Source organism: Oncorhynchus gorbuscha, linkage group LG01 (genome assembly GCF_021184085.1).
Source record: "Oncorhynchus gorbuscha isolate QuinsamMale2020 ecotype Even-year linkage group LG01, OgorEven_v1.0, whole genome shotgun sequence".
In the NCBI taxonomy this organism is placed as follows: Eukaryota; Metazoa; Chordata; class Actinopteri; order Salmoniformes; family Salmonidae; genus Oncorhynchus; species Oncorhynchus gorbuscha.
This window is the reverse complement of record NC_060173.1, coordinates 41,240,492-41,297,174: the sequence shown is the minus strand read 5'-3', so window position 1 is coordinate 41,297,174 and position 56,683 is coordinate 41,240,492. Positions and strand designations below refer to the sequence as shown.

Sequence of the window (56,683 nt, the reverse complement as noted above, 5' to 3'; positions counted from 1 at the left end):
AAACAACAAAGAAATACAAAACATAGAAAATGAACATAGAATGCCCACCCTAGTCACACCCTGGCCTAACCAAAATAGAGAATAAAAGACTCTCTATGGCCAGGGCATGACAGAGAGAATGATTTATTTCAGCTTTTATTTCTTTCATCACATTCACAGTGGGTCATTAGTTTACATTCACTCAATTAGTATTTGGTAGCATTGCCTTCAAATTGTTTAACTTGGGTCAAATGTTTCGGGTAGTCTTCCACAAGCTTCCCACAATAAGTTGGGTGAATTTGGCCCATTCCTCCAGACAAACCTGGTGTAACTGAGTTAGGCTTGTAGGCCTCCTTGCTCGCACACGCTTTTTCAGTTCTGCCCACAAATGTTCTATAGGGTTGAGGTCAGGGCTTTGTGATGGCCACTCCAATACCTTGACTTTGTTGTCCTTAAGTCATTTTGCCACAACTTTGAAAGTATGATTGGGGTCATTGTCCATTTGTAAGACCCATTTGCAACCAAGCTTTAACTTCCTGACTGATATCATGAGATGTTGCTTCAAGATATCCACGTAATTTTCTTTTCTTATGATGCCATCTATTTTGTGACATACACCAGTTCCTCCTGCAGCAAAGCACCCTCACAACATGATGTTGCCGCCCCCATGCTTCACCGTTGGGATGGTGTTCTTTAGCTTGCAAGCCTCCCCCTTTTTCCTCCAAATATAATGATGGTCATTATGGCCAAACAGTTCTATTATGGCCAAACAGTTCTACATTTCTCCAAAAAGTACGATATTTGTCCCCATGTGCATTTGCAATCCGTAGTCTGGCATTTTTATGGTGGTTTTGGAGCAGTGACTTCCTTGCTGAGCGGCCTTTCAGGTTCTGTTGAAAATAAGAATTTGTTCTTAACTGACTTGCCTAGTTAAATAAAAAAATTTTTTTAAATTATATATATATATATATAGTGAATCTAAGCTCTCCAATGATATACTGTACAATTAAAGGGTATACGTGAGTAATAACTTGTTCAAAGGAGGCTGGTGGGAAGAGCTATAAGAGGACATGCTAATTGTGATGGCTGGAATGGAATAATGGAAACAAATTACAATGAGCCTGTCCTCGTATGGTTCCCACCACCAGCCTCCTCTGATTTTCTTTTATACCAACATTGTTTGTAATAGGGTCAAATTCTTATGGGAAAACTGAATGGGATGGAGGGATGAGAGAAAGTGTGATAACACAGAGGAAGCTACCATTGCTTCACTGCAATCACACATTTACCAACTTTAGGGACATTCAAGAAAATCACTATGAAACATCATCGGCCCAAGTGAGCCCGACCAAACCCACTGGCTCATGGACTAGAGATGATTGGAAGAAAAATTATTCTGTATTGTGGTCAGTAGGTCATCATCTACCAGATGCAGGCTGTACCTTTAATGAACTGTTTAATAAACTGTTTAATTTGACCTTTAAAAAAATGGAAGTAAGCCTTGTCTGCTAACAACAGATACCTTGCTGTGACTATTACATTTAAAGGCCTTAATTTCATTGTTTCAATTTTGCATATTCATCTAATGACATACATCTTTACAGTGTTCTCTGCAGTTTGAACTCTCTGCTGTCATCGGTTGCTCAGCTCATTCCTGCGAAACACACAATCGTGAGAGTCATTATTGCTTTGGGCTTCAATTGCCTTGCTGTGTCATGACGAATGGCAACTTTAATTCTGATTGTGTTGGAAATGACATGATGGTAACTGAAGTCATGTGATGTGAATTAAGCTGTTGCAGATTTTGTGTCCCCTGACAGTATGGTCATAAATGGAAGAAACAATTTGGAACTTGTTTGTAAGTCTGTCAGTGTTTTTGTGCCTGAGCTTAATAGCAGTATCTGTGACAACAGCATGAGAATCCACGGAGTCCAGTACAAGTTGTTTAAAATAGGTGGCTCATAGAGGCTTATCACAGTCTTTGGGCATCAAGGAGTATTGTCACTTCAAATGTCCAAGTAAATTAACTAAAACAATACTGTCATACAGATCTGCATAATTACTGAAATCAATTACATTAACTAATCATCAAACTCATTAATATATACTCAAACTCATAAATAAATATTCATTAATCAACATTCAGCATTAACTTTACTGAGACTTATCCACAAAATAATAAACAGCTACAATCTCCCACTACATGTCATTCTCAAATGCATAGCCTGTCATACTGTCACCAAAACCCACAAAGATATTCCACAGAACCCTGCTGTAGCGGCATCTCCCAGAGATTATTAAAAATGTATGGTGAATTTTGCAGGAAAATTGCAGTAAAGTATTAGGCAAACAATGTGACTGAATTATGGCATTAATAACTTTGATCCCTTGCACATCTCTGGCACTAGTCCTCCACAACATTTGCACACCTACCTTATATCCATTCTTGATGATTGATGTGCATGGACACACTTCCCCAATTTCTTGTTTCTTCAGATTATTTTCAGCTCTATTATTCACCTTGAATACTGTGTAGCTAATAATTGTTTCTGTTGTCTAAGAGAATTTACAGTCTCGCGGACCAGCGATGAGTCTATGATGCGCCTTCACAGCCTCTTCAACGCTCCAAGTCCCGAATGCTTTCATCATGGCTCATGTCTCCCCCTTGCGTTGAACTGCTTCCCAAGTGCTGTCATTCACATAGCCTAGGCTACTACTGTTCTTCCATCTTTCACCTGCATTAAATTGTTACGGGGGTGCGTTTTGTTAATCATTAACCCCTGTAATCCCAAAATATGCAGTTCTGCATGCAGGAATACAGACTCCTATAGATAATTCAGCCAGTCATCAAGATCGACAATTATTTTTGACTCAGCTATGGAGGCTTCTTACAGGGTTCTGTTATTCTGATGGTAATCACTAGCCTGTAGCCTACAATGTATATTATTCCCTAAAATTAACACAGCAGGTCTAGCCCTCCACTTACACTTCACCTTCACAAGTCCATCACCTATGGGACAGCACCATCCCACTGAAATCAAATCGTATTTGTCACATGCGCCAAATACAACAGGTATTTGGTACCTTACAGTGAAATGCTTACTTACAAGCCCTTAACCAACAATGCAGTTTTGGAAAAATACATAAAGAAAAATACAAAATAAAAGTAACAAATAATAAAAGAGCAGCAGTAACATAACAATAGAAAAGCTATATACAGGGGGTACAATATGTGGGGTCACCGGTTAGTCGAAGTAATTTCACCTCAGCGATCTCACTAGGATAAAGACCTCCTCCATTCCTGTCATTATTGAAAGAGATCGTGATACCTCACATCTCAGAATAGGGCTACTTAATGTTAGATCCCTTACTTCAAAGGCAATTATAGCCAATGAACTAATCACTGATCATAATCTTGATGTGATTGGCCTGACTGAAACATGGCTTAAGCCTGATGAATATACTGTGTTACATGAGGCCTCACCTCCTGGCTACACTAGTGACCATATCCCCCATGCATCCCGCAAAGGCGGAGGTGTTGCTAACATTTACGAAAGCAAATTTCAATTTACAAAAAGAAAAATGAAGTTTTCGTCTTTTGAGCTTCTAGTCATGAAATCTATGCAGCCTACTTAATCACTTTTTTATAGCTACTGCTACAGGCCTCCTGGGCCATATATAGCGTTCCTCATTGAGTTCCCTGAATTCCTATCGGACCTTGTAGTCATAGCAGATAATATTCAAATTTTTGGTGACTTTAATATTCACATGGAAAAGTCCACAGACCCACTCCAAAAGACTTTCGGAGCCATCATCGACTCAGTGGGTTTTGTCCAACATGTCTCTGGACCTGTCACAGTCATACTCTGGACCTAGTTTTGTCCCATGAAATAAATGTTGTGGGTTTGAATGTTTTTCCTCATAATCCTGGACTATCGGACCACCATTTTATTAGGTTTGCAATTACAACAAATAATCTGCTCAGACCCCAAACAAGGAACATCAAAAGTCGTGCTATAAATTCACAGACAACACAAAGATTCCTTGATGTCCTTCCAGACTCCCTCTGTCTACCCAAGGACGTCACAGGACAAAAAAAAACATTTAACCACCTAACTGAGGAACTCAATTTAACCTGCGCAATACCCTAGATGCAGTTGCACCCCTAAAAACTAAAAACATTTATCATAAGAATCTAGCTCCCTGGTATACAGAAAATACCCGAGCTCTGAAGCAAGCTTCCATAAAATTGGAACGGAAATGGCGCCACACCAAACTGGAAGTCTTCCGACAAGCTTGGAAAGATAGTACCGTGCAGTACCGTGCAGTATCGAAAAGCCCTTACTGCTGCTCGATCATCCTATTTTTCCAACTTAATTGAGGAAAATAAGAACAATCCGAAATTCCTTTTTAATACTGTCGCAAAGCTAACTAAAAAGCAGCATTCCCCAAGAGAGGATGGCTTTCACGTCAGCAGTAATAAATTCATGAACTTCTTTGAGGAAAAGCTCATGATTATTAGAAAGCAAATTACGGACTCCTCTTTAAATCTGCCTATTCCTTCTAAGCTCAGTTGTCCTGAGTCTGCACAACTCTGCCATGACCTAGGATCAAGAGAGACGCTCAAGTGTTTTAGTACTATATCTCTTGACACAATGATGAAAATAATCATGGCATCTAAACCTTCAAGCTGCATACTGGACCCTATTACAACTAAACTACTGAAAGAGCTGCTTCCTGTGCTTGGCCCTCCTATGTTGAACATAATAAATGGCTCTCAATCCACCAGATGTGTACCAAACTCACTAAAAGTGGCAGTAATAAAGCCTCTCTTGAAAAACCCAAACCTTGACCCAGAAAATAAATCAAAATTATCGGCCTATATCGAATCTTCCATTCCTCACAAAAAAATTTAGAAAAGGATGTTGCGCAGCAACTCACTGCCTTCCTGAAGACAAATAATATATATGAAATGCTTCAGTCTGATTTTAGACCCCATCATAGCACTGAGACTGCACTTGTGAAGGTGGTAAATGACCTTTTAATGGCATCAGACCGAGGCCTTGCATCTGTCCTCATGCTCCAAGACCTTAGTGCTGCTTTTAATACCATCGATCACCACATTCTTTTGGAGAGATTGGAAACCCAAATTGGTCTACACGGACAAGTTCTGGCCTGGTTTAGATCTTATCTGTCGGAAAGATATCAGTTTGTCTCTGTGAATGGTGTGTCCGCTGACAAATCAACTGTAAATTTCGGTGTTCCTCAAGGTTCCGTTTTTAGGACCACTATTGTTTTCATTATATATTTTACCTCTTGGGGATGTCATTCGAAAACATAATGTTAACTTTCACTGCCATGCGGATGACACACAGCTGTACATTTCAATGAAACATGGTGAAGCCGCAAAATTGCCCTCGCTAGAAGCCTGTGTTGCAGACACAGGACAAAACAGAGATGCTTGTTCTAGGTCCCAAGAAACAAAGGGATCTTCTGTTGAATCTGACAATTAATCTTAATGGTTGTACAGTCGTCTCAAATAAAACTGTGAAGGACCTCAACGTTACTCTGGACCCTGATCTCTCTTTTGACGAACATATCAAGACTGTTTCAAGGACAGCTTTTTTCCATCGACGTAACAGTGCAAAAATCTGAAACTTTCTGTCCAAAAATGATGCAGAAAAATTAATCCATGCTTTTGTTACTTCTAGGTTAGACTACTGCAATGCTCTACTTTTCGGCTAAAGCACTAAATAAACTTCAGTTAATGCTAAATACGGCTGCTAGAATCCTGACTAGAACCCCAAAAAATGTATCATATTACTCCAGTGCTAGCCTCCCTACACTGGCTTCCTGTCAAGGCAAGGGCTGATTTCAAGGTTTTACTGCTAACCTACAAAGCATTATATGGTCTTGCTCCTACCTATCTCTCTGGTATGTCCTGCCGTACATACCTACACGTACGCTACAGTCACAAGACGCAGGCCTCCTAATTGTCCCTAGAATTTCTAAGCAAACAGCTGGAGGCAGGGCTTTCTCCTACAGAGCTCCATTTTTATGTAATGGTCTGCCTACCCATGTGAGAGACGCAAACTCGGTCTCAACCTTTAAGTCTTTACTGAAGACTCATCTCTTCAGTGGGTCATATGATTGAGTGTAGTCTGGCCCAGGAGTGTGAAGGTGAACGGAAAGGCTCTGGAGCAACGAATCGCCCTTGCTGTCTCTGCCTGGCCGGTTCCCCTCTTTCCACTGGGATTCTCTGCCTCTAACCCTATTACAGGGGCTGAGTCACTGGTGCTCTTTCATGCCGTCCCTAGGAGGGGTGTGTCACTTGAGTGGGTTGAGTCACTGATGTGATCTTCCTGTCTGGGTTGGCGCCCCCGCTTGGGTTGTGCCGTCTTTCTCTCTTTCTTTCTCTCTCTCGGAGGACCTGAGCCCTAGGACCATGCCTCAGGACTACCTGGTATGATGACTCCTTGCTGTCCCCAATCCACCTGGCCATGCTGCTGCTCCAGTTTCAACTGTTCTGCCTGTGATTATTATTATTTGACCATGCTGGTCATTTATGAATATTTGAACATCTTGGCCATGTTCTGTTATAATCTCCACCCGGCACAGCCAGAAGAGGACTGGCCACCCCCGTAGCCTGGTTCATCTCTAGGTTTCTTCCTAGGTTCTGGCCTTTCTAGGGAGTTTTTCCTAGCCACCATGCTTCTACACCTGCGTTGCTTGCTGTTTGGGGTTTTAGGCTGGGGTTCTGTACAGCACTTTGAGATATCAGCTGATGTACGAAGGGCTATATGAATACATTTGATTTGATTTGATTTAATTGAAGTAATAAACACATGTAGGTAGAGTTATTAAAGTGACTATGCATAGATAATAACAGTAGCAGCAGCATAAAAGAGGGAGGGGGGAGTAGTGCAAACGGTCTGGGTAGCCATTTGATTAGATGTTCAGAAGTCTTATGCCTTTGTGGTAGAAGCTGTTTAGAAGCCTCTTGGACATAGACTTGGCACTCCGGTACCGCTTGCCATGTGGTAGCAGAGAGAACAGTCAATGACTAGGGTGGCTGGAGTCTTTGACCATTTTTAGGGTCTTGCTCTGACACCGCCTGGTATAGAGGTCCTGGATGGCTTGAAGCTTGGCCCCAGCTATGTACTGGGCCGTACCCACTACCCTCTATAGTGCCTTGCGGTCGTAGGCCAAGTAGTTGCCATACCAGGCAGTGATGCAACCAGTCAGGATGCTCTCGATGGTGCAGGATCTGATGACCCATGCCAAATCTTTTCAGTCTCCTGAGGGGGAATAGGTTTTAACGTGCCCTCTTCACGACTGTCTGGGTGCTTGGACCATGTTAGTTTGTTGGTGATGTGGACTCCAAGGAACTTGAAGCTCTCAACCTGCTCCACTACAGCCCCGACGATGAAATTGGGCATGCTCGGCCCTCCTTTTCCTGTATTCCACAATCATCTCCTGACACCAATGTAGGATTTTATTTGTATACAGTTGAAGTCGGAGGTTTACATACACGTAGGTTAGAGTCATTAAAACTTGTTTTTAAACCACTCCAAAAATGTATTGTTAACAAACTATAGTTTTTGCAAGTCGGGGAGGACATCTACTTTGTGCATGACACAAGTAATCTTTCCAACAATTCTTAATAGACAGATTATTTCACTTATAATTCACTGTATCACAATTCCAGTGGGTCAGAAGTTTACGTATACTAAGTTGACTGTGCCTTTAAACAGCTTGGAAAAATCTGTGTCAATTGGAGGTGTACCTGTGGATGTATTTCAAGGCCTACCTTCAAACTCAGTGCCTCTTTGCTTGACACCATGGGAAAATCAAAAGAAATCAGCCAAGACCTCAGAAAGAAAAGTTTGAGACCTCCACAAGTCTGATTCATCCTTGGGAGCAATTTCCAAATGCCTGAAGTTACCACATTTATCTGTACAAACAATAGTATGCAGTTATAAACACCATGGGACCACGCAGCCGTCATACCACTCAGGAAGGAGACGCGTTCTGTCTCCTAGATATGAATGTACTTTGGTACGAAAAGTGAAAATCAATTCCAGAACAACAGCAAAGGACATTGTGAAGATGCTGGAGGAAACAAGTACAAAAGTAACAATATCCACAGTAAAACGAGTCCTATATCGACATAACCTGAAAGGTGACTCAGCAAGGAAGAAGCCACTGCTCCAAAACCGCCATAAAAATGCAAGACTACGGTTTGCAACTTCACATGGGGACAAAGATCTTACTTTTTGGAGAAATGTCCTCTGGTCTGATGAAACAAAAATAGAACTGTTTGGCCACAATGACCATCGTTATGTTTGGAGGAAAAAGGGGAGAGCTTGCAAGCCGAAGAACACCATCCCAACTGTGAAGTACGGGGGTGGCAGCATCATGTTGTGGGGGTGCTTTGCTGCAGGAGGGACTGGTGCACTTCACAAAATAGATGGCATCATAAGAAAATAAAATTATGTGGATATATTGAAGCAACATCTCAAGACATCAGTCAAGAAGTTAAAGCTTGGTTGCAAATGGGTCTTACAAATGGACAATGCAGGTTAGCCGGTTAGCCTAGTGGTTAGAGTGTTGGACTAGTAACCGGAATGTTGCAAGATCAAACCCCCAAGCTGACAAAGTACAAATCTGTTGTTCTGCCCCTGAACAGGCAGCTCCTAGGCTGTCATTGAAAATAAGAATTTGTTCTTAACTGACTTGCCTAGTTACATAAAGGTGAAGTATTTTTTATTTTTTTAATCTCCTCCTCATGGACTGCACCAAATTTACCAGTTCGTGCTGTGAGATGTTACCCCACTCTTCCACCAAGGTACCTGCAAGTTCCCGGACATTTCTGGGGGGAATTGGCCCTAGCCCTCACCCTCTGATCCAACAGGTCCCAGACGTGCTCAATGGAATTAAAATCCAGGCTCCTCGCTGGCCATTGCAGAACACTAACATTTCTGTCTTGCAGTAAATCATGCACGGAACAAGCATTATGGCTGGTGGCATTGTCATGCTGGAGGGTCATGTCAGGATGAGACTGCAGGAAGGGTACCACATGAGGGAGGAGGATGTCTTCCCTGTAACGCGCAGCGTTGAGATTGCCTGCAATGACAACAAGCTTTGTCCGATGATGCTGTGACACACCACCTCAGACCATGACAGACCCTCCACTTCCAAATCGATTCTGCTCCAGAGTACAGGCCTCGCTGTAATGCTCATTCCTTCGACGATAAACATGATTCCCACCATCACCCCTGACAGAAAAAAAACGTGACTCATCAGTGAAGAGCACTTATTACCAGTCCTGTCTGGTCCAGCGACGGTGGGTTTGTGCCCATAGGCGACGTTGTTGCCGATGATGTCTGGTGAGGACCTGCCTTACAACAGGCCTACAAGCCCTCAGTCCAGCCTCTCTCAGCCTATTGCGGACAGTCTGAGCACTGATGGAGGGATTGTGCATTCCTGGCGTAACTTCAGGCAGTTGTTGTTGCCATAGGCAGTTGTTGTCCCACAGGTGTGATGTTCAGATGTACCGATCCTGTGCAGGTGTTGTTACACGTGGTCTGCCACTGTGAGGATAATCAGCTGTTCATCCTGTCTCCCTGTAGCGCTGTCTTTGGCGTCTCACAGTACGGGCATTGCAATTTATTGCCCTGGCCACATCTGCATCATACCTCTTTGCAGCATGCCTATGGCACATTCACGCAGATGAGTAGGGACCCTGGGCATCTTTCTTTTGATGTTTTTCAGAGTCAGTAAAAAGGCCTCTTTCGTGTCCTAAGTTTTCATAACTGTGACCTTAATTGTCTACCGTCTGTAAGCTGTTTGTGTCATAACAACCGTTCCACAGGTGCATGTTCATTAATTGTTTATGTGTCATTGAACAAGCATTGGAAACAGTGTTTAAATTTTTTGCAATGAAGATCTGTGAAGTTATTTGGATTTTTACCAATTATCTTTTTTTATTTTTTATTTTTTTTAACCTTTATTTAACCAGGCAAGTCAGTTAAGAACATATTCTTATTTTCAATGACGGCCTGGGAACAGTGGGTTAACTGCCTGTTCAGGGGCAGAACGACAGATTTGTACCTTGTCAGCTCAGGGGTTTGAACTCGCAACCTTCCGGTTACTAGTCCAACGCTCTAACCACTAGGCTACGCTGCCGCCCCAGACAGGGTCCTGAAAGACAGTGTCCTGAAAAATAGTTTCTTTTTTTGCTGAGTTTATATATATTTGGACCTTTATTTAACTAGGCAAGTCAGTTAAGAACAAATTCTTATTGACTACCAAAAGGCAAAGGCCTACTGCGGGGACGGGGGCCTGGGATTAAAATAAAATAAAATATAAAGGACAAAGGACAAAACACACATCACAACAAGAGAGACAACACAAGACTACATAAAGACACACCTAAGACAACAACATAGCAAGGCAGCAACACATGACAACACAGCATGGTAGCAACACAACATAACAACAATATGGTAGCAACACAACATGGTAGCAGCACAAAACAGGGTACAAAAAATATTGGGCACAGACAACAGCACAAAGGGCAAGGTAGAGGCAACAATACATCACACAAAGCAGCCACAACTGTCAGTAAGAGTGTCCACGATTGAGCCTTTGAATGAAGATATTGAGATAAAACTGTCCAGTTTGAGTGTTTGTAGCAGCTCGTTCTAGCTGCGGCAAATTTAAAAGAGGAGTGACCTAGGGATGTGTGTGCTTTGGGGACCTTTAACAGAATGTGACTGGCAGAACGAGTGTTGTATGTGGAGGATGAGGGCTGCAGTAGATATCTCAGACATGGGGGAGTGAGGCCTTTTATAAATAAGCATCAACCAGTGGGTCTTGCGACGGGTATACAGAGATTACCCGTTTACAGAGGAGTATAGACTGCAGTGATGTGTCCTATAAGGAGCATTGGTGGCAAATCTGATGGCCGAAAGGTAAAGAACATTTAGCCACTCGAGACCACTCTTACCTGCCGACCTATAAATTATGTCTCCGTAATCTGCAAAGGGCGGCAGGTAGCCTCGTGGTTAGAGTATTGGACTAGTAACCATGAGGTTGCAAGATCAAATCCCCAAGGTAAAAATCGGTTGTTCTGCACCTGAACAAGGCAGTTAACCCACTGTTCCTAGGCTGTCATTGAAAATAAGAATTTGCTCTTAACTGACCTGCCTAGTTAAATAAAGATAAAATTATAGCTTGGGTAGGATAGTCATCTGAATCAGGGTTAGTTTGGCAGCTGGGGTAAAAGAGGAATGAATATGATAGAAGAAACCAAGTCTAGATTTAACTTTAGCCTGCAGCTTTGATATGTGCTGAGAGAAGGACAGTGCACCATCTAGCCATACTCCCAAGTACTTGTATGAGGTGACTACATCAAGCTCTAAACCCTCAGAGGCAGAGATAACACCTGTGGGAGGAGGGGCATTCTTCTTACCAAACCACATTACCTTTGTTTTGGAGGTGTTAAGGGTAGGGAAAGACCAAATATTAAAATATGATATAGAAAGATAAACCAGATGAACAAATAGGTCAAAAATCTAACACCACCATCCTCGTAAAACAAGGTTAAACCACATGACCTTTGTTTTGGAGGTATTAAAAACAAGGTTAAGGGTAGAGAAAGCTTGTTGGACACTAAGAAAGCTTTGTTTTCCAGCTGTATTATCTGCATATAAATGGATAAGAGAGCTTCCTACTGCCTGAGCTATGTTGTGATGTAAATTGAGAAGACTGTGGGGCCTAGGATTGAGCCTTGGGGTACTTCCTTGGTGACAGGCAATGTCATTTACAAAATAGCCTCCAGCACTCTACTCAGCAAATTGGATGCGGTCTATCACAGTGCCATCCGTTTTGTCACCAAAGCCCCATATAGTACCCACCACTGCGACCTGTATGCTCTCGTTGGCTGGCCCTCACTTCATATTCCTCATCAAACCCACTGTTTCCAGGTCATCTATAAGTCTTTGCTCGGTAAAGCCCCGCCTTATCTCAGCTCACTGGTCACCATAGCAGCACCCACCCGTAGCACGCGCTCCAGCAGGTATATTCCACTGGTCACCCCCAAAGCCAATTTCTCTGTTTGGCGCCTTTCCTTCCAGTTCTCTGCTGCCAATGACTGGAACGAATTGTAAAAATCACTGAAGCTGGAGACTCATATCTCCCCTCACTAACTTTAAGCGCCAGCTGTCAGAGCAGCTTATAGATTACTGCCTCTGTACATAGCCCATCTGTAAATATCCCATCCAACAACCTCATCCCCATACTGTTACTTATTTTTGTTGCTCCTTTGCATTTATTGCCTTACCTCCCTTATCCTACCTCATTTGCATTCACTTGTATATAGACGTTTTCTATTGTATTATTGACTGTGCTTGTTTATCCCATGTGTAACTCTGTGTTGTTGTTTGTGTCGCATTGCTTTGCTTTATCTTGGCCAGGTCGCAGTTGTAAATGAGAACTTGTTCTCAACTAGCTTTAAATAAAGGTGAAATAAATTAAAATTTTAAAAATCACTGCGGAGTGTTTTTTGTTTTAACGTTATTGAAGTCATGTTTAATATTGAGCGCACGGTGGCGCCAAAGGACAATAATGTTGCCCGTTTATGGCTTAAACTGACAGTGTCGTATTTTGATGACGTCACTGCAATGGCCGCTCTCACTGTATCGTGTAGGTTTTTTTTATTTCCTCCAGCATAGCAGATAAATAACCATACCATTATTTATTGTAGAGCCTCAGACAAAGAGGAAGAGAGACGGGGTTGTTCTTAACGCCGCCTGTCTTCAACGAGGTTCAGGTTGGAAAGGTGACTGAAAATATTTCTAGTTTATGTAGCTAACGTTACTGGTGTTTGTAGGGGGAGGGTTGCATTGTTAATTGAACAGACAAGCATGCTTTGATAGCAGACCAGAAAGTGCTATTTTGCGTGTATAAAGTTGCTTTTCAGTTGCATTGGTTGGTTAAACCTTTTTAACTCCTTGTGGCATCTTCTAAATACAAATCAGACGTTAGCCTCTTGTCTGGTATAGCCCTCGCAGTTTTCGGGCCTGCTTCACCCGGTAACTAGCTAACGTTAGCATTGTTGTTGTAAGCTAACGAGACATCTTTTCGTCCTACTGCGCTGAAGTTGCCTCTTAATTTGCTTATATCTAGCTACGACATTGTTCTACTAAAAACACAGAGTCCCCCAGTTTTAATAAGAAAATTGTGTTGAAGGCAGCTATGATCACCTTCTCTAGTTGAAACACAACTAGTTAACGTTCGCTTACTTCGCTAGGTAATTTCCCAATAAGATGTGATTTGATATAAAATATCAATATGTAATCATCTCTGACAGACTTATTGACCTGCGTGAAGTTTACTATTCTCGAGATAAGGCGGATGCACTCGCTACATGCATGTATCTTATTGCGAACTTTGGGGCCATATGCAATCAGATTACTAGCTACAATTCGCGTTTTGACGTCTTCCATCGAGATGATTTCAATGAAATCACATTTTCTTGGTCACTTATTTTTTACTACATTGTAGAAAAACTATGACATAACACATTGAATCGTGTAGTAACCAAAAAAAGACTAATCAAAACATATTTTTGATTCTTGAAAGTAGCCACCCTTTGCCTTGACAGTTTTGCACACTCTTGGCATTCTCTCCACCATCTTTACCTGCAATGCTTTCCCAACGGTCTTGAATGAGTTCCCACATGCTGAGCACTTGTTGGCTACTTTTCCTTCACTCTGCTGTCCAACTCATCCCAAACCATCTCAATTGGGTTGAGGTTGGGTGATTGTGGAGACCAGGTCATCAGATGCATCACACTCCTTCTTGGTCAAATAGACCTTACACTGCCTGGGGGTGTAAAAACAAATGATAGTCCCACTAAGTGCAAACCAGATGGGATGGTGTATCACTGCAGAATTCTGTGGTAGCCATGCAGGTTCAGTGTGCCTTGATTTCAAAATAAATCACTGACAGTGTCACCAGCAAAGCACCATCACACCACCTCCATGCTTCACGGTGGGAACCACACATGTGAAGGTCACCAGTTCACCTGCTCTGCGTTTCACAAAGACACAGCGGTTGGAACCAAAAATCGGAACTCTGGACTCATCAGACCACTGGTCTAATGTCTGTTGCTCGTGTTTCTTGGACCAAGCAAGTCTTCTTAATATTGGTGTCCTTCAGTAATGGTTCCTTTGCTATAATTTGACCATGAAGGCCTGATTCACACAGTCTCCTGTGAACAGAGGATGTTGAAACGTGTCTGTTACTTTGTGAATCATTTACTTGGGCTGCAAATCTTGAGGCTGGTAACTCTAATGAACTTACCATCTTCAGCAGAGGTAACTCTGGGTCTTTATTTCCTGTGGCAGTCCTCATGAGCCAGTTCCATCATATTTCTTGATGGTTTTTGTGACTGCACTTGAAGAAACTTTCTTAAGTTCTTAAGAAAACTTTTTAAAGTTCTTAATTTTTTGTATTGACTGACCTTCACGTCTTAAAATAAGTGTGGACTATTGTATCTCTTTGCTAATTTGAGCTGTTGCCACAATATGGACTTGGTCTTTTACCAAATAGGGCTCTCTTCTGTGTAGCACCCCAACTGATTGGATCAGATGCATTAAGAAGGAAAGAAATACCACAAATGAACTTCTAACAAGGCATACCTGTTAATTGAAATGCATTCTAGGTGACTACTTCATGAAGCCTGTTGAGAGAATGCCAGGAGTGTGTAAAGCTGTCATAAAGGCAAAGGGTGGCTGCTTTGGTGAATGTCAAATATAAAATACATTTTGGTTACTACATGATTCCATATGTGTTATTTCATAGTTTATTTGTTCACTATTATTCTACAATGTAGAAAATAGTATAATTAAATAAAAACCCTTGAATGAGTAGCTGTGTCCAAAATTTTGGCTGGTACTGTATGCTGAACAAAAATATAAACCCAACATGAAACAATGATTTTACTGAGTTCATATAAGGAAATCAGTCAATGTTCTGTTATAATCTCCACACGGCACGGCCAGAAGAGGACTGGCCACTCATAGCCTGGTTCCTCTAGGTTTCTTCCTAGGTTTTGGCCTTTCTAGGGAGTTTTTCCTATCCACTGTGCTTCTTCACTGCATTGCTTGCTGTTTGGGGTTTTAGGCTGGGTTTCTGTACAGCACTTTGAGATATCAGATGATGTAAGAAGGGCTATATAAATTGATTTGAATTTAACTAAATTCATTAGGCCCTAATCTATGGATTTCACATAACTGGGCAGGGGCGCAGTCATGGGAGGACATAGGCACACCAACCTGGGAGCTAGGCCCCGTCAATCAGAGTTACTGACAAACATATGGGCCTAGCTCCCAAGTGGGTGGGCCTATGCCCACATATGGCTGTGCCTAGTTTCATCAGCTGTCCGGATGGTTGGTCTCAGTTGATCCCACAGGTGAAGAAGCTGGATGTGGAGGTCCTGGGCTGGTGTGGTTACACGTGGTCTGCGATTTTGAGGCCTGGTTGGACATACTGCCAAATTCTCTGAAATGATGTTGCTTTATGTTTGAGAAATTAACATTCTATTCTCTGGCAAAAGCTCTGATGGACATTCCTGCAGTCAACAGGCCAGTTGCACACTCCCTCAAATTGAGACATCTTTGGCATTGTGTTGTGTGACAACAACTGCACATTTTATAGTGTCCTTTTCTTGTCCCCGGCACAAGGTGCACCTGTGTAATGATTGGGCTGTTTAATCAGCTTTTTGATAATCCATCCACCTGACAGGTGTGGTTATCTTGGAAAAGGATAAATTCTCACTAACTGAGTAAACAAATTTTTGCACAAAATTGGAGTGAAATATGGAACATTTCTGTGATCTTTTATTTCAGCTCATGAAACATGGGACCAACACTTTACATGTTGCATTTATATTTTTTCTCTGTATATTTAGCAGATGTTATTGCAGGTGTATCAAAATGCTTGTGATCCTAGCTCCACCGTTGCAGTAATATCTAACGATACACACTAATGTAAAATATTGGAATTTAGAAGTATTAGGAAGCGCAATGTCGGAGTCAAGACTATGTATATGTACAGTTGAAGTCGGAAGTTTACATACACCTTAGCCAACTACATTTAAACTCCGTTTTTCACAATTCCTTACATTTAATCCCCGTAAAAAAAATCCCAGTTTTAGGTCATTTAGGATCACCACTTTATTGTAAGAATGTCAGAAGAATAGTAGAGAGAAGGATTTATTTCAGGTTTGATTTCTTTCATCACATTCCCAGTGGGTCAGAAGTTTACATACACTCAATTAGTACTTGGTAGCATTGCCTTTAAATTGATTAAGTGGGCCAAACATTTCGGGTAGCCTTCCACAAGCTTCCCACAATAAGTTGGGTGAATTGTGGTCCATTCCTCCTGACAGAGCTGGTGTAACCGAGTCAGGTTGGTAGGCCTCCTCGCTCTCACGCGCTTTGTCATTTCTGCCCACAAATTTTCTATGAGATTAAGGTCAGGGCTTTGTGATGGCCACTCCAATACCTTGACTTTGTTGTCCTTGAGCCAATTTTCCACGACTTAGGAAGTATGCTTGGGGTCATTGTTCATTTGTAAGACTCATTTGCAACCAAGTTTTAACTTCCTGACTGATGTCTTGAGATGTTGCTTCAATATGTCCACAAAATCTTCCTTCCTCATGACACCATCTATTTTGTGAAGTGCACCAGTCCCTCCTGCAGCAAAGCACCTCCACAACATGATGCTGCCATCCCTGTGCTTCACAGTTGGGATGGTGTTCTTCGGCTTGCAAGCATCCACCTTTTTCCTCCAAACATAACGATGGTCATTGTGGCCAAACAGTTCTATTTTTGTTTCATCAGACCAGAGGACATTTCTCCAAAAAGTACGATCTTTGCCACCATGTGAAGTTGCAAACCGTAGTCTGTCTTTATGGCGGTTTTGGAGCTGTAGCGTCTTCCATGCTGAGCGGCCTTTCAGGTTATGTCGATATAGGACTTGTTTTACTGTGGATATATATACTTTTGTACCTGCTTCCTACAGCATCTTCACAATGTCCTTTTCAGTTCTGGGAACGCATCTCCTTCCTGAGCAGTATGATGTCTGCGTGAGTCCATGGTGTTCATACTTGCGTACTATTGTTTGTACAGATGAACATGGTACCTTCATGCATTTGGAAATTGCTCCCAAGGATGAACCAGACTTGTGAAGGTCTCAAACTTTTTTTCTGGGGTCTTGGCTGATTGAATGAAGGCCTTGAAATACATCCACAGGTACACCTCCAATTGACTCAAATTATGTCAATTAGTCTTAACCGACTTGCCAAAACTTTGTTTTGTTAACAAGAAATGTGTGGAGTGGTTGAAAAACGAGTTTTAATGAATCCAACATAAGTGTATGTAAACTTTCGACTTGGTAAGAAGTATAGACATTATGGACAGTATATGAATATAATATGTAGTATATCTGAAGAGTGATATATGTACAGCAGTATTTATACAGTGCATTCGGGAATGTATTCAGACACCTTCCCTTTTTCCAAAACCAAGCCACGAGGTCGAAGGAATTGTCTGTAGAGCTCTGAGACATGATTGTATTGAGGCACAGATCTGGGGAAGGGTAGCAAAAAATGTCTGCGGCATTGAAGGTCCCCAAGAACACAGTGGACTCCATTATTCTTAAATGGAAGAAGTTTGGAACCACCAAGACTCTTCCTAGAGCTGGCCAAACTGAGCAACCGGGTTTGACCAAGTACCCGATGGTCACTCTGACAGAGCTCTAGAGTTCCTCTGTGGAGATGGGAGAACCTACCAGAAGGACAATCATCTCTGCAGCACTCCATCAATCAGGCATTTATGGTAGAGTGGCCAAACAGATGCCACTCCTCAGTAAACGTTACATGACAGCCCGCTTAGAGTTTGCGAAAAAAAAGGCACCTAAAGGACTCTCAGATCCTCTGGTCTTATGAAACCAAGATTCAACTCTTTAGCCTGAATGCCAAGCATCACATCTGGAGGACACTGGTCACCATGCCTACGGTGAAGCATGGTGTTGGCAGCATCATGCTTTGAGGATCTTTTTCAGCGGCAGGGACTGGGAGACTAGTCAGGATCGAGGAAAATATGAATTGAGTGAATTAAAGCTCCAGAGCGCTCAGACTGGGACTAAGGTTCACCTTCCAACAGGACAACGACCCGAAGAACACAGCCTAGACAATGCAGGAGTGACTTCGGGGCAAGTCTCTGAGTGGCCCAGACAGAGCCTGAACATGAACCCAATGTAACGTTTCTGAAGAGACCTGAAAATAGCTGTGCAGCAACTCTCCTCATCCAACCTGACAGAGCTTGAGAGGATCTGCAGAGAAGAATGGGATAAACTCCCCAAATACAAGTGTGCCAAGCTTGTGTCATACCCAAGAAGGCTCAATGCTGTAATCGCTGCCAAAGGTTCTTCAACATGGTACCGAGTAAAGAGTCTGAATGCTTATGTAAATGTGATATTTCAGTTTATTTGTAATAATTTAGCAAAATGTCTAAAAACCCATTTTTGCTTTGTCATTATGGGGTATTGTGTGTAGATTAATGAGGGGGGAAAAGATTTAATCAATTTTAGAATAAGGCCATAAGCTAACAAAATGGGAAAAGTCAAGGAGGTCTGAATACTTTCCGAATGCACTGTATAGGATAGGCCTTGACTAGAATACAGTACATACTTATGAAGTGGGTAAAACTGTGTGTAAACATTATTAAAGTGACCAGTATTCCATTACGATGTACATAGGGCAGCAGCCTCTAAGGTGCATGGTAGAGTAACTGGGTGCTAGCTGGCTAGTGACAGTGACTAAAGTTCAGGGCAGGGTACTGAGTGGAGGCTGTTTAGTTGTTTTTCATCCTCTCGATCCCAGCTTTGATGCACCTGTACTGGCCTTCTGCATGGTACTGAGGTAAACAGGCTGTGGCTTGGGTGGCTTGAGTCCTTGATGATCTTCTTGGACTTCCTTTGACACCGGGTGCTGTAGATGTCCTGGAGAGCAATGTTCCCCCGGTGATGCGTTGTGCAGACCATGTGATAAAGCCCGACAGAATGCCCTCAATGGCGCATCTGTAAAAGTTTGATGGTTTTAGGGGCCATGCTGAATTTATACAGCCTTCTGAGGTTGATGAGGTGCTGTTGTGCCTTCTTTATCCACACTGTCTGTTTTGGGTGGACCATTTCTGATTGTCAGTGATGTGTATGTCGAGGAACTTTAAGCTTTTCAATTCATCCACTTCGGCTCATCGATGTGGTTGGGGGCATGCTCCCTCTTCTGTCTCCTGAAATCCATGATCAGCTCCTTTGTTTTGTTGACGTTGAGGGAGAGGTTATTTTCCTGGCACCACTCTGCCAGGGCCCTCACCGTCTCCCTGTAGGCTGTCTCGTCGTCGTTGGTAATCAGGCATACCACTATTATTGTCTGCAAACTTGATGATTGAGTTGGAGGCGTGCATGGCCACTCAGTCATGGGTGAACAGGGAGTACAGGAGGGAGCTGAGCACACATCCTTGTGCGGACCCTGTGGTGAAGATCAGTGGAGTGGAGATGTTGTTTCCTACCTTCACCACTTGGTGGCCTGTCAGGAAGTACAGGGCCCATTTGCACAGGGTGCGGTTGAGACCCAGGGCCCCAAGCTTGATGATGAGTTTGTTAGGGTAACATGGTGTTGAAGGCTGAGCTGTAGTCTATGAACAGCATTCTTACATAGGTTATTCCCCTTGTCCAGAGAGGGAGAGGGCTGGGTGCAGTGTGATGATGATTGCGTTATCTGTGGATCTGTTGGGGCGGTATGCAAATTCCAGTGGGTCTAGGGTGTCCGGTAAGGTGGAGGTGATATGATCCTTAACTAGCCTCTCAAAGCACTTCATGATGACAGAAGTGAGTGCTACGGAGCAATAGTAATTTACTTCAGTTATTTTGCTTTCTTGGGAACAGGAACAATGGTGGACATCTTAAAGCAAGTGCAGACAACAGACTTGGATCGGGATTGAATATGTCCGTAAACACTCCAGCCAGCTGGTCTGCGCATGCTCTGACGCGGCTAGGGATGCCGTCTGAGCCGGCAGCCTTGCGAGGGTTAACACGCTTAAATGTTTTACTAATGTCGGCCACGGAGAACGAGAGCTCACAGTCCACGGGAGCGTTGGTGGCCCGTGTTGGCATCACTGTGTTTTCCTCGAAGCAGGCAAAGAAGGTGTTTGGGTTGTCCGGGAGAAAGACATTGGCGTCCACGACGTGGCTGGTTTCCCTTTATAATCTGTGATTGTCTGGAGTCCTTGCCACAAATGTCTCGTATCTGAGCTGTTGAATTGCGACTCCACATGACTGTTTGTACTCAACCATTTTCCCAGTCACCTTGCTGTGTTTAAATGCGGTGGTTCACGCTTTCAGTTTATTTTGGCAATTATCTGTATATTGCCTAGAGACATTGTCTTTGTGTATTAAACCAAATGTATCTATTTTATTGACAGACAATTCTATAAGTAAATTCTTTCTTCTGTTTTAGTGGATCATTCTCCAATGGACACCCCTGAGAGTCCCACCCAGTCTCCTGAAAGCCCCAACCAATCACCCCAATCCCCAGAGGAAGAGAGGGCAATTTCTGACAGTGAGTTCCTGGCATCCCCCGAGGAGGAGGAGGAGGACAGGCTGCTCTCTGAAAGTGAGCTGCTGAATGATGAAGACAACGGTGGTTTAGATGAAGAGGGTGGTGAAGTTGGGGACTCTGAGCTGGATGATGATGAAGATGGGGGGGTAGTTCAGGAGCGTATCTCTGACCCAGAGCATGATGAAGCTGATGGGGAAGGTGAAAGGGATAGGCATACTATTCTAGAACAGGAGCAGGAGGAGTCAGTGGGGATGGTGATGATGGGACAGGAGCGACAGGAAAGCCAATCAGATGAGGAGGAGGACCGGATCAGCCAAACTCCTAAGTCCCCTGATTCTGAGCCAGAGCAGGAGAGGTCATCCCCTTTAGCTGAGGAGATGTCCAGCCATGAGAAGGAAGATGAGAGTGGGGAACCGTCTGTGAAGTTGGCAGTGGAGACAGCAGAAGTAGATGATGAAGAGGAGGAAGAGAGACTGAGGAGGAGGAGGGTGGTGGTGAATCAGATGAAGGAGGAGTTGTCGTCTGTGTCCAGAGAGCTTGACGAGCATGAGCTGGACTATGACGAGGAGGTTCCTGAGGAGCCCAATGTTCTAGCGCCTGAAGAAGATGACGAGGTAGAGAAAGGACCCAGAGAAGGGGATGAGAAAGAGGACAAGAGCGTCAAAAAGAAAGAGAAGATACCAATCCTTCCTCCATCCCCAAAAGACGGTCCACCTAAGAAGCCTGAAGAGTCCAGGGCTCAGGACAGAGGAAGGAGAGATTCCTTTCGTGACAAAAAGGACGAGGATGATGGAGAGATTGATGAGGGAGAAATAGATGTAAGTAATGTGATTTGTATGCTCTCTTCAATCTGCATTATACTTTTAATCAAGAAACTGATTTCTTTGAGTATGCAGGACTACTCACACTGAGATATGGGAAGGAAGCAAAACAGGAGAACAGATCCAGTACAGAACTGCAAAGTCAGAACTGGGGCTGTTGCAGTGACCATATTACCGTCACACCAACAGGCATGTATGTGTATTGACCACAGTCAAATTCCAGGTGACCGTTGAGTCACGGTAATCTCCTATGCACTCTGTACATGAATGGCACTGATGCGTTGGGACTACACAACTCGCTAATGACCGTCAGGCCGCTAATGACTTGATACGCAGTGCACTATTGTCCCTCTAATCCAGCGTTTCCCAAACTCTGTCCTCTGGAATTTAGTTTTTTGCCCAAACACTACACAACTGATTCAAATGATCAAAGCTTGAGGATTAGTTGATTATTTGAATCAGCTGGGTAGTGTTTGGGCAAAAACCAAAACGTGCACTCCTTGGGGTCCCGAGGACCGAATTTGAGGAACCCTGCTCTAACCACTCTGACATCAATGCAAATACACTGGAAAATCACATCAAACACTCATCATCAAAACAGTATTGTGCTTTTAAAACTCACTGTGATCGATCAACTTGAAAAAATAAGTTCAAAAACAGGTTGAAACTAAGTGAAAAACGTGTTCGCTGTGGATCTTGTTTTAAAGCCAAACAAGGAAAAGGACAGCACTTTCTAAGGGGATGATTCATTAAAAGCAATTGACGTGGCATGTAGTACGCCTATAGGCATATTAGAGCTTATGCATACGCCTATATATGATCACGCCTGGGCGAAAAAGTCTGAATTAATGTAATGATTGTGCCGTTATACAATACACAGCCTAATAGCCTACCACATATTCTTTGGTACGTAATTGGTCTAGCCTATAATCCAAAAACTAAACAAATTCTAGTATTTGCCTTTGAGTGTGGACTGTATTATTATACATACTGGATGGACTGTTTACCTTATGCTACGCTCCAACAATACTATCCATGAGTCTGGGAGAGAACCTACAGGCCTAGGTGATGCTGTTGGTTCATTGATTGTGCAGGGCGGCTACAGAGTAGGCTGGTTAGCCTACAATTACAGTGAATTAGTATTTGTTTTATTTGATCAGCCTCACCACCATGTGTTTCCATCTCCTCTCTCGCTCTCCTTCATTCCTTTTTGTGAGCGCATAGAGAGAAATATGTTTCATTGTGTAAACATGTTACTATCGGTGTTCCTGAACAGATTTCACTTGGTTGCTTTCCCAAACGAAGCACTGTGTAGCTGCAGGAAGAGGGTTGGAGACCCCTTGAATATCACCAGCTCCTCAAACAGCCCAAACATTTCTATATGCAATCCACAGGAGGCTGGTGACACCTTAATTGGGGAGGACGGGTTCGTGGTAATGACTGGAGCTGAATCAGTGGAACGGTGCCAAATATATCAAACTCATGGTTTCCAGGTGTTTGATGCCATTCCATTTGCTCTGTTCCAGCCATTATTATGAGCCGTTCTCCCCTCAGCAGCCTCCACTGATACAATCCTGTGTGGAACGCAGAGTTTTGGTGATTGCCACTTAAAAGAGGATTCCAGCTTTCTACTGCAACTATATTTATTTCTCAGCTGCTAAATGAAGCACATTGCTCCGCTGTAAAACCAGAGTCGCCTAGCCGGCACGATGAAAAAAGGAGCCATGGTAAAAAGCAGCCTCCAGTCGCTATTCGAGTGCATACGGATAACGTCTTTTTTCCTTTGCCCCAGTTCTGCACATTTGATAATGGCCCATTTTAAATCGAAACTAATTCCACATATTATTAAAGACAAGATTATATTGAGAATAATATGATGGGTGCGAATGTGATCACTTGATGAGAGAACAGGTTGTGCAGCCTGAGGCAAGGGACAGAGCACAAGCTTTTTTTGTGACTTTCTCAAATCATCAATATACTCGCATCATGCAGCCCTTATATGTTTTGATTTCTAAGACATTCTAAGGTTTGTATTATTCACAGCTAAAGTTGCAAAAAATGATTGACTTTTTAAAGGGAAGACTTTCCAAAGGCGCCCATCAGTGGCTTGTATGTGTGAAGGCCTGAAGATGCTGAATGTGTTAATTTAAAGGCAAATTACAGTGAGATCAGCAGTCGTTTGCATGACAGTTACCTGGCAACATTTAATGACCGCCAAAGCCCGAGTCAGAACCATGTGGCAATACAAATAACCTGCACCCTGTCCCACTGACCTAGAGTCATAAGGTTACTTCACGGATGCACATGGGGAAGTGAGTTGATATTTAGCTGTTCCATTTGTGCAGGATGATGACCTGGAGGAGGGAGAGGTGAAGGACCCCATGGACAGGAAGGTCAGACCCAGACCCGTCTGCAGGTTCTTCATGAAAGGTACCTCAACGTACTCTCCTGTGCACCACTCGCGTGTACAACACCTGTCTTTTGACGAAACTACACTGTGCAAACATTGCGTGTGCAACTTGAGCATTCCATTCTACACCAGAGACGTATCATGAAGGTTAAACCGAAGGTAAAAACGTGAACCACTTGATCAGCAACACAAGTCTTGCGTGTTGTTGCTTCACTGATGTTCTGCTTCTGTGGCCTGTGTAGCGTTTCTCTTCAATGTAACGGTCCTTTTGAAGCAGTGATATTGAAGACACTTGTTTCAGACAGCAGGGGGAAGCATTGTACTTCATAACTTAAATGAAGATAATGTGGTAATGGATTATTATTAGGAGCTAAGCCACATACAGCGATGATGGATGTCAACTTACACCCAAACACCATTTACTTCAAAGTATTTGAATTCAATGAAAATATGCTTTTTCCAATTCCCATGTGTCTGTTTTCCAAATGATACAGCTCTGTTTTTCTTTTCCAGGTAACTGCACATGGAGTATGAATTGTAGGTTCATCCATCCAGGGGTCAACGACAAGGGCAACTACTCTCTCATCTCCAAGCCAGACCCCTTCTCTCCCAACGGGGCACCACCTGGAGCACCCCACCCTCTCATTCCTGGAAGCAACCCCTGGGTATGCACCACCTCTGGCCTGCTGTATTTGGACCTGAAGAGTGTGTGTGTGTGTTTCTGCATTGGGTAAATGTATTGTGTTTACATCTGTTTCCCTGTCTCAGGGTGGACCTGCTGTTGAGGAGCTCCCTCCACCCCCTCCTCCAGTGGAGCCTCCTGTGGAGAGTGCCTGGGAGAGGGGTCTGAGACATGCCAAAGAGGTACAACACCCTCTCAGCTCTTACAAGCATATATGTACTCCTCTTCTGTACAGGTTATTTTTCAGCACCAGCTGATATTGAGTATGTTGGTTTTTTAATTGACATATTTTCTGAGAGGGTCACCCTGCTACATTTGGCTCGTGAAGCGTCTTTATAATAATACAAGTGTGCATGCGTGTTTAGCCTCTATGGGTTTGTTCAGTCAGCAGGTTATGGTGAAATCCCAGACTTTCATTGTGTAAAAATTGCCCTATTCCCCTAGGTGTTGAAAAAAGCTACCATACGCAAAGAGCAGGAGCCAGACTTTGAGGAGAAGCGCTTTAACGTGACCATTGGAGAGGATGAGCGAGACTTTGACAAGGAGAATGATTTCTTTAGGGAACGCAGCTACCGCATCACCAGAGAAATCAGAGACCCGGGGTAAGCTCAGGAGCTATGGTTCAAAAGAGAGAAAATATCTTGCCATGGTGGATGTTTTCAAGAATTGTTTTAGACTACGTCTCTGTTTAAACTGTTTTTGGCCTTTTCTTCCCCCGTAGTGACTTGGAGTTCAGAGACCCAGTCTATCCGTAAGTACAATGTAGGGGGCGGTAGTAACGTCCTCTTTTCATGCATCTCTTATCTCTACGTTTCCCTGCTTGATTATCAGCTCCTGCTCTGCTTTGAGAATCCAGCTGGTCAGTTATAATGACCAGCCCATTCCACTAGGCCTTATGATTCACATGTCTAATTATGAGTTTGTTCAAATATACAAATAAAATGAACCCTAAATTATATAGATGGTGTATATCTCTATTGTACGATTTGTCCTCGTTTGTGATGTCATTTCAGTAATGACCCATATGCGGATCCATACTATGACTATGAGATGGAGGCCTTCTGGAGAGGGGGACAGTATGAGAACTTCAGAGTGCAGTACACAGAGACCCCTCTGCCCTACCACTACAGTGTAAGTACACTCAGAGCAACATCCACCACCCAAGGACTACACAACTTTAAACACAAATGCACAATCGATATTAACTTTGTCGGATTTGCATTTTACTTGTAAGTCTTTTGGTTAAAGAGAATCTTGAATGTGCCGTTGGAAGTGTAAAGCAGGTTGAGCCTGGCTGGAGGTCTATGGCAGTGTGTTTACAAACCCACCTGTATGAATGTTAGGAGCGTGAACGTGAGCGGGACCCGCGAGAGCGCCATCGTGACCGTGAGCGGGACCACCGCGAGCGAGAACGCCGGCAGAGAGAACGTGAAAGGGAAAGAGAGAGGGAGCGAGAGAAGGAGAGAATGCGCAGAAAGGAGGAGTGGGAGAGGGATCGCATGAAGCGTGATGAGAAGGAGAGGCCCGTCAGGGAGCGGCCTCCACGCGAACCTCGGGAGAAGAAGGAGGGGGGAGGACAAGCAGCCTAAAGGTCCCCCCAGGTCCCCCATCGATACCAACATGCCCCCCAAGTGAGTAGCATGTCCTTTATTACAGGTAGCATGTCCTCTAGACCAGGGGTTCCCAAATTCGGTCCTGGAACCCCCCGGTGCACGTTTTAGTTTTTTCCCCCAGCAATACACAGCGGATTCTAATAACCAACTCATCATCAAGCTTTGGTTATTTAAACGCGCTGTGTAGTGCTCAGGCAAAAACCAAATACTTGAACCGGGGGGGAAATGACCGAGTTTAGGAAACTCTGCACTAGACCAGGGGTTCTTAAACTATTTCGGCTTGAGACCCAAATGACAAATGGACTATTCTCCCATGACTCAAATAGTCCTCCAATGACTTAAATGAAAAGGAAATTATGTGTGATTTATAGATGTATTCTCAAAACTCGTGACGCATCACATGCTGGGTCCCAACCCGTAGTTTAAAGCCTCAATCCTTAGTTGAAACTAGGGATGGGCATTTTACATTTTTGCACTTTATTTATCAATATGCCAAGAGATCGCAACAATACCTAATTTATCATGACTATTACAGATAACATATCCTAATTGCTGATTTGCTCCATATATATGATATACATGCATACATACAGTTGAAGTGGGAAGTTTACATACTCTTAGGTTGGAGTCATTAAATCTCGTTTTTCAACCACTCCACACATTTCTTGTTAACAAACTATAGTTTTGGCAAGTCGGTTAGGGCGTCTACTTTGTGCATGACACAAGTAAAATTTCCAACAATTGTTTACAGACAGATTAGTTCAAATCAAATGTATTTATATAGCCCTTCGTACATCAGCTGATATCTCAAAGTGCTGTACAGAAACCCAGCCTAAAACCCCAAACAGCAAGCAATGCAAGTTTAGAAGCACGGTGGCTAGGAAAAACTCCCTAGGAAGAAAACTAGAGAGGAACCAGGCTATGTGGGGTGGCCAGTCCTCTTCTGGCTGTGCCGGATGGAGATTATAACAGAACATGGCCAAGATGTTCAAATGTTCATAAATGACCAGCATGGTCGAATAATAATAAGGCAGAACAGTTGAAACTGGAGCAGCAGCACGGCCAGGTGGACTGGGGACAGCAAGGAGTCATCATGTCAGGTAGTCCTGAGGCATGGTCCTAGGGCTCAGGTCCTCCGAGAGAGAGAAAGAGAGAATTAGAGAGAGCACACTTAAATTCACACAGGACACCGAATAGGACAGGAGAAGTACTCCAGATATAACAAACTGACCCTAGCCCCCCGACACATAAACTACTGCAGCATAAATACTGGAGGCTGAGACAGGAGGGGTCAGGAGACACTGTGGCCCCACCCGAGGACACCCCCGGACAGGTCCAAACAGGAAGGATATAACCCCACCCACTTTGCCAAAGCACAGCACCACTAGAGGGATATCTTCAACCACCAACTTACCATCCTGAGACAAGGCTGAGTATAGCCCACAAAGATCTCCGCCACGGCACAACCCAAGGGGGGGGGGCCAACCCAGACACGTCGTTCACTTATATGTGACTGTCTCAAAATTCCAGTGGGTCAGAAGTTTACATACACTAAGTTGACTATGCCTTTAAACAGCTTGGAGAATTCCAGAAAATTATGTCATGGCTTTAGAAGCTTCTGATAGGCTAATTGACATAATTTGTTTCAATTGGAGGTGTACCTGTGGATGTATTTCAAGGCCTACCTTCAAACTCCGTGCCTCTTTGCTTGACATCATGTGAAAATCAAAAGAAATCAGCCAAGACCTCAAAAAATATGTGTAGACCTCCACAAGACTGGTTCATCCTTGGGAGCAATTTCCAAACGCCTGAAGGTACCATGTTCATATACAAATAATAGTACGAAGTATAAAAACCATGGGACCACACAGCTATCCTACCGCTCAGGAAGGAGACGCGTTCTGTCTCCTAGAGATTAACGTACTTTGGTGTGAAGATGCTGGAGGAAACAGGTACAAAAGTATCAATATCCACAGACAAAACGAGTCCTATATCGACAAAACCTGAAAGGCCGCTCAGCAAGGAAGACGCTACTGCTCCAAAACCGCCATAAAGACAGACTACGGTTTGCAACTGCACATGGTGGCATCATGAGTAGGGAAAATAATGTGAATATATTGAAGCAACATCTCAAGACATCAGTCAGGAAGTTAAAGTTTGTTCTCAAATGGGTCTTACAAATGGACAATGACCCCAAGCATACTTCCAAAGTTGTGGCAAAATGGCTTAAGGACAACAAAGTTGGAGTGGCCATCACAAAGCCCTGACCTCAATCCCATAGAACATTTGTATGCAGAACTGAAAAAGCATGTGCGAGTAAGGAGGCCTATAAACCTGACTCAGTTACACCAGCTCTGTCAGGAGGAATGGGCCAAAATTCACCCAACTTATTGTGGGAAGCTTGTGGAAGGCTACCCAGAACGTTTGGCCGAAGTTAAACAGTTAAAGGCAATGAGGTGTTAAAAAAAGTAACAAATAAAAGTAACAAATAATTATATAGCGAGGCTATATACAGGGAGGGTACCGGTGCTGGTACACTGGTTTGTCGAGGTAATTGAGGTAATATCTAAATGTAGGTAGAGTTATTATAGTGACTATGCATAGATGATAACAGAGTCGCAGCAGCGGGGAAGAAGGGGGGAAATGCAAGTAGTCTGTGTAGCCATTTGATTAGATGTTATGGCTTTAGGGTAGAAGATGTTTAGAAGCCTCTTGGACCTGTTGGGTCAGTAACTGGGGGATTTCGACTCATCCTTACCACATATGAGATGTGCAAATTCATGCTCTCTCCCCCATGTTGATATTAGACTGCAACCACAGCACACATAACACGCACAACCAGTTACTTAGTGGGGAGACCAACAGCAGACTGTCAAAACAGCCGTGTTTCCCTGTCTTCGCTCACTTTGTGACCGACAGGCACCTGTCCTATCAATAGATCACTAGAAGGTGCATATCATTCATTCTAGTGGGAAAGGGCAATAGTGTGCAACTGTAGCCAGCAATCCGGGGCAATCCTGCATGTGGGCAATCTTGCAGGAAGGCCTCTTCTGAGCGTCCCATTGGTTCCATCATCCCTCGATCACCCCATTGGTTCCTCTCCAGAGGGTGGTATGGACCTCCAGGCCATCTACAGCACCCGGTGTCACAGGAAGGCCAAGATCAGAGGACCTCAGCTACCCGAGCCACTTCCTGTTCACCCTACCACCATTTAGAAGGTGGGAGACAGTGCAGGTTTATCAAAGCTGGGTCCAAGAGACTAAAAAACAGCTTCTCTCTCCAGACAATTAAACAGTCACCACTGAGCCAGCTGTTGTGAGATAATCGAAAGTACATTTCTCTACCATAAGCTGCCTCCAACATCGTTTTTGAGAATTGGGCAGTACGTCCAACTGGCCTCACAACCGCACACCACATGTAACCACGCCAGCCCACGACCTCCACATCCGGCTTCTTCACCCGCGGGATCGTCGGAGACCAGCCATCTGGACAGCTAATGAAACTGTGAGTTTGCAACCGTTATAGGGAGGTTCATCCGAATGCTCGTCGTCCTCACCAGGGTCTTGACATGACTGCAGTTTGGCGTCGTAACAGACATCATGAGCAAATGCTCACCTTCGATAGCCACTAGCAAGCTGGAGAAGTTTTCTCTTCACGGATGAGTCTCAGTTTCCTGGTATGGCATTGTGTGTGTGAGCTGTTTGCTGATGTCAATGTTGTGAACAGAGTGCTCCATGGTTGCGGTGGGGTTATGGTATGGGCAGGTATAAGCTACGGACAATGAACACAATTGCATTTTATCAATGGCAATTTGTAAGCACAGGATACCAGGATGAGATCCTGAGGCACATTGTTGTGCCATTCATCTACCACCCATCACCTTATATTTCAGCATGATAATTCACTGCACCATGTCACAAGGATATGTACACAACCCCTGAAATCTGAAATGCCCCAGTTCATGGCATTTCCATACAATCTATACACACAATCATATACATATATATTTATTTTCCGGGCTCAGACATTGCTCGTCCTTATAACATCTGCAAAATGTGTACGCGACCAAAAACATTTGATTTGAAACGGACAAAATGATGGAAACACAAACATAGTGTCTTAATAAGGCGTTGGGCAACCACGAGCCATAACAAATTCAATGCACCTTGGCTTAGATTCTCCAAGTGTATGGAACTCTATTGGAGGGATGCGAGACCATTCTTCCACGAGAAATTCCAGAATTTGGTGTTTGGTTGATGGAAACCGCTGTCTTAGGCGCCGCACCAGAATCTTCAATAAGTGTTCAATTGGGTTGTGATCTGGTGACAGAGATGGCATATGGCTTACATTGTTTACATGCTCATCAAACTATTCAGTGACCACACATGCCCTGTGGATGGGAGCATTGTCATCCTATGGGGGCGTAGCCATGGTAGCCAAAATAATGGCTTGCCCAAAATAATGTCCCTAAGCATGATGGGATGTTAATTGCTTTATTAACTTAGGAACTATGTGTGAAAGCATCGGCTCTCAATATACTTTGTATACCTAATTTACTCAAAGGTTTCCATTATTTTAGCAGTTACCTGTATCTTAGTTTGCAAGGTTGGAAGACTTTAGAAAAGCAAGTACTGAATAAGACTCACATTCCTTTCAATCTTTTACCCAGATTTTAGCAGAAAAGCATATTTACACCAGTCAGGTGGATACAGACAGGTCACTACTGTATACAACTTAACAAGCAGAGGGGGATTCAAAAGTACAGTCTTCGTCAGCCGATATGTATGAATCATTAGGGCCGGGACGATACCAGTATGGCAAAAACAAAAACATTCAAAACCTGCTGTATGTAAAATATTGTGTGCTTGGAAAATAAACAAACTGGACTCTGGATGATAACAATGATGTTTGTTTCCAACATTAGGGCTGTTTTCCTAAAGAAATGAAATCTGTCTTGTTTCTTTGACATAACACCAACGAGTATCCTGATAAGGATATCGTCCCGGCCCTATAAATCATGTCAAAACATTTAGCAAAAGATTTCTCAAAATATCCCAACCAATTTTTGCAAAATACATTTTACATATACATAAGTATTCAGACCCTTACTCTGTACTTTGTTGAAGCAGTGATTACAGCCTCGAGTCTTCTTGGGTATGACGCTACAAGTTTGGCACACCTGTATTTGGGAAGTTTCTCCCATTCTTCTCTGCAGATCCTATCAAGCTTGAAAGGGCAGCGTCGCTGCACAGCTATTTTAAGGTAACTCCGAAAACGTTCGATCGGGTTCATGTCCAGGCTCTGTCTGGGCCACTCAGAGACTTGTCCCGAAGCCACTCCTGCGCTGTCTAGGCTGTGTGCTTATGGTCGTTGTCCTGTTGGAAGTTGAACCTCGCCCCCAGTCTGATGTCCTGAGCACTCTGGAGCAGGTTTTCATCAATGCTCCGTTCATCTTTCCCTTGATCCTGACTAGTCTCCCAGTCCCTGCCGCTGAAAACATCCCCACGGCGTGATGCTGCCACCACCATGCTTCACCGTAGGGATGGTGCCAGGTTTTCTCCAGACACGACGCTTGACATTCAGTCCACAGAGTTTGATCTTGGTTTCATCAGACCAGAGAATCTTGTTTCTCATGGTCTGAGAGTCCTTCACTATTGTGTTGTAGATTGAGGATTTGTTTTTAATCCATTTTAGAATAATGCTGTAAAGTAACAAACTGGTAAAAGTCAAGGGGTCTGAATATGTTCCGAATGAACAGTAAATGTTGAACTGGAATGCAAAAATGCTCTGTAAAATTAGTGGCCCTGTCGAGCCAGTGACTGACAAGATCCACTTGCCATCGTGTTGATGTTGAACCCTGCACGCAAAATAAAATAAAGGTTGAGCATTGTGCGTCCTGTGAAACACGACCCAGCCAAGCCGCACTGCTTCTTGACACAATGCCCGCTTAACCCGCAAGCCAGCTGCACCAATGTGTCGGAGGAACACTGAATACCTGGCAACCATGTCAGCGTGCATGTGCCCGGCCCGCCACAGGAGTCGCTAGAGCGCGATGGGACAAGGACATCCCGGCTGCCCAAACCATCCCCTAACCCGGATGATGCTGGGCCAATTGTGTACCGCCCCATGGTTCTCCCGGTCGAGGCTGGCTGCGACAGCCTGGACTCGAACCAGGACCTCTAGTGGCACAGCTAGCACTGCGATGCAGGACCTTAGACCACTGCACCACTCGAGAGCCCCCCACACCTATTTTTAAACATTCTGGTAAACAATCCTTATTTACTAGCTTTGTATGAAAGCGCAAATGTTCAGGTAGGGAAACTCCTATACCGAAATTTTCGCCACACACAAGAAGCAACAAAGAACTGTTGGCTTTCTGTTCAAAAGAGGTTAGGCCTACATTTAGGTTATACCCAGCCATACAAGTACTGGAACTGTGATATGATGGCCTAGATGAGTGCATAACATGGCATCAGCATATGATGTATGTAGTCTAGGCTGTGTGTTTACACTGCAGCATCAGATTTGGCTCTGGGTTTGTTGAGACTTTCTGTTTGAGCGTCTGTCCAAATATTTTGCTGAGGAAATGGGAGAGATTCCCAGTGTTGAAACAGCTCTGATCCATATCTTAGACTCTACAGAGAGGACAGTGAAACATCGCATCCCTTTAACCTCCAATCAGTCAGTGACTGGACTGGTGCTGTCACTGAACATTCTTTTGCCATCACAGGAACAGTCCTTGGTGCAGAATGTTTTTGAATGTGTGAATAATTATTTTGAGGGGTCATCAGATAAGGTCCGTCCGTGACAGCTTGTTCTGCGCTCATCTCCTCCGGGAATGTTGCAACACATCATGTTGTGATTTCAGTGTCTTTGTTTCTCTTACCTGGGAATAACTGAAGGGAGGTCATGCCATACTATGTTATGAACATAAACTGAGGAATGAAAACAGTGTATGGAACCTTCTTTATTTTGTATTTCTCTCTCATTCGTTTGTGATGCTTTATTGCTAAATGTGTGATTGATTTGATTGCCTCTCTCAACCCCTCTTCCCAGTCGGCCGATGATGGAGCCGCCTCTCAAAACGGAGCTGATGCCCATGTCCAAGCGGCCAGATGAGTGGAAGGACCCCTGGCGCCGGTCTAAATCCCCCAGGACACGTCCGGGCATGTCCGGGTCACCACCGCGGGGCCGCCGGCGTCACCGGCCCTCTGGATCCTCTGTCTCACTGTCCAACTCCTCTAGGTAGCTTTCAATTCAGCCTTACCTCTAGTCTGATACTCTGGTAACACCTTAAATCAAAACTTTAAAACAATGTTTTTATTCTGCAGTAATTTATATCTACTTGAGTACTATGGGTTTCTGTGTGTGTGTTAAAGAGTGAGGTTAACTGTGGGTTTTGTTCTGCAGGTCTTCGTCCCGCTCTTCCTCCTACACAGGCTCCGGATCATCCCGGTCTCGCTCTCGCACCTCGTCCTTCAGCTCGTACTCCAGCCACTCCTCCCAGCACAGCTCCTTCAGCGGCAGCCGCTCCAGGTCCATAACACACACTCTGCCTGTCTGTCTGTCCACCCCCACAACACTGTCTGTTGAGTAGGACACCCATTCACTGAGAGCATGGTAACCTGTAATCTCAGGTCTCCCATAAGAGAGCTGATATGTATCATGGATTGGAGATGACTTAGGGTTGTAATTAAACGTGGCCTTCTGTTTGTCTCACTGAAGGTCCAGATCGTTCTCCTCGTCTCCCTCTCCGACCCCTTCAGCACAGAGAAACGCCAAGAATAAAGCAGCAGCCCCACTGGCCCTAGGGCCCAAAGGGTAAAGCTATACTCATCCGTCCATAGACATACTGTATATTCATCGGTTGTGCTATGCACTTCCATACACAACTCACACAGATCATATGTACTTTTCCTTTCATGGCTCGAGTCAATATACAGTGGGGAGAACAAGTATTTGATACACTGTCGATTTTGCAGGTTTTCCTACTTACAAAGCATGTAGAAGTCTGTAATTTTTATCATAGGTACACTTCAACTGTGAGAGACGGAATCTAAAACAAAAATCCAGAAAATCACATTGTATGATTTTTAAGTAATTAATTTGCATTTTATTGCATGACATAATTTTTGATGCATCACAAAAGCAGAACTTAATATTTGGTACAGAAATCTTTGTTTGGAATTACAGAGATCATACGTTTCCTGTAGTTCTTGACCAGGGTTGCACACACTGCAGCAGGGATTTTGGCCCACTCCTCCATACAGACCTTCTCCAGATCCTTCAGGTTTCGGGGCTGTCGCTGGGCAATACGGACTTTCAGCTCCCTCCAAAGATTTTCTATTGGGTTCAGGTCTGGAGACTGACTAGGCCACTCCAGGACTTTGAGAGGTTTCTTTAAGGAGCCACTCCTTAGTTGCCCTGGCTGTGTGTTTTGGGTCGTTGTCATGCTGGAAGACTCAGCCTCGACCCATCTCCAATGCTCTTACTGAGGGAAGGAGGTTGTTGGCCAAGATCTCGCGATACATGGCCCCATCCATCCTCCCCTCAATACGGTGCAGTCGTCCTGTCCCCTTTGCAGAAAAGCATCCCCAAAGAATGATGTTTCCACCTCCATGCTTCACGGTTGGGATGGTGTTCTTGCGGTTGTACTCATCCTTCTTCCTCCAAACACAGCGAGTGGAGTTTAGACCAAAAAGCTCTATTTTTTTGTCTCATCGGACCACATGACCATCTCACATTCCTCCTCCGGATCATCCAGATGGTCATTGGCAAACTTCAGACGGGCCTGGACATGTGCTGGCTTGAGCAGGGGGACCTTGCGTGCACTGCAGGATTTTAATCCATGACGGCGTCGTGTGTTACTAATGGTTTTCTTTGAGACTGTGGTCCCAGCTCTCTTCAGGTCATTGACCAGGTCCGAGCTAGTTAGGTCTCCCAGAACTACGTTCTGAGCTGATCCCTCACCTACGTCATGATCATTGATGGCCCACGAGGTGAGATCTTGCATGGAGCACCAGACCGAGGGTGATTGACCGTCATCTTGAACTTCTTCCATTTTCTAATAATTGCGCCAACAGTTGTTACCTTCTCACCAGGCTGCTTGCCTTTTGTCCTGTAGCCCATCACAGCCTTGTGCAGGTCTACAATTTTATCCCTGATGTCCTTACACAGCTTTCTGGTTTTGGCCATTGTGGAGAGGTTGGAATCTGTTTGATTGAGTGTGTGGACAGGTGTCTTTTATACAGGTAACTGGTTCAAACCGGTAATGAGTGGAGAACAGGAGGGATTCTTAAAGAAAAACTAATAGGTCTGTGAGAGCCGGAATTCTTACTGGTTGGTAGGTGATCAAATACTTATGTCATGCAATAAAATTCAAATTAATTACTTAAAAATCATACAATGTGATTTACTGGATTTTTGTTTTAGATTCCATCTCTCACAGTTGAAGTGTACCTATGATACAAATTACAGACCTCTACATGCTTTGTAAGTAGGAAAACCTGCAAAATCTGCAGTGTATCAAATACTTGTTCTCCCCACTGTAGATCAATCAATATTGATACTTCATAGTCTTACATAATAATAGGGTAGTTTGCATGTAATGCACATGCTGTACTGTTCATCTTAGACATGTAGCTAGCATGCTTATAGTATTAGTCTGTAGAATCACTGTCTCTTGAACAAAGCATGTGTTTTTCCCTCATGGATGTGACGTGTGTAAATGCTGCATGCCAAAAAACAAACCAATGTCTTATCATCCTCAAGCATCCCGTCGAAACCTGGTGCGCCTTCCCCTCCTGGTAGGGAGAAGGCTCCCCCCAAGAAGGCTCCAAGCCCACCACTGCCAGGCCAGCCTGGGAAACCCCCCAAACCCACCCTAGAGGGGGCTAAGCCTGGCAACTCCCGCGAGCCCCGTGAGGTGGGCCGACCCATGCCGCCTCAGGAGGTGGGCCGACCCATGCCGCCTCAGGAGGGGGGCCGACCCATGCCCCCTCGGGAGGGGGGCCGACCCGTGCCCCCTCGGGAGGGTCAGGGGGGCCGACCCATGCCGCCTCGGGAGGGTCAGGGGGGCCGACCCGTGCCGCCTCGGGAGGGTCAAGGGGGCCGACCCGTGCCACCTCGGGAGGGTCAGGGGGCCGACCCATGCCACCTCGGGAGGGGGCCGACCCATGCCGCCTCGGGATGGTCAGGGGGCCGACCCATGCCGCCTCGGGATGGTCAGGGGGCCGACCCATGCCACCTCGGGATGGTCAGGGGGCCGACCCATGCCGCCTCGGGAGGGGGCCGACCCATGCCGCCTCGGGAGGGGGCCGACCCATGCCTCCTCGGGAGGGGGCCGACCCATGCCTCCTCGGGAGGGGGCCGACCCATGCCGCCTCGGGACAGGGGCCGACCCATGCCGCCTCGGGAAGGGGGCCGACCCATGCCGCCTCGGGATGGTGGCCGACCCATGCCGCCTCGGGAGGGGGCCGACCCATGCCGCCTCGGGAGGGGGGCCGACCCGTGCCTCCTCGGGAGGGGGGCCGACCCGTGCCTCCTCGGGAGGGGGGCCGACCCGTGCCTCCTCGAGATGGAGGCCGAGCCATGCCTCCCCGGGAGGGGGGCCGAGCCATGCCTCCCCGGGAAGGGGGCCGAGCCATGCCTCCTCGGGAGGGGGGCCGAGCCATGTCACCTCGGGAGGGGGGCAAACCCCTCAACCTGCGGGAGGGCCGACGGAAGGAGCGGCAGCAGCACAATCCACCGAGGAGGTAGGACAGAAGTACACATTTGGTCAGAGATGGCCATCTATCTTTCACAAGTTCCTTTGTCACATTCAACACAGCCAACCTGATATCTCAAGGTTATCCAATGATATACAAAGGTGTAACAGGGCTTGACATACAGGGCTGCCCGCTTGCCTAGGGATGTTTTGGAAACCCCCCGGGCCTGTCAATCATTCATGTCAGTGGCCCGCTTTGGCCAGTGAAAAAAATATTATAATAATGGTATTTTCAGTCTAGACTATAAAATTAATTTAAAAATTACATAAATTCCCCGAAGCTGTTAGTTCTTGTATATTGCTGTGAAAAAGTATTTACGCCCTTTCGAATTTTCTCTACTTTTGTATTTTTTTGATACTGAATGTTAAAAGATCTTCAACCAAAACCTAATATTAGATAAACGGAACATGAGTGAACAAATAACACAACAGTTAAATACTTATTTAATTCATTTCGTAAACAAAGGTATGCTGTGTGAAAAAGTATTGCCCCTTACACTCAATAACTGGTGGTGCCACCTTTAGCTGCAATGACTCCAACCAAACACTTCCTGTAGTTGTTGATCTGTCTCTCACACCGCTGTGGAGGAATTTTGGCCCACTCTTCCATGCAGAACTGCTTTAACATTTGTGGGTTTTCAAGTATGAACTGCTTGTGTCAAGTCCTGCCACATCTCAATTGGGATTAGGCCATTGCAAAATTTCAAATGTGCATACTTTTTAGCCATTTTCATGTAGACTTGATTGTGTGTTTTGGATCATTGTCTTGCTACATGACCCAGCTGCACTTCGCCTTCAGCTTACAGACGGAGGGCCTGACATTCTCCTGTAGAATTTTCTGATGCAGGCAGAATTCATGGTTCCTTCTATTAAGGCAAGTCGTCCAGGTCCTGAGGCAGCAAAGCATCCCCAAACCATCACACTACCACCACGCTTTACCGTGGGTGTAAGGTTCTTACTGTGGAATGCAGTGTTTGGTTTTCACCAGGCATAATGAGACCCATGTCATCCAAAAAGTTATACGTGTGACTCATCTGTACATAGAACATTCTTCCAAGAGTCTTGATGTTCTTCCAGGTGCTTTTTGTCAAACTTGATTGAACTTTTTGGATGAGATGGGTCACATTATGCCTGGCGAGAACTGAACACTGCATTCCACAGTAAGTACATTGGCCTACCCACTTGGAAGTCAGGCCCAGCCAATTAGAATGAGTTTTTCCCCACAAATGGGCTTTATTACATACAGAAATACTCCTCAGTTTCATCAGCTGTCCGGGTGTCTGGTCTCCAAAGATCCCGCATGTGAAGAAGCCGGATTTGAAGGTCCCGGGCTCCGGTTGAGCCGTATGCGGTTGAGGCCGGTTGAATGTAATAACAAATTCTCCAAAACAACGTTGGAGGTGGCTTATGGTAGAGATATCAACATTAAATTCTCTGGCAACAGCTCTGGTGGACATTCCTGCAGTTAGCTATGTGGCATTGTATTTTGTGACAACTGCACATTTAAGAGTGGCCTTTTATTGTCCCAGGCACACGGTGCATCTGTGTAATGATCATGCTGTTTTATCAGCTTCTTGATATGCTACACCTGTCAGGTGGGTGGATTATTTTGTCAAAGGTGAAATGCTCTCTAGCAGGGATATAAACAAATTTGTGCATATAATTTGAAAGAAATTAGCTTTTTGTGCATATGGACATTTTCTGGGATCTTTCATATCAGCTCATGAAACATGGGACAAACACTTTACATGTTTCGTTTATATGTGCAGTTTTGTCATGCAACACAATGCCACAGATGTCCCAAGTTTTGAGGGAGCATGCAGTTGGCATGCTGACTGCAGGAACGTCCACCAGATCTGTTGCCAGAGAACATCATTTTCATTTCTCTTCCATAAGCTGTCTCCAATGTTGTTTTTGAGAATATGGTAGTATGTCGGACAACCTGTATGGCTTCGTGTGGGTGAACGTTTTGCTGATGTCAACCCTGTGAACAGATTGCTTCATGGTGGCAGTGGGGTTATGGTATGGGCAGCCATGAACAATGAACACAATTACATTTTATCCATGGCAATTTGAAAGCACAGAGATACCGGGACGAGATCCAACGGCCCATTGTCATCAAATCAAATTGTATTGGTCACATACACATGTTTAGCAGATGTTATTGTGGGTGTAACGAAATGCTTGTTCTTCTAGTTCTGACAGTGCAGCAATGTCTAACAAGTAATATCTAACAATTTCACAACATATACACACAAATCTAAGTAAAGGAATCAAATGAATATATAAATATATGGACAAGCAATGTCAGAGCAGCCTAGACTAAGATACAGTAGAATAGTATAGGATACAGTATATACAGTGGGGCAAAAAAAGTATTTAGTCAGCCACCAATTGTGCATGTTCTCCCACTTAAAAAGATGAGAGAGGCCTGTAATTTTCATCATAGGTACACGTCAACTATGCATTTTATTTCTTCTGAAAATCACATTCTAGGTTTTTTAATGAATTTTGCTCTGGTGCTCTGGATCAACGTGTACAACAGCATGTTCCAGTTCCTGCCAATATCCAGAAACTTAGCACAGTCATTGAAGAAGAGTGGAACAACATTCCACAGGCCACAATCAACAGCCTAATCAACTCTATTGCGAAGGAGATGTGTCACGCTGCATGAGGCAAATGGTGGTCAAAACAGATACCGACTGGTTTTCTGGTATCTGTATTCCCAGTTGCGGAATCAATAGATTAGGGCCTAATGAATCATTTCCTTATATGAACTGTAAATCAGTGAAGTCTTTGAAATGGTTGCATGTTGCGTTTATATTTTTGTTCAGTTTTATAGCTTATTGGTAGTGAACACTGTTGCTGCTCCACTAGCTAGAGACTTCACTGGGTCTCATTTTGATCTTTTGCAAATCAAGTTGTTTTCATTATTTTCAGGCTGTATTTCACAGGTAGGCCTAATACCAGGCCTATTTGTGTGGGTGTGTTTTATTTTTATTGAACTTGCATGACTGGTATCCCTCAGCTCACAAAGACACTTTGTGTGGTAGCTAGATTAGCATCAGGAGGGGCCTTTTCCGTGAGCATTGCTGTGTGTTGGTGGAAGAGCTATCCTCTGTCTGAGGGTCAGCTGACACTATGGCCTTCATCAGAAAGAACCTAGGTCTGGTGCTGTGCTATAGAAGGGAAGGAAAGCACAGTGTGGGGGCAAGCCACTAGCTTTGGTTTCTCTGCCTGCCTTGGTAGAATACACTAGGCTCACTCTATGTGTGTGGCGTGGTGTTCCCTGTGGAAAACATCATGTAAAACGTTTTGTCCAGTGGTCCTGCAGCTCTAAAGACACATTGTCCTCCCATGTAAAAGGACTTGACCACACTTTTTATGTTAGTCATTTTGTTCAGCAATTATTCATAGTTAATAGGGTGACAGTTTTATACTTTTGCTTGACTCCTATTTAGTGGAACATGATCCATTACTTAAATTCATACCATGCATACATTTTGAATAGGCTACTGTATGAATGCTTTTCTTTGATCTCCACTTTTAGTGGTTTATAATATTGAAAGGATGGGAAAAGTAGTTAAGTACAAATATGTGTGCTTTTATGTTAATTTCATTTACATAGAGTGCTTTGGAACTGATCACCAACCTCCATGTACAGTCGTGGCCAAAAGTTTTGAGAATGACACAAACATTAATTTCCACAAAGTTTGCTGCTTCAGTGTCTTTAGATATTTTTGTCAGGTGTTACTATAGAATACTGAAGTATAATTACAAGCATTTCATAAGTGCCAAAGGCTTTTATTGACAATTACATGAAGTTGATGCAAAGAGTCAAGATTTGCAGTGTTGACCCATCTTTTTCAAGACCTCTGCAATCCACCCTGGCATGCTGTCAATTAACTTCTGGGCCACATCCTGACTGATGGCAGCCCATTCTTGCATAATCGATGCTTGAAGTTTGTCAGAATTTGTGGGGTTTTGTTTGTCCACCTGCCTCTTGAGGATTGACCACAAGTTCTCAATGGGTTTAAGGTCTGGGGAGTTTCCTGGCCATAGACCCAAAATATCTGTGTTTTGTTCCCTGAGCCACTTAGTTATCACTTTTGCCCTATGGCAAGGTGCTCCATCATGCCGGAAAGGGCATTGTTCGTCACAAAACTGTTCCTGGATGGTTGGAAGAAGTTGCTCTCGGAGGATGTGTTGGTACCATTCATTATTCATGGCTGTGTTTTTAGGCAAATTTGTGAGTGAGCCCACTGCCTTGGCTGAGAAGCAACCCCACACATGAATGGTCTTAAGATGCTTTACTGTTGGCATGACACAGGACTGATGGTAGCGCTCACCTTGTCTTCTCCGGACAAGTTTTTTTTCCGGATGCCCCAAACAACCGGGAAGGGGATTCATCAGAGAGAATGACTTTACCCCAGTCCTCAGCAGTTCAATCCCTGTACCTTTTGCAGAATATCAGTCTGTCCCTCATGTTTTTCCTGGAGAGAAGTTACTTCTTTGCAGCCCTTCTTGACACCAGGCCATCCTCCAAAAGTCTTCGCCTCACTGTGCACACCTGCCATTCCTGAGAAAGCTCTGTACTGGTGGTTCCCCAATCCTGCAGCTGAATCAACTTTGGGAGACGGTCCTGGCACTTGCTGGACTTTCTTGGGCGCCCTGAAGCCTTCTTCACAACAATTGAACTACTCTCCTTGAAGTTCTTGATGATTCAATGAAAACATTTTTGATTTAGGTGCAATTTTTCTGGCAGCAATTTCCTTGCCTGTGAAGCCCTTTTTGTGCAATGCGATGATGACGGCATGTGTTTCCTTGTAGGTAACCATGGTTGACAGAGGAAGAACAATTATTCCAAGCACCACCCTCATTTTGAAGCTTCCGGTCTGTTATTTGAACTCAATCAGCATGACAGAGTGATCTCCAGCCGTGTCCTCATCAACACTCACACCTGTGTTATCGAGAGAATCACTGACATGATGTCAGCTGGTCCTTTAGTGGCAGGGCTGAAATGCAGTGGAAATGTTTTTGGGGGATTCAGTTCATTTGCATGGCAAAGAGGGACTTTGCAATGAATTGCAATTCATCTGATCACTCTTCATAACATTCTGGAGTATATGCAAATTGCCATCATACACACTGAGGCAGCAGACTTTGTGAAAATTAATAATTGTTTCATTCTCAAAACTTTTGGCTACGACTATACATGGTTACTTGGCACAAGAACAGGCAAATCAAATTTAATTGGTCACATACACATATTTAGCAGATGTTATTGCGGGTGTAGAGTAATGCTTGTGTTCCTAGCTCCGACAGTGCAGTAATATCTAATTATTCACAACAATACACACAAATCTAAAGTAAAAGAATGGAGTTAAGAAATATATCAATATTAGGACAAGCAATGTCTGAGTGGCATTGACTAAAATACAGTAGAATAGAATACAGTATATACATTTGAGATGGGTAAAGCAGTATGTAAACATTATAAAAGTGGTCAGTGATCCCTTGTCTATGTATATAGGGCAAAAGCCACTAAGGTGCAGGGTCGAGTAACTGGGTGGTAATCGGCTACGGATGGCTATTTAACAGTCTAATGGCCTTGAAATGGAAGATGTTTTTCAGTCTCTCGGTCCCAGCTTTGATGTACCTGTACTGACCACCTCTTCTGGATGGTAACGGGGTGAAGATGAATTTCTTCAGTTTCCAGAGGTTGAAGAGACGCTGTTGTGCTTTCTTCACCACACTGTCTATGTGGGTGGACCATTTCAGATCATCAGTGATATGTACGCAGAGGAACTTGAAGCTTTTCACCTTCTCCACTGCGGTCCCGTTGATGTGTATAGGGGCATGCTCTCTCTGGTGTCTGGAGTACAGGAGGGGGCTGTGCATGTACCCTGTGTTGAGGATCAGCAAAGTGGCGGTGTTGTTTCCTATCTTCACCACCCGGGGGTGGACCGTCAGGAAGTCCAGGACCCAGTTGCACAGAGATAGGCTCCGAGCTTAATGATGAGCTTGGAGGGTACTATGGTGTTGAAGGCTGAGCTATAGTCAATGAACAGTATTCTTACATCTGTATTCCGCTTGTCCAGATGGGATAGGGCAGTGTGATGGTGATTGCATCCTCTGTGGATCTATTGGGGTGGTAAGCAAATTGAAGTGGGTCTTGAGGTGTCAGGTAAGGTGGAGGTGATATGATCCTTAACTAGCCTCTCAAAGCACTTCATGATGGCAGAAGTGAGTGCTACGGGGCAATAGTCATTTAGTTCAGTTACCTTTTGCTTTCTTGGGTACAGGAACAGTGGTGGACATCTTGAAGCAAGTGGAGACAGCAGACTGGGATAGGGAGAGATTGATTATCTCTGTAAACACTCCAGCCAGCTGGTTTGCGCATCCTCTGAGGACACGGAAGTAGGAAGTACAGTAATATAATTGATTGATTGCACAGATCTCATGTGGTATCAGAATAGCTTCAATGGAACTATTCACGTAGTGCAGATTGTATTCCACAACCTGGCACTACTCTGTCTGTTCATGGTTTAACAAAATAGTATATGTTGCTTAGTTTGGCAAGTGGAGTAGGACAGCTTGTTAATAAGATGAGTAGGACTTGAAGACATGCTATTGTAGGCTGTTTCTTGGGTTTTCCTCTCGAGTGAACTTGTATTGTCAGTCAGTTTATGTTAGTGTTTCTTCTATATTTACAAAACAAATCTGCCGGGACGCGCTTTTTTTTTTTTTACTCAAGTTATTGCGCTAACACTAACTTCGAACTGCACGCAGAGCCATGCAAAAATCTCACATTATCCCTTTAAGATCAGTGGCAAGTTACAATGTATATAAGTAAACAGAGAGCAGTGGCGCAAATGAGTGCCTCGAGTGCACAGCCACCGCTTGCTCCTCATAATCTCCCTACAGTGAAGAGGCGCCCATCAGTTCTATTTCAGTTGGTGGCAATATAATTAAATGTTCATGCATTTTGGAGTAGAATGTCCTTTTTAAAAAGTCACCAGAAGTGGCCTTCTCACAGTCATTCTACAACAACACTCCTGCTCTGACTAAAATCTTCCGTCATATGTGATACCACACTCCATTCCTCCTCTGCAGGGACAGTAGTTTGTTTTCTATTATATGAATATGACCTATAAACCCTTGCCAAGTATGCAATGGGACTGATGCGTTGTTACAGTGATGTACAATCTGCTATTAAAAGTATGCTGATCTTTCCTCTCCTGTCTTTCTATTCCCCTGCTCCAGGCAGACGGTCAGTGGCAGTGTGAGTGGCAGTAGTTACTCTGGCTCCAGCTCTCGCTCAAGATCCCACTCCTCCTCTGCAACCATCTCACCTTCCGGGTCCAAGAAGTCCAGGTAGAAATAACAGATCCTACTTCCACTACTGAGTAAATGCGGTGGTGGAAAAGTACCCAAGTGTCATACTTGAGTAAAAGTAAAGATACCTTAATAGAAGTAAAAGTGAAAGTCACCCACTAAAATGCTACTTGAGTAAAAGTCTAAAAGTAATTGCTAAAATATACTTAAGTAAAATATACTCAAATTCCTTATATTGGGAATGGGGTGGTAGGTAGCCTGGTGGTTAGAACGTTGGGCCAGGTTGCTGGATCGAATCCCTGAGCTGACGAGGTCAAAATCTGTTGTTCTGCCACAGAACAAGGCAGTTAACCCACTGTTCCCCGGTAGGCCGTCATTGTAAATAAGAATTTGTTCTTAACTGACTTGCCTAGTTAAATAAAGGTAAAACAAAATGTATATTAAGCAAACCAGATGGCACCATTATTATTAAATTACGGATAGCCAGGGGCACACCAACACTCAAAATTTACAAACAAAGCAAGTGTGTGAATTAGACCATTTTCCTATCTTTGCTAATCATTCAAAATGTAACAAGTACTTTTGGGTGTCGGGAAAATGAAAAAATAACATTTATTTTGGGAATGTGTTAATGTAAAAGTTGTCAAATTTAAATAGTCAAGTACAGATACCCCAAAAAAACTACTTAAGTAGTACTTTCAAGTATTTTTACTTAAGTACTTTACACCTTAGGATAAATGAGCATTGCACTGGTTTACACACAAATACAGAATAAACTACAACGTAACGTCTGAGGAAGTGATGCTGAACGGGTATTCCTTCGCCCACAGCTTAATTATTAGGATATTGGTAATCCTCCAAATCGACAAGATGTTACTTGGTTTCTTTTCATACCACACTGAACAAACTACATATAGAAAGCCATATATGATTGCTTTAAAAGCTGGCAATTATGGTGTTTAATAAAGCACTTTGAAACGGACATGTATTGAATCCTTTCTCTCTTCTTGCTATGTATCCACTGGTCAACTTTGTAGAAAATCCAGGTACTATGTCAATTTATCAGCCTTTTTCCCCCCTATACATCTGCTTCTCTTCATTCCTATTAACTGTAATTCATCTGTTTGATTGATTTCTTCTCCATGTTGCCCCACCATTCACTCATTTGTTACCCTCTGTACGTGTGTGTTGTAATCAACTTTTTTCTCACTCTAAAATATACATATTTTTACTGTGATGTATGAGTTAAACTACGTGTAAACAATGTGTTTTTGTGGCGCAGCACTGAGTCTCTTTCCCTGTGTTCTGTGTGGTCTCTGTGCAGGTCTCTGAGTGTGAGCAGTGTGTCTAGCGTGTCCTCGGCCTCCAGCAGCAGCTCTGTGAGGAGCGCTGACTCAGATGACATGTACGCCGACCTGGCCAGCCCTGTGTCGTCAGCCAGCTCCCGCTCCCCAACCCCAGGACACCCCCATGCACGCAAGGAGAGGGGCCCCCCACGGGACAGGGACCCCAACAAGGACAAAGGTAGTGGTCAGGCTTTTGTTATAGACTCTTGACTCACTCTGTATTGTGTTTATGTTGGTGTGACACAGCTATAACAGAATCGCAGCATTTATTGGTTGTTGGTGACATACGTAGTGCTCTCCACACAGGGAAGCCCACTAAGAAAGATGAGCCCCATCCCCCCAGGGAGGACCGGAGGAAGATGGATCCCTCAGGCCTCCCTCCCAGAAACACTCACGGTCCCATGCCCAGGTCTGGGCCTGGCAGCAGGGGCCATGGTCCTGGAGGCCACCCCATGCACCCGCCGCACGGACCTCCCATGGGTCCCCCTGGAGGTTACGGCCAGCACAAAGACATCAAACTTACGCTCCTCAACAAGGTGACTAGTACTGGATTACTGTTGGAAGTCCCCAACCCAGGTAGACTACATGTGATGAGTCTTTGAAGTTCTCTGAAGAGTATGTAGATACGAGTTACACTAATATCACACCCTGTGACACTGATGTCATTACAGGGTTTTGACTTTGGGGAAGGACAGTCAGTGTCTGACTTCCTCATACTCGTTATGATATCAGTGAGACTGAATAAGTAGATATATTATTATCAAGCCTCTGTATACAATACTTTTGTTTTCGCTAACATTTACTCTCGGTTAACTGAAAAACAAACATTATTTGAATACCACCATTTAAGATGTGATTTGATCTCAATTTAATGTACTCCATTTTGCATTTGGTGCTTGTTGAATGTCTGACGAACCATGGCTCTCTCTCACTCTGTAGCAGCAGGCAGAGCGGGGTAACAGGAAGCGATACATGCCTTCAGACAAGGACAGGCCGACCTCTCCCCTCAGCAAGAGGATAGCAATGTCTCCTGAGAGAGGTGAGGGCCTCAAACTGTCCAGAAAAGTCAGGGATGAATGTGTTCTTTCCAGGGAAATCACACAGACACACACGCAGACACACAGACACACACACACACAAATATGTGGTTCAGTTAACCCAAATGTGGAAATCCAACACCAGAGAAACCTCACAATAGGCTGCATTCTCTATGATCTGTCCACACGTCCCTGTTGTATTGTTGGTAATCAACTTCCCCTCAATGTCCTGCAGGTCGTGGTGACAGGAGGATGCCTGGACGGCCCCCTCTCTCTCCTAGAATGGACCGGCCTAGAGGCCAGGGCCCTCGTCCCATGCCCCCACCGGGAGAAAGGTAGGTGCCCTCTGTGCTGCATCTCACCCCAGATCACACACATGACCCCAACCTGCCACCTCTTTGTTGGTGCTGCCCTTCTCCACTGCAGTAGTGATGTCATTTTAAGATTTTAGAGCAACCACAATCCTTTGTTTTGAATGTGGATCAAGTCACGAAAGTGGAATCCCAGAAGTATATGATATTTAAGCAATAAGGCCCGAGGGGGTGTGGTATATGGCAAATATACCACGGCTAAGGGCTATTCTTATGCATGACACAGCGTGCCTGTACACAGCCCTTACCCGTGGTATATTGGCCATAAACCACAAAGCCCAGGGGTGCCTTATTGCTAATATAAACTGTTTACCCACGTAATTGAATGTTTTGTCATAGAAATGGTCTGATTTGACAAATCAATACTTGTTTTATGTTCAAGTGTGTAAGGAGGGCAGTGAACCTGACACAATGCTGTAAAGCTAAAGAGACTTCCTTAGTTGGAAATCTAGTGGCCAATCAGCATTCAGGCCTCGAACCACCCAGTTTATAAACACCAATAATACACAGGGCATGTGACCATGGTGCCACACCATATAGAAAACTCACACAATGTGAGCCAAATCTACAGGTATCGTCTCTACCCTGGTAGATGTATCCTCATGATAACCCTTGTAAATTGTTATAGGCTTGAGGCTCTAAACCCAACCTTGTTATTTCCCTGTTTAGAAAACGTCCTCTGTCCCCACCACCCAAGTCGTCTGGGAAAGGTCCAGGGGGGTTGTCATCGGGCTCAGGCAAGCAGCCCCCAGGCGGCCCGGGCTCAGGCAAGCCTAGCAGCACACTGTCCCGCCGTGAGGAGCTGCTGAAACAGCTCAAAGCTGTGGAGGACGCCATTGCCCGCAAGAGGGCCAAGATCCCTGGGAAATAACCCTCACCCTGCTCGCCCGCCTGTCTGCCCAAGTCACCCAGGCAACTACAAGCATCAAGGGACATAAAATCACCAATCCCGTTCATGACGCCTAGCGTTCTCTGGAGATTTTAAAAAGGTTTCTGTCCCAAAATGTAAAGGCTATTGTGTAATTGTTCCTCGACAAAATGGCCACCAAAACATTTTTGCTTGTTTGCCCTCAGAGAGAGGTTGTCTTGATGATTTTACAGTACTGAAGAAATTTAGTAGCAGGGTGTCATTGTTGCTCTCTTGTCTGTTTAATAAGAAAGGAGAATATTGACATTGTCTCAATGATATGGTGAATTTATATACTTTTGATCCACTCTCTCGGTCTGCCCCTTTTACTGTCTCATATCTCTCATGTCTTATTTTTATCGATTTTTTGTTGTTATTTTGGGGTTGGAGTTGGTCTTGCCCTGTTCGATTCTAAAAATCCTGGAAACCGCTTCTAGGCTCCCATCTGGTTCTCTGTACAAACATTTAGCTTCTGTATTCATTCAGACTGAGAAACATTGAACACGCTCAAAGGACCTCTTGTTCATGGTGGTCACATCTTAACCAATTACTTTTCCTCTTCTAGGTCTGTGCATTGTGTTATCTTACAGTGTGTATTTTACATACTATTTTCAATCATAGTGAGCATATGACAAGCACCCTTTTTTTCTCAAGTGTATGATTATAGAGAACAAATTGACAAATTGCTTTTTTTTCTCCAGCTCTTCTCAAGTGATAAACTGTTTTATTTGTCCCACATTTTTAGTTGACACAGGAGTGTATGTTTGTGCTTTTGTGACAAAAGGCTTCTAAATAAACTATTTTGATAAAGCAAAACCATCTGAGCCAATTCCTTCTCTTCACACCCTCACTCTGCTACGTTTCCACGATCCTACATGACTTTGGATGAATAATTCTTGAATTGCTTGTTTCATATTGTTTCTCACAAGAGATGGCGCTTCATGTACTGCATGTTAACATACATTTTCACTACCAAATATAATTAAAACACCTTGACTATCTCATCATGATTACTGCAGATTGTATGCATGTCAATGGGCAGGACACAATTTGGTGCTTTCAATGGTGGGGCAAGGACATCACGTTAACTTGTTTTGCCCCTACTAGCACTGACTTTAATAATGACTAAGATTTGTGGTTGTCCCACCTTATTTAGGTGATTTAGGATCATGGCTGGCTTCCTGTCCTGGCGATGGCTAATTTCAGCCTCTGTGCGCAGTGTGCTCAGAAATAACACATTCTTGTTTTTCTTTGGGAGGTAGGAAACTAGAGTGGTGGTGGGCGTGAAGGCAAACCTTGATAAGACCTCTCTGTCCTTTGACGCAAGCAGTGCAGGTGGGATCTCAGGGATCTGCTAACCGTTAGCTGTCTTATCGGCTGCTATCTGAATAGACAATCGGACTATTTATTTATTATTATTATGTTTTCTTCTTGGGCCTCTATAACTATATCTATTGTTTTTGTTGTTGTGTGATTTGGATTAATCCCCTCTACCACACGGAACCCCACTAATCTACTGACGGAACGTGAGAGGTGGCTAAATCGCCGTGACCCCCAACCAACCTCTCCACTCACCGGACCCTTTTGATCACTCGACTAAGCATGCCTCTCCTTAATGTCAATATGCCTTGTCCATTGCTGTTCTGGTTAGTGTTTATTGGCTTATTTCACTGTAGAGCCTCTAGTCCTGCTCACTATACCTTATCCTTACCTATTAGTTCCACCACCCACACATGCAATGACATCTCCTGGTTTCAATGATGTTTCTAGAGACAATATCTCTCTCTTCATCACTCAATACCTAGGTTTACCTCCACTGTATTCACATCCTACCATACCTTTGTCTGTACATTATACCTTGATGCTATTTTATCGCCCCCAGAAACCTCCTTTTACTCTCTGTTCCAGACGTTCTAGACGACCAATTCTTATTGCTTTTAGCCGCACCCTTATTCTACTCCTCCTATGTTCCTCTGGCAATGTAGAGGTGAATCTAGGCCCTGCAGTGCGTAGCTCCACTCCTATTCCCCAGGCGCTCTCTTTTGACGACTTCTGTAACCGTAATAGCCTTGGTTTCATGCATGTTAACATTAGAAGCCTCCTCCCTAGGTTTTTTCTATTCACTGCTTTAGCACACTCTGCCAACCCGGATGGTCTAGCTGTGTCTGAATCCTGGCTTAGGAAGACCACCAAAAATTCTGAAATTTTAATTCCAAACTACAACATTTTCAGACAAGATAGAACTGCCAAAGGGGGCGGTGTTGCAATCTACTGCAAAGATAGCCTGCAGAGTTCTGTCCTACTATCCAGGTCTGTACCCAAACAATTTGAACTTCTACTTTTAAAGCCGCCTGCTATAGACCACCCTCTGCCCCCAGCTGTGCTCTGGACTCATATATGAACTGATTGCCCCCCATCTATCTTCAGAGCTCGTGCTGCTAGGCGACCTAAACTGGAACATGCTTAACACCCCAGCCATCCTACAATCTAAACTTGATGCCCTCAATCTCACACAAATTATCAATGAACCTACCAGGTTCCTCCCCAAAGCCTTAAACACGGGCACCCTCATAGATATCATCCTAACCAACTTGCCCTCTAAATACACCTCTGCTGTCTTCAACCAAGATTTCAGCGATCACGGCCTCATTGCCTGCATCCGTAATGGGTCAGCGGTCAAACGACCTCCACTCATCACTGTCAAACGCTCCCTGAAACACTTCAGCGAGCAGGCCTTTCTAATCGACCTGGCCGGGGTATCCTGGAAGGATATTGATCTCATCCCGTCAGTAGAGGATGCCTGGATATTGTTTTTAAGTGCCTTCCTAACCAACTTAAATAAACATGCCCCATTCAAGAAATTTAGAACCAGGATCAGATATAGCCCTTGGTTCTCCCCAGACCTGACTGCCCTTAACCAACACAAAAACATCCTATGGCGTTCTGCATTAGCATCGAACAGCCCCCGTGATATGCAGCTGTTCAGGGAAGCTAGAAACCATTATGAACAGGCAGTTAGAAAAGCCAAGGTTAGCTTTTTCAAGCAGAAATTTGCTTCCTGCAACACTAACTCAAAAATGTTCTGGGACACTGTAAAGTCCATGGAGAATAAGAACACCTCCCAGCTGCCCACTTCACTGAAGATAGGAAACACTGTCACCACTGATAAATCCACCATAATTGAGAATTTCAATAAGAATTTTTCTACGGCTGGCCATGCTTTCCACCTGGCTATTCCTACCCCGGTCAACAGCACTGCACCCCCAACAGCAACTCGCCCAAGCCTTCCCCATTTTTCCTTCTCCCAAATCCGTTCAGCTGATGTTCTGAAAGAGCTGCAAAATCTGGACCCCTACAAATCAGCCGGGCTAGACAATCTGGACCCTTTCTTTCTAAAATTATCTGCCGAAATTGTTGCCACCCCTATTACTATCCTGTTCAACCTCTCTTTCGTGTCGTCTAAGATTCCCAAAGATTGGAAAGCAGCTGCGGTCATCCCCCTCTTCAAAGGGGGGGGACACTCTTGACCCAAACTGCTACAGACCTATATCTATCCTACCATGCCTTTCTAAGGTCTTCGAAAGCCAAGTCAACAAACAGATTACAGACCATTTCGAATCTCACCATACCTTCTCTGCTATGCAATCTGGTTTCAGAGCTGGTCATGGGTGCACCTCAGCCACGCTCAAGGTCCTAAACGATATCTTAACCGCCATCGATAAGAAACATTACTGTGCAGCCGTATTCATTGATCTGGCCAAGGCTTTCGACTCTGTCAATCACCACATTCTCATCGGCAGACTCGACAGCCTTGGTTTCTCAAATGATTGCCTCGCCTGGTTCACCAACTACTTCTCTGATAGAGTTCAGTGTGTCAAATCGGAGGGTCCGCTGTCCGGACCTCTGGCAGTCTCTATGGGGGTGCCACAGGGTTCAATTCTTGGACCGACTCTCTTCTCTGTATACATCAATGAGGTCGCTCTTGCTGCTGGTGAGTCTCTGATCCACCTCTACGCAGACGACACCATTCTGTATACTTCTGGCCCTTCTTTGGACACTGTGTTAACAACCCTCCAGGCAAGCTTCAATGCCATACAACTCTCCTTCCGTGGCCTCCAATTGCTCTTAAATACAAGTAAAACTAAATGCATGCTCTTCAACCGATCGCTACCTGCACCTACCCGTCTGTCCAACATCACTAATCTGGACGGCTCTGACTTAGAATACGTGGACAACTACAAATACTTAGGTGTCTGGTTAGACTGTAAACTCTCCTTCCAGACCCATATCAAACATCTCCAATCCAAAGTTAAATCTAGAATTGGCTTCCTATTTCGCAACAAAGCATCCTTCACTCATGCTGCCAAACATACCCTTGTAAAACTGACCATCCTACCAATCCTCAACTTTGGCGATGTCATTTACAAAATAGCCTCCAATACCCTACTCAACAAATTGGATGCAGTCTATCACAGTGCAATCCGTTTTGTCACCAAAGCCCCATATACTACCCACCATTGCGACCTGTACGCTCTCGTTGGCTGGCCCTTGCTTCATACTCATCGCCAAACCCACTGGCTCCATGTCATCTACAAGACCCTGCTAGGTAAAGTCCCCCCTTATCTCAGCTCGCTGGTCACCATAGCATCTCCCACCTGTAGCACACGCTCCAGAAGGTATATCACCCTAGTCACCCCCAAAACCAATTATTTCTTTGGCCGCCTCTCCTTCCAGTTCTCTGCTGCCAATGACTGGAACAAACTACAAAAATCTCTGAAACTGGAAACACTTATCTCCCTACACTACCTCTGAATGTAACCAGTTGCTCATCCACTGTCACGTCAGGCCCTGGGTTGTAGAGGACTGGCAGCAAGACAAAACAACCTCTCTGAAAATGGCTGCCAGTTTGTCTCGGTCGACCGCCGAACGCCGCCCAAACAAGTCTTGACTCACGGTCATCAAATCGTAGCAGTCTTGACAATGTAAGTGTGAAAGAATATTGAGTGGCATTGGTGGCATGGAAAATCCCCTTCCACATCTACCCATCCCTTTTGACTAGCTGCAGTTCAGTCTAGGACAAGTCATCAAATTTCAAGTTGCATAATATCATGGAGGTGATTGTTTTCATGCAGGTCAGTCTCATCAATCCCTTTCCAGCTGTCTCCACTATTTTCGAAACCCCTTCAGATTTGTCAGTGTCCAGGATGTTTTTTCAAATTGCCCATGAACAGGTAGAATGTCAAGGCCATGTCATGGGTCAAAATGACCAAGGACAGCGGGAGGGTTAAGATTAAATGTGTTTCCATGGAGGTGACATGTCATGATAATTTCTGCCATCCTGCCCTGGTGGAAAGTGATATGCTGAACTGGTCAATGGACCATTTGATTTAACATTTTTTATTGGAAAGTGAAACTTTTAGCATTGGGGAGTTCTTCTTCTTCTTCTGAAAGATGATGCATTGTGCTCTGGGTTGTATTCCTCCCCATCTTCGTCTTCTGACACATCCTTCATGTTTCCTCTTCAGAATCAGAGGAGTCTTGATCATTTGAAAAAATCTGTTCTAGAACCTGTTCAGCAGTGAAACAGACTCATTGTTTCAGCACCTTTCAAAGTGGCAGATTTGTATCTCTTAGACATATTACTCAGTGGCAGATTGATAGTCTAGGGTCAGTTCCATCATGACCAGAATGTATTAGAAGAAACAATATTAGTTTATCTGCATGATAGCTCATTAGCTTGCAGATGGAATACATGAATAAAGGAAAACTTCCTTTTTATAATGAAGCATGTCTCAGCCTCAAGTCATTTATCTGCAGTAGTTTAATTGTCTCAGGGATGGGCTAGGAGTCAGTTTGTTTAGCAAACTGAGCCCTTTATTACGGAGAACAGACAAACAGCACTAAGAACAATAAAGAAACACTGGTTGTTTTAACCTCTCGGAAAACAGGTCTAGAACCATGCCCCAGGACACGTAACAACAAACAATTCCACACAGTCCACCTGGCCAGACATGGGGGAACAGACTACCTGAAATACACGTCAAACCTGAGGAATGTAAACCAGTTTCAACTGGAAAGCAAGACAAAACAAATCTGTCAAAATGAAATTTGAACATCTTGGCTAGAAGACTGTTATAATCTCCACCTGGAACACAGCCAAACAAGGAGAGGAAACGACTTCGGCGGAAGTCGTGACAATGTCAAGTTGAATAATATCCTAGAGGGGATTGTTCTCACTGCTCCACATGTACGGACATGTACCCATTCACTTTTGTACTACTCCGTTCAGTCTAGGACAAGTCATCAAATTTCAAGTTGCATAATATCATGGAGGTGATTGTTTTCACTTTGACCAGTGCTGGTCAAAATGACCCGAGGACATTTGAGGGACATCACTGTGTCATGTTCTGTTATAATGACTACCCGAGAACAACACAGTGTCGGGTTGGGTCAAAATGACCCAAGGACAGCGGGAGGGTCAACAATGTGTGGGGTCAAAATGACCAGAGGACAGCGGGAGGGTTAAGATTAAATGTGTTTCCATGGAGGTGACATGTCATGATAATTTACTGAACATTAGTAAGGTGGAAATGTGAGCCCAGCTGAACTGGTCAATGGTGCAAATCTACTGATTTAACATTTTATTATTGGAAAGTGAAACAGACATTGGAAAGTTCAAGGTACCAGCATTGGAAAGTTCAATTGTACAAGTCTATTTATTTAATATGTTTGCTCTTTGGGGCAGGGGTTTGATCATTGGAAAGTTCATGGTACTTGCCCTTATTGGGCTAGACTCATCTTTTCACCGAGCCTTTTCAAAGTGGCAGATTTGTATCTCTTAGACATATTACTCAGTGGCAGATTGATAGTCTAGGGTCAGTTCCATCATGACCAGAATGTATTAGAAGAAACACACTAGTAGTTTATCTGCATGATAGCTCATTAGCTTGCAGATGGAGGGAACTTTTACTTTATCACAAAGAAAACTACCTATTTATAATGAAGCATGTCAATTTGATTTGATTTGATGGTAGCCTCCAGTATTTATGCTGCAGTAAAAGGATTGGGGGTCTGGAGAGAAGGGGGCTAGATGGTCAGTTTGTTTATCTAGATTATTTAGTCCATTTTGTCCTGTGCACAATCATACACTCCTGTGTCAACTAAAAATCTGGGACAAATAAAACAGTTTATCACTTGAGAGGAGCTGAGCCCTAGAACCATGCCCCAGGACTACATGACATGATGAATTTGCTGTCCTATAGTCCACCTGGAATGCTGCTGCTCCAGTTTCAACTGGCCTGGGCCCTGAGAAAACCATTCCCAGGACACCAGAATGGGAGGACCCAGGTTGCTGTCCCCAGTCCACTTGGGGATGCTCCTGCTCCAGTTTCAACTGTTCTGCTAAATATACTGTATTGAGAATTCAACCATCATGTTCATTTATGAACATTTGAACATCTTGGCAAAGCTGTTAAATCTCCATTGGTCTAACAGCCAAAGAACTGGCCATAATATGAAAATTATAATTTAATCATTGTTTCATTTCTCTCGGAGGACCTGAAAACTGTGAAAAGGTGTGCCCCAGGATACCTGACATGATGGCTACATTCCCCAGTCCATCTGATGTGGATGCTCCAGTTTCAACTGTTCTGTTTTATTATTTGACCATGCTGGTCATTTATGAACAGTTTTGAACATCTTGGTCATGTTCTGTTATAATCTTGACTGAGAACAGCCAGAAGAGGATTGTCAGTCATAAACCCCAGGGGATAGCCGGTTCCTCTGATAGGTTTCTTCCTAGGTTTTGGCCAATATTCTAGGGATTTAAAAAAATCCACCGTGCTTTTACACCTGCATTGTTTGCTGTTTGGGGTTTTAGGCTGGGTTTCTGTACAGCACTTTGAGATATCAGCTGATGTACGAAGGGCTATATAAATAAATTTGATTTGATTTGATTTGATTTGACTTCTGACAGTTTACTGTACCATGTGGAGTCCTTTCCAGATTTCTCTTTGCCTATGTATTGGCTTGATGGTGAGAATACCTGGCATTTTGACAATCTCACCTGATAGTTTATTACAATGCACTGATAAGGCATTATTGTATGCCTATCTCTCACTGCTGTACAAACACATCATGCTGTTCAAGAACCACCTTTGTTGGAAAGAATTCAATCAGGAAAAACACAGATTAGAAATACTTTCGGAACTCTGTGGCATCGACTTGCTCAGTGTGAACTGCATTGTTGGTTAAGGGCTTGTAACAAAGCATTTTACGGTTGTATTCGGCGCATGTGACAAATACAATTTGATTTGATTTGATGGTAGTGAAGGAAAAGGATCCGATGGGGGGTCTGGAGAGAAGGAAAAGGCTCAGATGGTTTTGCTTTATCAAAATAGATTATTTAGAAGCATTTTGTCACAAAAGCACAAACATACACTCCTGTGTCAACTAAAAATGTGGGACAAATAAAACAGTTTATCACTTGAGAAGAGCTGGAGGAAAAAAAGCAATACTTCACATCAATGTTAATTTGTTCTCTATAATCACACACTTGAAAGAAGAAAAAAAAACGTTGAAGTGGCCGTCCTGATGAAAACCATTGATTGCATCAGAATGGGAATACCCAGGTTGCAGGAGAAAGTTGTGGTCTTGTGGGAAGGCTGATGAGGTTTCCTAGTGAAGCAGCTAAATATACTGTATTGAGAATTTAAGCATCATG

The 56,683-nt window shown here is 44.1% G+C and overlaps 1 protein-coding gene across 1 annotated transcript; it reads left to right on the top strand.

The window, feature by feature from the left end:
• The first annotated feature begins 12,666 nt into the window (after positions 1-12,666).
• On the top strand, positions 12,667-48,777 carry zc3h18 (zinc finger CCCH-type containing 18). Its single transcript, XM_046352660.1, is given in 21 exon segments — positions 12,667-12,823; positions 20,570-21,489; positions 23,838-23,922; positions 24,416-24,567; positions 24,671-24,766; positions 25,029-25,186; positions 25,306-25,335; positions 25,598-25,715; positions 25,928-26,155; positions 26,157-26,215; positions 33,254-33,442; positions 33,608-33,733; positions 33,923-34,018; positions 35,969-36,149; positions 36,884-36,951; positions 44,229-44,339; positions 45,625-45,824; positions 45,953-46,182; positions 46,586-46,685; positions 46,919-47,018; positions 47,724-48,777. Coding segments are annotated over 20 exon segments (3,435 nt in total). The 5' UTR covers positions 12,667-12,823; positions 20,570-20,583; the 3' UTR covers positions 47,926-48,777.
• Positions 48,778-56,683: the final 7,906 nt, after the last annotated feature.